The sequence below is a fragment of the Canis aureus genome, chromosome 11 (genome assembly GCF_053574225.1).
Source record: "Canis aureus isolate CA01 chromosome 11, VMU_Caureus_v.1.0, whole genome shotgun sequence".
Taxonomy (NCBI): Eukaryota; Metazoa; Chordata; class Mammalia; order Carnivora; family Canidae; genus Canis; species Canis aureus.
The window spans coordinates 42,221,189-42,293,277 of record NC_135621.1 but is presented as its reverse complement, the minus strand read 5'-3'; the positions used below and the strand labels follow the sequence as shown (position 1 = coordinate 42,293,277).

The 72,089-nt window shown below is 37.3% G+C and overlaps 2 long non-coding RNA genes across 2 annotated transcripts; one reads left to right on the top strand and one right to left on the bottom strand.

Annotated features, from left to right (window-relative positions):
* Positions 1–28,183: 28,183 nt before the first annotated feature.
* On the bottom strand, positions 28,184–49,805 carry LOC144323943 (uncharacterized). Its single transcript, XR_013389333.1, has 4 exons — positions 49,536–49,805; positions 36,705–36,792; positions 29,512–29,650; positions 28,184–28,636 (listed from the first exon to the last, which is right to left on the bottom strand). It is a non-coding gene; the product is annotated as an uncharacterized LOC144323943 (long non-coding RNA).
* A 71-nt stretch (positions 49,806–49,876) lies between these two features.
* LOC144323047 (uncharacterized) lies at positions 49,877–53,313 on the top strand. The gene is made up of 3 exons (XR_013388595.1): positions 49,877–50,883; positions 51,219–51,389; positions 52,636–53,313. It is a non-coding gene; the product is annotated as an uncharacterized LOC144323047 (long non-coding RNA).
* Positions 53,314–72,089: the final 18,776 nt, after the last annotated feature.

The following is a 72,089-nucleotide window of genomic DNA, read 5'->3' as shown; positions in this document are numbered from 1 at the left end:
TTCTGGATTGATCAGATGGGCCAAATCTAGTCTTATGAGCTCTTAAAAGAAGGGTATGAAGCAGAAAGGGAAAATCAGAAATATTTGAAGCAGGAGAAACATTTAATGCACCTTTACTGGTATGAAGTTAGGGGGGAAAATATGACAAGAAAGGCAGATGTATGAAGAGCTGAGATACTCCCAGCTGACAGTCAAGAAAGAAACAGAAAATGGAGCCCTAGAGCTACAGGAATTTAATTCTGTCAACAACCTGAATGAGCTTGGATACAAATTCTTACAACACAGTCTGACAAACACTTTGATTTTGTCTGTGTGAGCCCCTCAGCGGAGGACCATCTGGTCTAAACTCTGATGGACTTGTGACCTATGGCACTGTGAGAGCCTGAATGAATATTATGTTTATCCACTCAGTTTTTGGGTAATTTATTACAGTGTCAATAGGAAACTACTAGAATAAACATGAACAGTTATTTTCAAAACAATTTACAAACTGAGCCCATCCGGCTACCATCTTATTTTTATCTTCTCCTTTTGTCAATCTTTTTAAAAGAAAATTCCTGGGGCACCTGGGTGGCTCGGTTGGTTGTGTCTACCCTAGGCTTAGATCATGATCCTAGGTCCTGGGATCAAGCCCTGCATTGGGCTCCCTGCTCCGAGGGAAGGCTGCTCTCCCTCTCCCTTTGCCCCTCCCTCTGCTTGTACCCTCTCTGTCTCTGTCAAATAAATAAAACAATAGATAGATAGATAGATAATTAGATAGATAGATAGATAGATAGATAGATAGATAGATAGATAAATGAAAATTCCTTTGCTCACTTCCTTTATTACCCTGTTGGCCCTGCTATGACAAAAATGCCACAGACCAGGTTGTTTGAACAACAAAAAAATTGTTTCATCCCAGTTCTGAAGGCTGGAAGTCCCAGATGAAGGTGCCACAGTGCTAGGTCTCAGGTGAAGCCTCTTCCTGTCATTTGCAGAGGCCACCTCCCTGCTGTGTCCTCACATGGCCTTTCCCAGGTATGCAGGCATCCTTGGTGTCTCTTATTTCTCTGTCTTCTTATAAGATTAGCAATCCTGTTGGATTAGGATTCCACCCTTATGACTTCATTCAAACATAATTATTTCTCCAAAGTCCCTTTTTTCAAATACAGTCACATTTGAGTTTGGGGAGAGGGCACAACTCAGTCTATCACACCTTTCCCTCCTCACTATTGAAACAGCTTCTGCTCTATCCTTTCATTGAAGCTGGTTTGACACAAGTCATCGGTGATATTATATCCAAAGGAACTTTCTCCTTTCCACAGCCAGCTCTCTGCCCATAGAGTCCTCCAGACCAGAGAAGTTTAAGTCATAAAACTTCAATGACACATCTCTTTCATTTGGCTTTCTATCCAATAATAATAATAATACATTATACAAGAATAATATTTATTTCCAACAATGCATTGGTTTGAATAACCTCAAAAATTCCATAAAAAGCAAGGATTTCCAATGTACCTCTCTTATCCACCCTTTAAAAAGTATTACACGTTATAAACATTTGAAACAAACGATGCAAAACAACAATTTTGATTCCTTATGAAATTTGGCAACATAAGATCTGATTTAGCCAAGTAACTAAATGAATTCAATTTAAAACATTCATTTTATATGAATAAGAGAAACCCCTTCCACAATACAAAACTTGAGTGGTGGTAGCTAAAACCTGTAGGATTTCAGAACCTTGAATACGATGACAAACATGGGTACAGGAACTAAGTGTGATATGATCCAGATTAATAGATGTTCAGAAGACCAGAGATCCTCTAAATGTTTGTGGACTTTTTTTCTGGAAAATACAAGATATTTCAGAATGATAATAATATTAATGGGCACCTATCTCTGAGGACATCTTTCTGCCCCCTTGTAGAGCTGAGGGTGGTTTTAGAAGTGATAAATGACTCCACTGGAACATTCAAAGGAAGCACATGGTGAAGCCAGGAAGTAGAATCTAGATCCCTATCCCCAGACATCACTCACTCCTCCTCTCTCCAAGCTGTTTGCAATGATCATGACAATGGTGTCTGGGGTGGGTTTTCTTGAGATACTTCTCAGGATAGGAAAAGGGACAGAACAAAACTTTCCACATTGTTTCCTTTCCGGATATCTAAAATACCTTTTTGGGAAAAATTTGTAGTTTTTGGTGGTCAAAGTGAACTCTAGGTGCAGATTGTTCCCCCACATGCTATCTAACTCTCTGAAAGGGGTTTGGATTAAGAGGCAATCATTTCCATTATCCTTCAATTAATGCAGAAGTGAGTAGTTAGGAAAAAATTTGCTTCTTTTCACTTGAAATGCATCAGGGAAAGGAATGCGAAAAAATTGGCACTTAAAAAACGTAAGTAGTTTTATAAGAAGTATGCATATATTAAGTTCATCTGTATACAAGCCAAAATAAAGAGTGAATCAAATTATGAAAACAACAGTCATTTCTCTGGTTAAGTTAACCTATCCCCAAATCTGACACAATCACACACAACTGTATAGGTTACCTACAATGCCCCTGTCTCAAATAACACTTTACCTGAAAATATTTGAGACAATCTCTAAATATACAGATAAAATACAAAACTCTCTTCTGCATATCCAAACAACAGTTTAGAAAAAGCATACAGTAAGTGACTATTGTTATAATAACCCAGAGAAAAATATGTGTTTTATGTTATGCTACTAAAATGTTTCCAGCCTAGTTTTTATATTGACTTTAGAAGAGTGAAAATATATGGTATTAGCTCATGAGTCATATGAAAATAAGTTCGTATCCTAGATTTTCCTTCTGTAACTAGCCCTATCTCACCCAGAGTGCTAGCTCCCTATTGTTAGCTGCAAAACCCATCCGCTCACAGAAGAATCTCTGAGGCCTCTTCAAAGTCAGGCCATCTGGCCCTGCAGTCTGCAGGGAAGTAGGAGTCTGCCCACCATGCTGCCCCCATCACCTGCTCTGCAAACACCCACTGGTACCTAACAAGGCTGATCAGCCTGGGGCTCAGGGCCGGCTGCCTGAGCTCTCTGGAATCCCTGGAGAGACTTCAGAATGTTATGACATCCTGTTTTATCCTTCCATTCTCCTGCAGAACAAAGGAAGTCTGTTTGTTCTCCTTGAAATGTTTACTTAATATTTCAGTTTACTGCATTGTTCTGTAGTGGACGTCCACTTCAAGAATTGGGAAAACAAATGGGGCACCTGGGTTGGTACAGTTGGTTCAGCATCAAACTCTTGGTTTTAGCTCACATCACGAACTTAGGATCCTAAGATGTACCCTTGCATTGGGATCCACACTCAGTGGGGGGTCTGCTTGAGATTCTCCCCCTCAGCCCCCACCCCACTCACATATGCACTCTCTCTCTGTATCTTTTTAAACTAAATAAATAAATCTCAAAAAACAAAAAACAAGAAACAAAAACCAACCCAGAATTGGGAAGACAATGAAACACACACACTCAGAAGCACAATGTGTACAAGATCTATCTGATACAAAAACCTATCCTCTGTCTAGGATAAACCTTTAACCCAGATGTGTGTATGTGGGTGAACAGAAGGGGTAACAGAGGGCACACATGTATGCATTCAATTATTCCTTTTTCAGAGTTGCCTGTGCAAAGTATTTCAATATGACATGTTACAGGATGCAGAATTTTAATTGAATACTGTGCAAATCTAAGTAAAATAAAGGACAGTCATTATAGAATATAATCATTATGCAATATAACCTTCTTAGGTGAATGAGCATTTCATTTTTATGGGCAAAAAAAAATTCTTGGTCAAGAGCCTGAAAAATGAACTGGAATGATCACCTTATACCTCTGATATAATGCTGCTAATCAATCCTCTGCCACTTTGGACTTTGGGAAGAAAGGGAAAGTGATCAATATTTATCAAGCACAACACTATTTTCCTGATCCCCTTAATAGTAAAGTATGTCACAGGTAACGTGCCTGAAGGGTGGGGGAAATAAAAGTTGGGCATAAAATCAGCCCTGCCTAACTGTAGTTAAAAAACAAACAAACAAACAAACAAACAAAACAATTTGACAGTGTTTTTCCTATCATTTCTATTAAAGAAAATAATAAAAGTAAGGACTAGCGAGTAAATTGGTGTATTAGCCAGGATCCTCCAAAGAAACAAAGCCAACAGTGTGTGTGTGTGTATGTGTGTGTGTGTGTGTGTGTGTGTGTGTAGAGAGAGAGAGAGAGAGACAGAGACAGAGATGGAGACGGAGAGACAGAGGGGCAGACATAGAAATAGGGAGAGAAATTTATTTTAAGAAATTGCTTCATGCAATTGTGGAGGTTGGGCAAGTCCAAAATCCACCCAGTAGACAGCAGGCTGGAGACTTAGGGCAATTGCAGTTTAAGCTCAGAGTCAATCAGCTGATAGAATTTTACTCTTTCTTGCTTGGGAAGGTCGGTTTTTATTTATTTTTTAAAATTAAGGCTTCATCTGACTCCATAAGGCCCTACCACATTGTGGAAGATAATCTGATTCAGTCTACTGATTTTGGTGTTAATCTCATTTTAAAAAAATATGTTCACAGAAACATCTAGAATAACACTCAACCAGCTTTTTGTGTAGTGTGACTGAAACTAGCTGACACGTAGTAATCATCATAATCATATACTTCTCCTATGTAACAAACTACAAAAAAGTCATGATTTTAAACAGCAAACATGTAGACAATTGGCATGGTGCTCAACTGTAGACAACTGGGAAGTTCTTCTGATCTTGACTAAGCTCACTGATGCTTTTGTGATGCAGCTGCCAGGTTGGCTGGGGCCTGGTTGTTCTAGGATGCCCTCAAATGAGATAAATGCTCTCTTCTCCATGTGATCTCCCATTATCTAGCAAATTAGCCCACACTTGGTCACAGAGCAGCTGGGCAGGGTTCCAGGAGCCAGAGAGCAGAAGCACACAAGGCCTCCCAAGTCTTCCGGCTCAGAACTGGCTCATTGATTCAGTTATTAGCCAAAGCAACTGACGAGGCCAACCTGATCCAAGATGCGCCAAATAGACTCCACCTCTTGATTAAAAATAAATAAATAAATAAATAAATAAATAAATAAATAAATAAGTAAAACACAAGAATGGATGAAGATGGACATGAAGTGGTGATTTGTGGGCTTTTTTTTTTTAAGATTTTATTTATATTATGACAGAGAGAGAGTACAAGCAGGGGGCACAGGAGAGGGAGAAGAAGACTTCTGTGCTAAGCATGGAACCCAATGCAGGAGTGAATCCCAGGACCCTGGGGTCGTGACCTGAGCTGAAGGCAGATGCTTAATGATGGAGTCACCCCAGTGCTCCTGATTTATGGGTTTTAAACAATTAAAAAATTTAGGGAAATTCTGTCATTTATCTTTATATCAAATACTTGGTGTGCTTGCGGGACTTGGGTTGGCCAATCTCAGGTTGCTGGTGCTTTATAAAGGAAGGAAGGAAAGAGGGGAGAGGAAAAAGGAAAAAGAGACAGCCAAAGTGTACACTCAATCAAGATCATTTCAAAAAATGTTTAATTAGAAATCTTAAAATAGAGATACATTGGTTTTTAAATGTGGCATCAAGGGAAGAAATCTACCCTCAGTGAAAAAGACCACAACAGTGCTGGCAATTTCTCTCCTGCATTTTTTTTTTTTTTTTTTTTTTTTACAAAGGGCAAAACATCTCGTGCACATGGTTTGCCCTCTGTCTTGGTTCTGTGCAAGGATTTATGCAGAGTGTCAAAGCAAAGAAGCAGCAGCCCTTACTTGAAGTTTCCAGTTTGAAGGCTCCCCTTCCCCTCCCCTACTCCTCAAATTTAGGTTTGCTCTCTTATATTTTACACCGGGGGAGATGGGAGAAGCAAATATATAAAAGCCAAAGAAGTCAATGCTTGGAAAGTAGGCTAAAGGGGTACTAGGTATTCAAATCTGAAGTCCCGAGGGGTTTGCTTCCTCATCAGGATTGATGTTGCCCGCACTTCCAGGCTTCTACAGAACAAGATACACCAGCAGAGCATGGAAGGCCATCTGATATAAGCTGTAAGACATTACCCCGATTGTACCACCCTGTGGCTACCCTCGGAGCCATGCAGCAAGCAGTGGTTAGTTTGTAGTGAGGTAGGCTGTAGCCAGACAGCACACCTGCCATGATTTCGTCTCATTGCTTCGAAGTTGGTTGGTTCACAGCAAAGTGTCCCCATATGAGGCCACTGAAAAGGCCAATCCATCACTTCCAGCTGGTGTGTGCTGTGCAGGACTGGTAGGGAGTCAGAGGGATTCCATCAGACCCTGCACTTTGTGCTCTGCACAGCTTATGTTCCCCTCTGGGCTGAATTTATGACCTTTCTGTCAACCGCTTCTTTAATGCATAAGGCTACATATTAGTGGCATGATTCAGACACTCAAGCACTTGAGTGCCTACCAGTACTAGGACCATGCAGGGGTGTGCTGACAGCATGGGACATTATAATTTAAAGCCTAGCTGATTGGGTGTCCAGTCCCTCACTGAGCAGCTGGCATACTTCATGCCATCCTTTCCTCTTCTATGAAAAAGAAAGGTACGATGTGTCAGATCCCAAGAGAAGCAATATAAGCATATATCAGCAATGTAAGATCCCAAGATAAACAATACTTTTATTTTGAATGAATGATTTTCCCTTTTCTATTTTTATGGCAGTTGTATGGCTAGCCAAGTATTAATCTATTACATAAAGGGAATTGTTGGCAGAATTTTCCCAGGATCTTTATGTCATCAGGAATGTGAAAAGGTTTACTACCAATAGGATATAAAACCTGAAACCCCTGAGACCTTGCAGTCCTTAAGAAAATAATATGTGTCAAACAGCAGAAACGCACATTTCAGAAATCCCTGCTCCCCATTTGTGGAAGGGCCTCAGCAGCCCCATGGTCATTCCTCTGGACATTTGAAGGAACCCAAAGTGAGGGGTCTCACCTGTGGGTCTGGACTATTCTTTCGTGCGTTTAGATCCAGCCCCCTTATGGATATCAGCTGCCAGCAAGTCCCCACAGAACATTCTTTCCATTGTCACACCTGCTGGTGTGTACGGGGGTGGGAGGGAGGGGCTGCTCCAGGTTTTTGTGCAGGACGCTTCATCTGGGGCTCCCAGCAATATACCACCTAATTACAAGGGCAAACTGGTTCCTGTCCCTTCAATGGGCTGAAGAGAAGCTGGGACCTGAGCAGAATGGAAAGAAGCATCTTCTCCCCCAGCTTGTGTGTTCTTCCTCCCTAGGGACCAAAGTGAATGTGTTCCTAGCTACAATCATGCTTAATGGAGTCACTTATGAAAACAATTTCTTCAAGTTCCAAATTTGCCTGTCGCTCCAAGGACTCACCCCCAAGTGCATGGGAATGGTCAGAAGACCACTCTCAAGTACAGTTGTGGGGCAATTTTGTGTCCTCCCAACCTATTCACCCTATCTTTTCCTCTAAACATGCTTTAATGCCTTAATTCTCTTTCAGTGGAGAAAATTGCTAAATCCAGTAAAGACAGTAAATCCAGTTTTTACCTCAGACACACTTCATGTTCAGTTAAAGCTCAAGTTAAAACCACAGCTGCACCTACGTGCATGTATAAATGACACAAATTGCCAAGTATCACATTTCAAAAGGTGTGACTTATTAAAAGAAATAGTCTGTGCTCAAATAAAGCTGGGACACATGGCAGTGTAAACCAACTATCAGAGGTTTGTAATGCACAATAGTCACCCAGGGCACAGAGCACTTCTGCATAAGGAAAATCATGTGACTTTGCCAGCTTTGCCAATACACATTTGACAACAGGCACTCTTTTTTATCATTTTCCTAATATCTATTTTCTGAGAAGTCCATTCATGTTGCATAGAGCAGAACCTGGCCAATGCTACTCTGAGAATATTCTAGGCAAATTTTGTTAATGAATGCTTCTGGTCAATTACTTGCTGAATTAATATGAGGAGTGTAGTCATTCACTCTGTTGCTTTCTAAATTCATATCAGACCATTTTTCACACTTGGAAGTAGAGGGATGCAAGGGATACACAAACTGGGTGCACAGACAGTGGTGTTCTTGAGTGACCAGGCCTCCGACCAGGGCCCTGGACCTTGTTGGAGTCTGGGAAGGTAGGGACGCAGTGGCAAGATCTTTCTTCTGTCAAGGGAAAATGATAAACCAGTTTCTGGTGAAGTCTCCTAACTTTAAAATGTTGGCAACTAAATTTGTTTATTTATTTATTTACAAAGAGAGAGGAAGAATTTCATATGAAGGCACTCTCTTCCCCCCAACCAACAAAATAAACCAAAGCAAAATACTTTTGGGATGAATCCAATCTATGGATTGCCAAGCTAATATCTGGAGGTCCATAACTCTGAATCCAGAGGGTCGGAAGTAGAAGAAAATTCTTCTTAATTCAATCCGTATTCCTAAATTCTGACTGATTTTAACTGTTGTATATAGCCCGCTTATTGAAGCAAATAACAGGGTGCTTGGTATTATTTTATTACGTGCATGAGTTTGTGATTGATCTCCAGTGAAAAGGGGAATTATGAAGTAGATGTTTGCAGAAACTTGACTCTCAGGTGAAATTTTTTTATACAATGAAAGTCAATAGTCCATGCTTTAGACCACACTCCCTCTGGGGATGTTAAAGACTGATTTAGTTGGAACTATACCTAAAAATAGAATTTAGTGATAAACTTTGTCATTATATTATTGCTTTAAATATCTGAATTCTAATACATTATCATCAAGGGTGAAAAGAATGTTATTTTAAAGAAAACTACAATTCAAGGGAAGCTTCAATATTTGTTTAGGGTGCTTGGGAATTATTTAAAGCCTAAGCAGAAAAAGCGTATCAAATGCAATTACCCATCAATGGTCCATTTGGGGCTTATCCTTGACAATATTTTCACTGTAGTTTGTTTCAACTGTGCCATCCAGCTCTACAACCTAACCCTAATAAAAATAGTCCAGCTATTACATACATAAACACAGACACACATATACACACCTACACACACATTATGTATATATATATATTATATATTTCATAAAATAATTTCATTTGACATTGAATGGATAATACGTCATATCGTATGACCCTTGCTAATGTCAAAATGATTTTCTGGATTGTTCATCATTCTCCATTAGCATACGATTTGCAATAGACTCTGACACACTATGGAATGTGTTTATCTCCTTCATACTTCACTTCCAGAGAAAGTCAATTCAAAATGACACCCTTTAGAAAAAAATAGCAACTTTTATTAATATGCAACTTGTTTTATGTCATAGTTAATTTTCCTGCATTTTGTTATCATTCTGTTTTGTAAACTATATATACCTGACAAGTGGTAATTTTATTTTTTTTATAAATCACATTAAATTTTTGAGGGGGACATTAATCTTAAATGATTTCCTTTTTACAAAGGATATATCAACTCTGAATATGTTTTTTTAAAGTTCAGGATTTTATATTACTATATTGAGAATTAATTATATTGATGTGGGCCACAAATACATTAAATATATACTTGAACTGCATATACTTGAATAACATTATTATTGTTATCTTTGCCCTCAATTTAACTATTCTTCAGTTATTTCTCCATTTTCTCTGTAGTTTAAGAAAAGTGATTTTTGAAAGAACAGAAATTATAAACTTCCCTTGTATTCTCTTTGGGGGAATAAAAAGATGATTTTTTTTTTTTAATCTAGAAGAGATCAAAGAAACAGGCAAGAAGAAGAGAGTGGCTGGCAGAGCTGAGGAAGGACGGGAGGAGGCAGATTTTTGGCAGAACTGAATGTGTTAATCTGCAGTGAAATTAGCGATTTAAAAAAGTATTTCTCAGCTGCACATCTAAAAAAAATTTATGGGTCTAATTTTCCTTTGGAAATTTAAAATGTTACAAACTCATAAGATATAATTATCCAAGTTTTTCCACCCTACACTCACCATGCCCACAGAAAGGAGTGGGGATTATGTATGGATGCAAATGGGATGACTATTGCAAAGGATTTAGAAACATTTCAATAAACATACTTGCAAATATTTTCGGTATTTTAAAAAAGTAGGACACATATGTTAAATTCAAGTGAGGAGGGCCTAAAAGGGAATCTCCAAGTGCACAGTTTGCTTCTATATTTGTGTGAACCATTTGGTTAAGTATTTTACAAAATATCTACACTTTATTTTCCAGTCCTTATGGAATTTTCAAAATACTGTATATCCTACAATAGACTTTTCAACATATGTGTAAGCTGTAGTGTGAAAATAATTGTGGAAATAATTCTAGATCTATATAATTCCACAACCTACTTGCCTTGAATTGGCGGAATGTGTTTTTCATGTAAGTATGTATCGAAAATGTTTAAGTGTTTCACACAAAACTCCTCCTAGAGATCTAAAAGCATCTCTGCAATTGACGAGGCTTTGCCAACCTAAGGAAATTAGCAAAGATAACATTTAATAACACCAACCAAGAAAGCTCTTACTTTTGTCAGGTTTCTTTGAAATGTTTAGAAGTTTGGGTGAAATATAGACGTGTGTAGTTAACACACTCATCCTCTAGCTTACAACATATTTGCTAGTAAGGACCTCTCTGGACACCTGGGCTTTCAAAAAATTAATTATTTAATGACCTTTCTAGAGAAATTGAAAGATCGCTAAGGAGGAATTCCATCCTCTGTTAGGAAAAATCTTTCCTCAGATTGTTGGGTCCTCCTATCCCTCTGTTCTTGAAAGTTGCTGGGAATAGTGTTAAATAGCCAAGGCTTTTCTTTAACCTTTTCTTTTCTAAATTTCCTCCTCCTCCAGCTTTTCTTTACTCACTTAAGATGTTACAAAAATTACCAAAGAAAAAACTAGCACTCAGCAGAACTATACACATGTGGATGCTAAATAAATACTTTTGATGATGATGAATGTTGGCAAGTCTCCATGGAAGAAAGACCTTACACAAAAGATGTTATAATTATTATGTTTAAATGATTATGCTATAATTATTATGTTAAAAATCTCCCCTGCTCTCAGAGCTGCTTGGCAGTGGCAGGGCTGTGACATCCCCATTAAACCTCATCTATTGCTAAGGCACTTGCCACCTTCACAAGCGATGTAAAGACGGTAGCTTGGCCAAGCCAGAGCAACCTGCCTGAGTAAGGGCGGAGGGGTACATAGAAGCACTCTTTTTCTCTCCCATTTCTACTCACGTCTGGGGAGGCTTCTGGCCACCAAAGGATTACATTTCCTAATTCTGGTTCAATGTTTTGTCTTTTTCTAAGCCAGCTGCTATAGAAGATTTTGACAAGTTCATTCACATGAAGTTTAGATGAGGTTCAAAATGTTATCTACCTCTCTCCTAGAGTTATGTAACTTTTAAAGAAAAGAAGATAAAAGCTAAGTAAATGAATCTCTAAGGATGAGATTTTTTATTAGGGAGAGTTTCCCTGCAGAAAATCTTTGCATTTAGGGTCAGTTATCCACAAATTTCCAGCACCCAGAGATGCTAACACCTACATGCAAATATATTCTGCAGAGCCATGAATGAATGCCATTGTGATGAACCCTGGATGTTGTGTGGAGGTATCAAATCACTATATTGTACACCTGAAACTTATATTACGGTGTATGTTACTAACTGGAATTTAAATAAGAACTTTAAAGGGTGCCTGAGTGGCTCAGTTGGTTAAGTGTCTGTCTTCAGCTTACTTAGCTCATGATCCCAGGCTCCTGGGATGGAGCCCCTCATCAGGCTCCCTGCTCAGTGCAGAGTCTGCTTCTCCCTCTCCCTCTGCTGCTCACCCTGATTGTGCTCTTTCTTGGTCAAAAAATAAATAAAATCTTTAAAAAAACTTTTAAATAAATAAAAACTTTTAAAACCCTGAAAAACAAGGAAAAAAAGATATTCTAGAGAATTATTGTTGTTGTTGTTGTTGTTGTTATAATTAGCTTTTTGGGGCTGGTATACTATTTCCTAGATTGAGAATAACAAACACAGTGGATGAAGAGTCACAGACTCTTGTCAGTATGTTGATGATCTTTCACCAACCTCAGAGCATTCTCTAGAATCCTGGCAAAGGCTGCGTTCAGCCAGGTTTTCAGCTATGGCTAAGGCAGCAAATGTTCAGAACAAATGGACCTCTCTTTGTTGACATCCAGTAAAGTTGTCAAGATGCATCTGGCTGACGATATTTGCCCTTTTCCAGGTTACATCAAAGTGCATTTTATCCCTGAGAACCAAAACCCACTAATAGCCTTAATTTTTATCGATGTTGATAGATAAAGTTTTAAAGAGTACACAGAAGAGCCACCATTTTCAAAGTCATGCCTGTACTGCCTGCATTTCTGACCTCAACCAGGGTACGGTAGTGGTGGCAACTCAGGTTTAGAGGCATACCAGATAGACCCTGGTTCACGTGCAACCTGATACCTTCACTTGCTGAATCTAAAGAGCCCATCACACCTCCTGGTACATAGAAGGGTCTGGTTCATCACAATTGTCATTATCATTTATCACTCCTAATAGTCACAGTCAAATCTATGAAATTCTTCACTTAAGATAGGAGAGAAGTGGGATCAAGGAATAGATGAGTTGAAGGCAGCACAACAAATCTGTTAAGAGGACTTTTCATGAGTATATTCAAGCAGGAAGGAATGGCACAAGAGCAAAAAGACGAGTTCACAAACCAAAGTTGGAGGATTTGGGATTAATTGAAATCCTCAAGTGGTGCATGGTAAGTGACTGCCTATTTAGAGCCAACAGATAGGTTTCCGTGAGGTTAAGGAAGCGAAAAATCCCATACGAAGCTACTGAGATGTTAAATTCTAATTAGAAGTGTTAATTAAAAAAAAAAAATTCCAATTTCATCAGTGAGAGTGCTTTTGTTGTTCTGATTCTCTTTGCTACAGTGAATCCTAAGTATTCTGACTCACTTTGTTCCAATATTATTTACCACTTCTATAGGGTAGAGAAATGTTGACTATGGCCACAGGAGCATGGAGCGTTAGAGTGCTCTCTCTCGGGCTGCCATGGTAAGAGGCCTATGGGTATTTTTATGGAAAATTCCTGTTTTCATGTCTTTATACTCAAGTATAGGAATTCATTGTGGCTCAAAGTTTAGCAAATCAAATGTGGGACTCTCAGGAAGAAAAAGTATCTATGTACTTCTTCACAACATCTTTTTGCCATTATTTTCTGCTTCTTAAAAACCTACAAAAACAATTCAATGAATTTTCCAAATTTAGATGAGGTTATTTTGTATTGTGTATTAAGGTCAATATAAAGTAATAATATTTAACATGACACTTTGCAGACCATTAGTCCATAATGAGGATTAAACTTTTTGAATAAGCATGGAAATATTAGCTACATGCATTTATTTAAAAATTAAACATTAAATTAAATCTAATATTTAACAGATTTCTAAAAATATGCAAGCGGACATTAATGTTTTTATTTCAATACTAGTAATCAATGCTCCAAATCATTTGATGTAAACCTAAATGTTTTCTATCATGGTTTTTATTTATGCTTGATTAATTCCAATTTTATTGTAAATGTTAGAGAAGAAATTGTTATATATAATATTTAAAAGGTGTTTCAAATACAATCTTGAGCATAGGACAGCCTATTCAGTAAAACAAACCGTATAATTTGTTTTTACACTGAATGCTTATTTATTTAGCCACAGTAGTCATTTTAAACTATTGTAGTTAATATAAAACATTTTTAGAAAATATACATACATTTCTATTTAAATACACATTTTTTTTCCAAAGAGATGATGTCATCTCATATATATTTAGGGTGGTTCTTCCAATGCTAATAGAAAAACCGAGAATATATTTGAAAAGCCAAGATATATTAAATCCCCAAAACCCATCATTTCTAAGGTGCAGCTCTTTGAAATCATCTTGCTATATTAGAGTATCTAGAATAAGTGGATAATGTTTCATTTGTAAATTATTATAGAATACATGTAAACTAGCTCAAGAAAAAGGGGGAACAAGGTGCCACTTGTTTAAGCTCTTCATTCTACTCTATAAGTATCTTCTCATCATTTTCTGAGGGAAAAAGACCTTTTTTCCATCATTATTTATGGGATATAAGACCCTCTCATTCTTTCATGCTGCCTCCTTTCTGTTCAGAGCCCCCAGTTACAATGGCCTCCTAGTCTACCCTGTCGGCCTCATCTCACCCCAACCCAAGGACAAGGGCAATCACTTTCATTTCCAGATTTTATATCAAAATATAGCTGTCCTGGATCCCATTTTTCCAAGTTGCTTTTGTCTGTAACAGACCTAAAAATGTCCTAGCTTAGGTCTTTAATATTATAGAATTTTCAGGTCTCAGGATAGAACAGTGAGTCTCAGGACATAAATAGTTTTAGACCACTTCAACATACATCATATGCAGTAGGTTCCACATGACAGAATATAAGACATCCTTTCATCACTAATTTCTGTTTATTTTTATTAATGAGCAGTCATAATTTAAAAATATTTTGGAAGCATTTTATGACTCTAAAATTATTACACCATTTTCTTTAGGATTAAAACCATCATTATTTTAATAGCTCAAATCAGAAGGCCTCTAGGGGGAGAGATGGAACTACTTGTTTTGATAAGAATTCATGGATGCAGTAGGCTCCCTGACGACATGGGTGTTGGCAGGTGCTGGGGAGTGGAGGGTGAGGGGCAGGCTGATCTGCATGACACAGAAATACAACTGTGTTGGTCTTGCTTTCACGAAAAAAAAAAAAAAGAGGAAAGCAAAATTAAGAGGAGGAAGAAAGAAGACAGACAAAAGACTGAGGGAAAAAAGGTGGTAAGAATCTATGATTTGGTGTAGGAACAGTGGAATCTCCCTGAAGAGCCATGACCAGAAAACATGGCAATGGTGCTAATTGTTTTGTTCAAAATTACCTGTATACTTGAGATGTCACTCTTTCCCACCCAAGCCCCAGTAGAACCTATTAGGCTAGTGGAGTTCTATCCATTTGAGAAATTGGTGGTACTTAGATGGGATGGGTTCTGTGTTTAAATTAATGTAGTACACAACAGGAAATTAGTCACCAAGGGATAATCAGGAATCAGATACTAGGAAGTCAGGGAATCCATGTTGATGTAAACCCCTTCCACATTTACAGAAATCTAGAGGAAATAAGTACAAACCATGGTACTTGGAAGTAGAACTCATCCAATGTTACTTTACTATAGAAAAATAAAAGACATCAGATCATATTACTTATTGGACAAAACAGTCATCACACATCAAGTAATTCTGATGAAGATGACTTTACAAATAAATGTCACATATCTTGATTTCATCACAGTGTCTGACAAAGTATTTTGTATACACATACATATATATGCAAAATAATTAAAGGCTGGCACCCTTAGCTGAATTTACAGTTGGTAGAATTGTTGTAGTAAGCATTGAACTGATACCATCTTAGAAGGGTTTCCCATCACATATATTGGCCAACTCACGTGTAGACTAACCCTTCAATTTAGAGAATGCTATCAAGTCAAGAAAACTCTGAGAGGAACAACTAACCAGGAACTCACTATTGAGCATTTAAAAAATTTTTAAAAGATTTTATTTATTTATTTGAGAGAGAGAGAGTACAAGAAAGAGAGAGAGAGTGAGAGAGAGGGCTTGAGCAGGCAGGGGGAAGGGCAGAAGGAGAGGGAGAAGCAGGATCCCCACTCAGCAAGGAGCCCCACGTGTGGCTCTATCCCACGATCTTGGGATCATGACCTGAGCTGAAGGCAGCGGTTTAATGGACTGAGCCATACAGGCACCCCTTATTGAGCATTTTTAATGGGCCACATATTAATTCAGTTTATTCTCATGAAAGTCTTCTTTTCTCTCTTTTTTTAAGGATTTATTTATTTATTTATTTATTTATTTATTTATTTATTTATTTTAGAGAGAGATTGCACAAGCATGAGGGGGGCAGAGGAAGTGGGAGAGAATCCCAACCAGTCTCTGACTCCCTACTGAGCACAGAGCCTGATGAGGCTTGATCTCACCACCCTGAGATCGTGACCCGAGCCAAAACTGAGAGTTGGTCACTTAACTGAACGAGCCACCCAGGCATCTCCACAAACGACTTCTTAAGTAGGTACTAATAATATCACTATTTTCAAATTAAGAATGGAAAGTGCAGAGAAGTTAAATAACTTGTCCAAGCTCTCACAGCTAATAAGGGTAAGGTTGGGATTCAAATCTAAATTATGTTCATAGTCTGCCTCCTTAACCAGTAGAGGTCTATAAAACATGTTTTATGAGGAATTATTGAGGAAACTAGAACTGTTTAACAGGAAATCAAAAGACATTTTCAGAAAAGAGGAAAAGAGACTAGTATTAAAACAAACTAGCAAATACTTTCTGAGACACACTATGTATACATCACATGTGAAAATCATTCCATCTGGGACAGGCACAGTTATCAGTTCCAGTTCCCGGCTACCGATGTGAAGTTCAAATTGCACATCTTTGAACTTGAGCATCCTAAAAAAGCTTTCACTGACAGTAAATTGCCTCAACCCTGAAAAATAGAAAAGGGAGTTAGAAATATTAGCTAGTATGACCCTCATGAAGCCGAGAAGAGTTCTCCTAACAGGAAAAAATACAATTAAATCTAGGTGATTGCATATATCACCGAAAACGTAAAAATTGGCATTTTCTAAATATGTTTTTGTTTGTGTGGTTTTTGTGGGTTTTTATTGTTTTATGTTTTGTTTTGTTTTGTTTTTGCTTAAAATGTGTGAGGGGCCGCAAGAGTCCAAACACTTCTGAGTCACTTGCAGGATCTCTGGGCATCCAGGACTGCGAGTAATGATAATCTTTTCTGTGTTGGCCAATGTGACAGTGGCCTAGTAGCCTCTGGCCACACCCAGACAAAGATGCACATCCATATTTGAAGCTCTACGTGTCAACCCACCCATTGCAAAAACACCAGGTGGGGAAAGCCAGTCTTGCTTCTAGCTTTCTCATTCTGAACTCCTATCTTCTTGGAAGGAGAGGGTGACTCAGTCTTTATTTTGGCTATTATACTTTTTGGACCCTCTCTCTTTCCCTCTTATGAAAACATGTTCTTATGAGTCTGATGTCTAATACAGATATCTGCAACTTAGCATGGTTGCAAGAAAATTCACTATCTTTCTCATTGCTCATCGACAATACCATGTTGAATCTTAAGTAGCAGTGGAAGAATTATTTTAAGCAGGAATTTCTAAGTCAAAATTAATATGTGTTTGTGTGTGAGGGAAGTCTGAGCTTAGGAACATAAAAATGATAGCTGAGTTTACTTTTGACTCATGATTTTGAATACATGCATATTTTCATTCTGTTATCATTTCAATACAAGGTTTAACCTTTAAAGTGGGCTTCTAGAAAATATGTATAGATTATAAAGTTATGTTTATGCTGGCGTCACAACCAAGGATTCACGTCATAAATGGACACTACCATGAGGAACATTAGGGACAACTCAAATGTGGATGGAGCCATGAGAAATCATGTTGAACCACCATAAATTTTACCATCAGCAGCTAAACATGGCAATTGAACACATCCATTTATCAATGCTTTTCCCCACAAAGCAGTGTGATTGATTACCATACTGGAAGGAAATTTAAAAGACGTAAATGAATAAGACCAAAGACAGCAATGGTTTGGACAAGTCCATGGTAGGAAAGCAAGTGGAGAAGGGAGCCATTGAGAATGTTGAAACTTGAATGCTTGAAGATAATGTTACTAAGGAGAAAAAGTCAGTTTGTGCTGTAGAAACACAGAAATTCTGGTATCAGGAATTTCAGAAGGCATTCTGATACTTGGTTAAACATGTAATTAAAAAGAAGTTAGACAACAGATCTTCTTCACCCAGGATGGCAAGCAACAACCTGGGAGTGGAGGGTTCATTCTCTGGAGAAATTCAGTTGAAGAAGCTCTGGTCCTGGGCATCAATGGGAACAGGAGAGTGGGGAGGTAGGGCATAGGACTGAAAAATAAGGAGGTCAAGTGAATCTCTATATGACAAATGGTTGGATCACTGCTCTTTTCCTAGTCAGCTCCAGAAATACTGGGCGCCAGTTACCCTCTCCTCCAGGAAAGTGATTGGAGGACTCTCCCCTGCACAATCTGTTGGTCTCCAAAGAAAAGTCCCACAGAGAGTGATGTTTATATGCTCTTCCACACCCCCTATCCATGCCCAGTAGGTGAAACTCATCAATACACCAGCTCATCACAGAGATAGTGTATCCAGTCATGATTTGTATGGTCATTTTTAAGCATAAATAATTAAGGGCACCTGGGTGGCTCAGTAGTTGAGCATCTGCCTTCGGCTCAGGTCATGATCTCGAGATTGAGTCCTGCATCAAGCTCCCCACAGGGAGCCTGCTTCTCCCCCTGCCTATATCTCTGCCTCTCTCTCTGTGTCTCTCATGAGTAAATAAATAAAGTCTTAAAAAATAAACATAAATAACTAGTCAAGGATTATTGAGAAAGTCTTCAATGTGAAAGGCCAAAAACAAGGTAGGAAAATTTAGAATGAGGGAATAAATGTATATTGTATAACACTTTAAACAACTACAGTATTCTGGGAGTAATCCGATTAAGGTATTATTCCACCCATGAAATATGCACAGGAGGTCAGAGACAGAGTTTGGAGTAAATGTGATGAATTTTAAAAGGCAACAGAAGAGTTTGAAGAAGAAATCAATTAAACAGTCCAGAACATAGAACAAAAGATGAGGATGGAAAATAAAAGGAAAATGCTGACAGTTTTTCAGAAAGAGACCAGAGAATCCCCAGGGAAAAGATTGGCAAGGAATGAAATCAGGGATACTTCACAGTACACATGCTTCTGAATTGAAAGTGCCTACTGAGTACCTGGCATCGTGAAGAAACCAATTTTCACTATGGCATACTCAGGGAAATTTAAGAAACTGTCAGATAAACTAAAAATAAGGAAAAATTTTCAAAGGAAAGATGAATGTCATCTACAAAGAACAGAAACCTAAAGGCACTGAGTTCCTCAAAAGCAACATAGGAAGCCATAAAACAAACTAAAATATATTCAAAATTAGGAGGGAAAATGAATTTTATCCTATAATTGTACAACCAGCTTAAGTATGATTTCATTAGGAGGACAAGATAAGTCCTCTGAGATTTCAAAAATGTAAAAGAAAGAAAAAAAAGATCCACTGCAAATTCTTTCTTAACAAACAACTGGAGAGTACTTCTTCCACCAGAATAAATCAAGAAATAGAAAAAACAACAAACAAGGCAACAAACAAAACACATAAGATTCATTCAACCCGAGAGAGAGGAAAAAGGATTTTCCAGGATATCTGCAAAGAGAAGTTCCAATAGTTGGCAGCATGCAAGGAAAGGGACCAGATACTTCGGAGCAGGAGGATGGAAAGCTTTACAGAAAGTCTTCCTAGTATTGAATAAGGAGATGGGGAGCATTACAAGATGTGTTAAATATAAATGAGAAGAGTTTCACAGAGTCATAGAATTTGTGAAAATTCATGATAAGTGCAGTGAACAGGCAAATGAAAAATCTAGGCATTGTTAATTATAGGAAAAGCAAAAAATTGTAAAAAAAAAAAAAGATGTGCAATAAGTGTTTATTATTTGGTTTAGCAAATACATATTCATCATAAAGCTAAATATCAATTTAAGCATAATTTTTATGGTAGCTATTTTGGGGGATAGGAGGAGGTAGTGTTATATAAAGTCTTCATTATCATTTCCCATGATTAAATGTTAAAAAGTTAGTAAAGAAATAGCAGTATAAACATGTAAATACTATATAAATATAAGCTACAGCTAAAGGACTTAAAAGAGATTACCGTGGAGAGGATATTAGGGAGGGTAGGAAAGCAGAAAACTGATATTTTGTTCACATTTTTGGGGTACTGTTTTCCTTCTTAAACTACACTTGTATATTATTCTTTTGAAAACAACCTAAAAGAGCTACCTACTCCTCACGTCCAAAGATAGGAATACTTGACCAGATCGCATGGTCATGTTTCTGCTTCATTTATATAAATACAGCATTTATGAGCATTCATTTTCACCGTTTCCTGGAGACAGACATTCTGGTTTGGGTTTTTCTTAATCTACAGGGTTTGTTGAAATAAGTCATACTAACAAGCATATCATGTACAGGGGTACCTGGGTGGCTCAGCGGGTTAAGCATCTGACTTTTGGTCTTAGTTCAGATCTCATGGGTCATGGGATCAAGCCCCCGGGGTGGGTGCCCCCCTCAACAGAGAGTCTACTTGAGGATCCTCTCCCCCTCTCCCTTCCCCCATTCATGCGCACTCTTTATCTCTCTAAAATAAATAAATAAATCTCTAAAAAATATTATGTGCAATGGCAAAGACATTTTAAAAAACACACATGCGTGCAACACTTTCTATTGATACCCACGAGCACTTCCTGCCAGATTCACTGGTGAAGTCAAACATTGGAAGGCTGCATCCATACTTTAGTTAAACTTCAAGGAGCAATTTATCAGCAGTGTGGTTCCTGGGATGTGCCCAGTGACTTATCGTTGTAACTATCCTGCTCAGGAATTTCCACTACTCAGTCACCTTTGTGTATCTTGGATTTACTCCAAGTTAACACCATGAGGTGGTTTTAAAGCCTTCCTCTGTGAAGCCTGCTGGGCTGATGTCTGCAGAAAATGATTCATAGGTCATTTATACTCTTTATGTATAGACTGAACAACTTTCTTTTAAAGGTATTTCTTTATATTTATCCTTTTGGAAGTTCACATGCCAGTTTTCGGCCCACTGACACGGGCTTTTGAAATACTGCAGCTGGCATCTCAGTCACTGTGAACTCACCGACAGGATCATTTATAACACTTTCACATGAGGCCAGCACCCACACCACGCTTGGGAGAGACTCACTATTTTGTAAGAGAACAATAATGTCCTACATTTCTACTCTATTTCCCTCCGGTTTACTGTCCCTGAAATAGGTCCCTCTGTGGGCCAATCTGGCCGCTCAAGACCCTGGTGATGTTTTGATTGATTATAAAGGAGTTTACGGATTTAAATCATTTTTATGTTTTGGGTGATCCTTTATTCTTTTTTTTTTTTTAATTTTATTTATTATAGTCACAGAGAGAGAGAGAGGCAGAGACATAGGCAGAGGGAGAAGCAGGCTCCATGCACCGGGAGCGCGATGTGGGATTCGATCCCGGGTCTCCAGGATCGCGCCCTGGGCCAAAGGCAGGCGCCAAACCGCTGTGCCACCCGTGATCCCTTATTCTTTGTCTAGACTTCAACAGATCATTTTGTTATTATTCCCGACCACTGCCACTCTTATTTGCAAGGGATGGAAATCCAACTCAAACCAGCTTGCCAAAGAAGGGACTGGACTCAAGAGAGACTGGAACCAGGCATCCTAATATCATCTGGCCCATTTTTTTTCTTCCTGCATCATTTTTATTTTTCCTATTGAGAAAATCATTTTAGATTTTCTGGTTCATACAGCAGAATTGCCTCTTAGTTCATGCTGATCAAGTTTATAGGAGAAAATGTACTATCATTTTTTTTGATTTGCGTTTTTATTATTAGTGGAGACAAGCATATTTTCTTACTTATCTTAAAAAAAAACCCACTTCATTTGTTTTATTTGACAGAGAGCACACTAGAAAGAGAGAGCAAGCAGAAGTTGGGGGCAGAGGGAGGGGGAGAAGAAGCAGGCTCCCCACTGAATAGGGAGCCCGATGTGGGGTTCAATCCCAGGACCCTATGATCATGACCCAAGCAGAAGTCAGACACTTAACTGACTGAGCCCACCAGGTGCTTATCTTTTTAAAATTTTTTGGAATTTTATCTTTTTATTTATCAATTTTTAAAAATTTGTTGTTATTTGTAAATTTCCCCTTTACTTATTTGTTCTATTTTGAGGGGCAGGTGGTAAGGAATATTCATAATTTTAATTTCTTTTAAGAGATTTTATGTTTTTAGAATATCAACCCATTTTTTGTAATACAAATTCTCAGTTTATATGTATCTTTAGCTTTTTATGTGGTAGGTACTGTGAATCAAATTTGCAAAATTTCTATTTTTTTCCTGTTAGCAACTTTTGTGTCATGTCCAGGAAGTTTTCAGTCATTGCATAATATTCCGTATAATGTATTCTAGTATTTCTATGGGATTTAAAACCATTTCAATCTTAGCTGTGTCTAGAATTTACTTTGTAAGATATGAGGTAAATAATGATCTTTACTTTGAGTTCTTTTGCTATTTGTTTTAATAATTTTACTACCCATTCCAGTCTTTAAAAAGGCAACTCTATCATATTCTCTCTCCCTCACACACACAGGGTTTAGTCTGGGCTGCCACATAAAATAACCTGTGGCATAAAGTAAGTATTACTCATGGTTTTATGATTTAGAGATTCAGAAAGGGCTCAACTTATCGGTTTGTCTCTACTTCATGTGGCATTAGCTTCGGTGGCCGCTATTGGAGGACCCAGTTGTAAGATGTCTTCTTCCTTCACTTGTCTGGTGTCTCCTGTTTCTTGGCCTCATTTCCTCTCATGACAGATAGCATCTCATCCTCCAAAGTTTCTCCATGTGGCTTAGACATCACACCACATAACAGCCCCAGAATATTTTCTAGGCTTCCACAAGGCAGGGAACAAAGCTTGCCAGGCCAGTCAGTGGCTAAGCCCAGAAATGACACAGCATGATTTTTGCCATATTTTATCGGTCAGTGCAATCACAGAACCAGACTCATGGATATGGACAAATAAGATTACATTTCATTCTGGGGAAGAGGCAATGCCCATTATAAAAATGTACATGCAGCAGCAGATTTTTGTGGCAGCTACCTATGGAAAATACATTTGAGTACACTTGCAAAGATAATCTGTACACAAATACAAAACATTAATTCTTATTATTCGGGAAGATGATATGCCATTCGTCTTATTTGATGTTAAGTATTCTGTTAAAATAATAATTATTGCATGTCTACAATGTGACAGGGTTTATATTAAGGCACTGAGGTTGAAATAGTAAACCTTTCAGAACAGGACTTTCCTGAAGTTTATAGATTTCCATGTTCCTCAGTAAACTTTTATTCCGATACTGTTGTACAGTAATTCTTATATTTATTCAGCTTTATTCCTATAAAAGCAAAACCATCCTTATAAAAGAAAATATATTCTTGATTCTGTTCATTGTCTCTGTCTTCCTCATTAAATTTCTCTAAGAAACAATTTGTTTATATATATGACTATTTCTTTTGCGATCAATCATTTTATCACTCAAAATTCCAGCAGAAAAGAGAAGTCATGCTCAAAACGTTTAGGGAGCACAGTTTGATGGAATGATGCTATAAAACTGTGAGCAGGGTTAAAGGAAGCAGAAAAAATATGGTGAAGGACTCAGGGACGAGGGGCAACAAGAGACCATTACCACCACTTACTTAGCCTTGAGAGATAAGAGGATAAAAAGTGCAGAGAATGCTTGGAACCATGAACAAAAGACTGTCTTTCAAAAGTGTAACTATAGCTACAGCTATGCCTAGAAGCACAACAAAGAGAGTAGGGTGTATCCTGGCCTCTTTTACTTTGGGCATCCAGTCTCTTGCTAGCACCTCCTGTTAGTAATCCCAGCCAGGAACTAGAAGGCAGAGAAATCCAGGTGATGTAGTCCATGGAATCAGTTACAAGCACAGATATGATCAGAGAATCACCATGAGGAGACCTTGGGGGAGGCAGCAAATAGAGAAATACCAGCCCAGTACCCAGATCAAATTCGTATTTGTTTCAAAGGTGTTGAATCCAGTGATCCCACTTCTGGGTCTGTATCCAAAGACATCGAAATCAGGATCTTGAAGAGATACCTGCACTCCCATGTTCATCGCAGCATTAATCTCAATAGGCAAGGTATGGAAACAACCTAAATCAAAAGTTGAATGGATGAAGGAAATGTGATATATATACAAAAATTTGGAACTGCTGTCATTTGCTACAACATGGATGGGCCTGGAGAACATTGTGCTAAGTGGAGTATGGCATACATAAGACAAATACTGAAAGAGCCCACTTTTATGTGAAATCTAAAATAGCTAAACTCATAGAAGTGGCAAGCAGAATGGTGGTGGAGGGGGAGTGGGGAGAGGGGACCTGAGGGAGGTGTTGGTTGAAGACTACTGAGCTTTAGTTATGCAAGATGATACAGTTCTGGACATGACTTATCCAGTATCTTAGCATGACTGTAGTTACAATATTATATTGTTTACTTAAATATTTGCTCAGGGGATCCCTGGGTGGCGCAGCGGTTTGGCGCCTGCCTTTGGCCCAGGGCGCGATCCTGGAGACCCGGGATCGAATCCCACGTCAGGCTCCCGGTGCATGGGGCCTGCTTCTCCCTCTGCCTGTGTCTCTGCCTCTCTCTCTCTCTCTCTGTGACTATCATAAATAAATTAAAAAAAAATTTAAAAATAAATAAATAAATAAATATTTGCTCAGAAGATAGGCAGGCCTTATGGTAAGTGCTTTCACAAATAAATAAATAAGGGGGTGGGAGAAAACTTTTGGAGGTTGTACATATGTTTATGACTTTGTTGTGCTGATGGTTTCGATGGGTATATACTTATCTCCAAATTTATCAGATTGTATACATTAATCATGTACTTTTCATATGTAAAGGCTTGATCAAGTGGTTTTACAAACATTCAGACACATACTCATCAGACACTACAAAAATGAAATTAAGAATATTAAAAAAACTAAAAAATTTAAGTAAATGAATGAATGAATGAATGAATGAAGGTATTATGATCCATTTTTCTTACTTTCTTTGTAGATGGATGAAATAATAATTTTGCCTCTTCCATCTTTGATAGTGAAAATTTAAATAAAGTGAAATAGTCATGTTAATGATAATTGAGCGTGCATTTTAGTTTGGGGGTTGCCATCCATTTCATGAATTGAGGTATTTTCTTTCCATTTCACAGATGAGGTACTACAGTTCAGAGAAGTTAAGCAACTCATCAGGATTATACTAGTTAGTAAAAGTTGAAGTAGGAACTTAGTCCAAATCTGATTCCAGGGTCCTCATTCTTTTTTTTTTTTTTTTTAAGATTTTATTTATTTATTCACGAGAGACACAAAGAGAGAGAGAAAGAGACAGTCAGAGACACAGGCAGAGGAAGAAGCAGGCTCCACGCAGGGAGCCCGACATGGGACTCGATCCCGGGTCTCCAGGACCACGCCCTGGGCCGAAGGCAGGAACTAAACCGCTGAGCCACCCAGGGATCCCCTTTAGGGCCTCTTTTAATTTTATTTATTTATTTATTTATTTATTTATTTATTTATTTATTTATTATTATAGTGAGAATGAGAGAAGGCAGCTTGTTTGATTATGTGTCGGATGGTAGAGAATTGAGTATTTCACACTGCGCCATGACGTGAGCTCTTTGACAAAGGTATCTTTGAACATATTTAGAAAGAACAATTTTGTTGCCATATATATTGCAAAATTTTTTTTGACTAAAGCAAAGTTCTCAGTGAAGGTCAACATTCAGGTAGTCTAGAAGCCTCAATATGCATGTAATTCTCTCTTACTCTTACTAAGTGTACTTCCAGTACCTGTTTTGTCCACCTTATGCTAGGCATACAATCTTATGTCACAAATTATAGCAACAGAATATCTATCATCTACATCCTATTTTGAGTTTGGGAAATTATTTAACCCCTCCTGAGCTCAGTTTGCTTGGGTGGGACATAAAGTCAGTTTAAGGGCCATTCTAGTTTAATATTTCTTTATTCTTCTGGGAGGCTGTAGATGTGAAGGAGAGTCCAGTGAATTCATTCTCGGATACCTCTCAACTAAATTTGGAGGCTCTGATAGCTAGACACATTCTAGGCACCTGTCCTATGCCATGTTCTTGATAGTACATAGTCTGAGAATTTCAGTTTGTTTACCCAGAAAATGAGAGAGATTTTATCATATCCTCCCCTTTCTTTTTTTTTTTTAAAGATTTTATTTATTTATTCATGATAGAGAGAGAGAGAGAGACAGAGACAGAGACAGACAGAGACACAGGCAGAGGAAGAAGCAGGCTCCACGCAGGGAGCCCGACATGGGACTCAATCCCGGGTCTCCAGGATCACAACCTGGGCAGAAGGCAGGCACTTAAGCTGCTGAGCCACCCGGGCTATCCCATATCCTCTTTTCAAATACATGCATATGTACATCTCTCTTCTATAAATAAAATTTGCATATATATGTATCTGTGATTCTAATATCTGTGCAATAACCAAACATTCAGTTTTTAAGGGTTGGCATTATAGCCACTTTATGGGAACTGTATTCATTTACAGAAAGGATTCCTAGGGGTGCCTCGGTGGTTCAGTAGGTTAAGCACATTGAATTCTTGATCTCAGCTCGGGTCTTGATCCCAGGGTCTTAATTTCAAGCTCCACTTTGGGTTCCATGCTGAGCGTGGAGCCTACTTAAAAAATAAATAAAATAAAATAAAAATTAGAAGGACTCTGGGATGCATTAAACTCCTAAATACACAAAGTAATGATGTTTCAGTATGTGAATAGTTACTATAAGAATTCTGGAAGGTGCCTTTTCCCTTATTTTTATATTTATGAAGATATTTGTTAACAAAGACTTATTTAATTCCTGTAACTATCCATCGAGACAACCTGCTCTCTGATCTGATGGTGCAATGTGTAATCATCATTGAACTGTATATATCCCGTGTTTGTAGTGTCTGGAGAGGGTGAGATTCTCACAAGCCAAAAGAGCAGTGTATTTAGTTTCATGTATTTTAATTTTAAATCTTTAATGCTAGAAGAACCAATCCATCTTTTTTTTCCTCTTCTATTTCCCTGGAATTAGATAATTATGTGTATATTCAATTTATTCATTAATTTACACAGCCTCTACACCTTCAGTGAAAAATGGAGAAGGGTAAAAGGCACTCTTGTGATAATCCGAATCTTTTTTTTTTTTTTCTGGACAATCTACATCTTTTAAACAAAGTGTTATGTACACGGCTAGGATGTGTTTTGTCTTTCACTTTCTTTTTAAATTCAGATTATGAGCTGATTCATTTTATATAGATTTAACCTTGTTTGTGACTCTTGCTACATATAAAATTGAAAGTGATGTGAAACCTGGAAACAATTAAAGTTCATCTCGTAAGTGATAGAAAACATCACTGAGGCTTCAATTGCTTCTCTCCCACTGTTAGGGAAATAGAGTTGAAGATGTGCTTTTCTACCTCTGATTGGTGTGAGTAACTGAAAGTGAAGGATTATTTAGCATACAGAACCTTAATGGAGCAGTTCAGGATTTATTATGTAAAACGCTCCCTTAAAATAGTATACTTTAAAACGGTTTTGCTTTAATGGGTGGGGAAAAAAATCTCTCTAGGCTTTAAAAGTATTTTGCTTGAATATACGCAGTCTTCTTGTCTCAGTCATATGTGGCTTTTAAATTTTCCTTTAAAAAGGTGCAACTTAAAATATTGCATAATAGGATTTTCTTTGTTCCAGCTGTGATATCAGGGAAGAAAAAGGAAGAAATATTTGATATGGCTTAAGCCCTTTTCTAAGGCAACATTACTGCATTTGCCTAATTTTCAAAAGGTCCCATTCATTTTTTTTTTTTTTTTTTTTTTTAGATTATGTTGTCCCTTTTCCTGTCTCTATGGAAGTGGCGTTAGTCCTAGGAAGGTTTATAAATTAGATGTGGCTGCTTCTAAAACATAGGCTGCATTTCTGCATGTGATTATGATGAAAACACCAGGCATTCTAAAGTGATGATAATGTTAACTAGTTTAACTAGTTTAACAGACCTAGAAGAGAGGGACTTTGATTAAACCTCTTTTACATATGATGAAACTGACACTGGGGAGGTTAAATGACTTGCCCCTCAGATAAAACAACTATTACCTGATAAAATGTTGCTTGAGGGATCCCTGGGTGGCTCAGCGGTTTAGTGCCTGCCTTTGGCCCAGGGCACGATCCTGGAGTCCCGGGATCGAGTCCCACGTCAGGCTCCCGGCGTGGAGCCTGCTTCTCTCTCCTCCTGTGTTTCTGCCTCTCAATCTCTGTGTCTATCATGAATAAATAAATAAATTAATCTTTAAAAAAAAAAATGTCGCTTGAATCCAGGCCACCTGGCTCCAGCAGCTTGGGCACTGTGCAAGGTGAGCCTTGTCATGAAATGCAATTTTTATTCTATTATTTTATGCTATTGTTTCTCTTCTCTTTCACTGGATAGACAGATACATTTCTTATAGAAGATCAAATTGCTTTTCTTTCTATTTGTTTGTTTACTTCACAGTTTAATGCCAAGTAATAGTTTTCATTGGTTAAGGAGACATGAGTTTTGGGCTTGGACAACTTGCTAAATCAGGGATCATTGCTTCTCCCTGTGATCAGGCTGGTCTGGGTCTTCTCAGAGCTGTCTTTTCCACCACATCAGCTGCCTGTTTCACCTGTTGTTCTTCTAAATCACTTTCCTTCTGAATTCTTACTTTGCCTCTCTGGTGTCTCTGTAGTAAACTTTTGCTTAAGTGTTCCCTTGAGGCCATTCATTCCTGTTAAGTCGCTAGAAGGAAATGTGATATTTTAGGGTTATTTTCACCAGAATAAACATCAAGGAAGTTTATAGGTTCTGAGACTAAGAAGTAGGTCTGATTGTGGATCTCAAAACAAATATATGCTGAAGTTGACTTTTGCCAGAGTGTGAGCTCAATATGGGCTTAATGAATTTTTTAATTGAAATACCAACCCTTCAAAAAAAAACCATATTTAATTACAAGGTTAAATTTAATGTAACGTTCAGTTGTAGAACATATAGGAAGAGAAAGAGAATACAGATGGTCCTCTTTTTGAGTAAAGATAAGAAGGCCTCATATGTTAATGGGGATTCTGTAGAGTGAGAAGGATCAGAGAGTGGAATGATACAGAGGAAGAATAGCTGGTGAACATTGAATCAATCTGTTGTTACAGTGTCGAATATAGACCTGGCTTACCCTGCAAGCCAGTCCTGGATAATGTCCAAATTTTGGCTCTGAAGCCTCTGCTGTTGTTTAGACTGTATCAAAAACCTCAAGTTGGAGGTATAGAGAAGAGATATCAGAAGTGGGAAGAGGTAGCGAATCCTTGCAATAAGCTTATGAGTTACACAACACACTAAACCAGGAAAAACTATCAGGGATTATAACATAACAGACATTCTAATGCACCAGGAATCATGACAGAACAAGGGTCTGGTCAGCAGCCATGAATGCAGAAGACAAAGATATCAATGGGCAGAGATTTTCCTTAAAAGGGCTAAGACTGGGGAGACAATAGGGAACCAGGGCATTTATGGGATGATTAAAGTAGTAAGTCAGCAAATGAGGGGGGGACACAATCCTGGTGGGCCCCAGCAGTCTGGCTGTCAGAAGCTCAACATATCACATGGACATGGGAACTTACATGGCAGCAGCCCCAAGACATCCCCTGGAAGGCATAGTAAGAAGGGGAGCAAGTCAGTAAGGATGTGAAGCTTGGGAATCAAGTCTAGGTTCCACCACTTGTAGGTGTGTGCCCTTGGGCAGGTCACTTGATTTCTTTTCTGTAAAATGGCAATGTAAGAGACTATGTCAGAAGTTTTTCTGAGAAATACCTAAGTGTTGTATATTATTATGCTTAGAATAGTGCCTGGAATATCAATATATAAGCAAATATGTCATTTTTATTCAACCTGTGGCAACAAAATATATATTTCTTACAATTCTGGAAGTTGGAAAGTCCAAGATTAAGGTGCCAGCATGGTGTGCTGGTGAAAGCCTTCTTCCTGTTTCATGATTGGCACCTCCTTTCTAGCAAAAGGGCCTATACCCATCTCTTTGGCATCTCTTTTATAAAGTACTAATCCTATTCATGTGGGCTCCCCCTCCATGACCTAAGCACCTTCCAAAGATCCTACTTCCTAATACCATGAATGAATTTTTTAAAGATTTATTTATTTATTATTTATTTGAGGGAGAGGGAGAGAGAGAGAGAGCATGAGACATATTGGTGGGGGGAGGGAGGGACAGAGAGAGAGGGAGAGAGAAACTTAAACAGACTCTTTGCTGAGCATGGTGCCCCATGTAAGGCTCAATCTCATGACCCTGAGGTCATGACCTGAACCAAAACCAAAAGTCAGATACTCAACAAACTGTGCCACCCAGGTGCCTCTCAACATATGAATTTCAAGGGGACACAAACACTCAGGCTATATAGCAATATAGCTAATATTATTGTAAACATTAAATTTTGTGAAAGTTGGAATAAGTTGAGTTTGACTGTAAGGACTAGAGGTAGATGATTAGAATGAGAAATCAGCATTCTCTGGACAAATACAAGAGGGAATGCAAGGGAAAAGATATTGAGATGTTAAAAGAGAGGCGATCTAGCAAGGGGGAGAGAAGGCAGAGGACCCCACGTGATCATTAAAACCGATGAGTTTCACAGAAGTCACTTTGGGAATAGGGATGCTATATAAGACTTTTAGATTATTAGAGCTATTCAGTGTAATTCCATATACTCCCCCAAATACTTAGCAAAGCCTGATAATCATACAAAGGCTTTTTAGGTAAGTGTGTGTGTGTGTGTGTGTGTGTGTGTGTGTGTGTGTGTTGTATGTGTATATGAACCAAAGAAAAAGGCTGAGTCCACATCTGGGTTGATGGGATAAAATGGGAACCATGCACTTTAAGGAATAAGAAAAGAAATAACTAATTCATCCTGGGCAGGAGCTCAGAGACAACAAAAACTTTGAAATTATAAAATTCCAGGAAATGGACAGAAATTTTGGGAAAGGCATTATCTAGATTTGAAAGAGCAAACAAGGAGAGCTGAGATAATATCTGGGCCATAATTAATTTAATAAATATTTATTAAGACCACCCTCTATACCAGACAGTTTCTCAATCTTGGTAATAATAATGATAATGATAATATACATATATGGATTTTGAATTCTTTATCATGTATGAGGGAGATGAGCAAATAGACATTAAGAATACAATATAGTATGAATAGATGAAAGATAATTTTACTCTGCCCAAAGAAGGAAAATTGATCTCCTAAACCAGATAATGAAATGCTGGCTTTTTACCTGAAATATGGAAATGAGTCACTCAGATGCCTATAAGAGAGCAAAAGGATATCCAAGGACTTAAAAATTGTGACATAAAAGTTGCCCTCCTAAGAATGGCAAAAGATGAAAAGATGGTAGGAAGGATGCAAAAGAAAAATAGCAGCAAATGTTATATTGTAGAGAATCTATTGTAACATAGTATGGAATTTAAGTAAAAAATTTTGATGGGGGAAGGCCCAGGTAGATGCTGACCTAGACAATCTAATAAAATAACCTGCTATTTCAGGATCATGGGAGGAAATTCCAAGGAATGATGTTTAAAAGAAAATGGATTCAGATTCTGTAGCTTTATTCTACTTGAGAACATGCAGACTCCTATCTGTACCCCACACCTTCCAAATGATATTTTCTGAGAGTTGGACCTGGGTTTCTGCACCATTGGCAAACATGACAATTGTTCTTCATGCATGATAAAGTTTGAGGATAATGGTTTCAGGACTATTCAGTAAGCAACCCCATTATCTTCACTGCCTGGATTGTCTGGAGGGAAGGAGCCATAAGAGTGGCCACGTTGAGATATGAACCCAAAGTGACCTGGTCAGTTTTCTCCATTTGAAGGGTCATTGCTATGTTAAAACAACACAAGCCTGGCAGCAATGAGGCAGAGTAGCTGATAAAAATTGTACATTATAAGGTTTAAATGAGGGTATTTCATGTGTTTGCTGAAATATTCAGGCCTTTTCATACATCATTAGTCCATATTACATCTTTTTGAAAATGGAAAATAAAAATTTATTTTATATTATTGAAAAAAAATTCCCAAAGTCATCCTCTTATTTATTAATTGTATAATAATTTATTTATGACTGTCAATCATTGTTTCAAAAGTTTATAAAGTAAAACTTAGGAGAGATTTTTCATGTTTTCTAAGGTCTAAAACCCTAGAAAATAATATCCAGCTATTAATATTATTATTATATGTCTGTCACAGTGACCACCACTTAGTGAATTCCTAAAATTTTATCCTTAGAAATAGGCTAAATACTTTAATGATTTACAGTAGTCTTATCTCATGTTATTCCCATTTACTGATAAGACATGATATTCTTCTCAAGTAAGATATGAATGTTAGTTTAACATGCTGCCATAATCCATATCATAAATAGCAGCTAAAGAATTATCATTTATTTACAAAGTCAACATTTAAGGAATGAGTGGATGTTTCTGACAATTTTGTATTCTTTGTGGGAAAATATCTTCCAATAAAATTTAAGATATTTAAAAGCCTGTATTTTTAAAACTTGGATGAAGATTTAAAAAAAAAAATTGGAGGCAGAGGGTATAAATTGATGGGATAAACTGACAACAGAATGTGGTACTGTTCTCAGCAAATCCACTGATCCTGGGAGACTATAATCTGAATGATGGCGTAGTTTGAATGTGTGGGGTCATGAGACAAAGCCTAAGATCCTTCATGATGAGAGGTCAAAGAGAAAACACCTCTCTCCTCATAGAGTTGAAACAAAAGGGTGATATCTTTAGGATGAATTTGGAATGAAGGGGAAAACAGACTACAAGTATATGGAATCTTGATATATATATATTGAGGGAGTAGAATTTCTTATTTGGACAAAGGATGGGTTTCCAGTAAATTGAGATGAACAATTGGTTATCCATATTAAAAATAAAAATAAAATAAAAATAAATCCCTACCTCACACTATACACAAAATTAAAGATAGGACAAAACAAATGTGAAAAGCTAACTTTACACATTTTACAATATATAGAAAAATAACTTGATAGTGACATAGGGAAGGATTTTTTTCAATAGAACACAATAAGCAAAACTGATATAAGTACAAGATTGAATAATTCTACCACATTAAAAGTAAAAAGTCTTTTTTAGTATCAAAATATGCAGAAAGTAATAAAGCAAGCAAACGCTGAGATTATATTTGCAACACATATAATGTATGGATGTTTAAAAGTTTAATAATTTGAATCTATTTTTAAAAAACTACAAATCAACAAGAAAAATTTTCTGTTTCTAAAAGATGGTTCAAGAATACCAATTTCAAATAAGAAACATCTGTAGCCAATATACATATTTAAAAAGCCTAGTCTTATTAGTAATCCAGTTGATGCGTTTTAAAAACAGATTGAGATAACATTTTACACCAATGATATTGGCAAAATTGCAAATTGGACAGTGGTTGGAAAGAGTGTGGAGAAACATAATTTTCTTTTTTGAGAGAGAGAGAGATATTGAGAGAGAGAATGAGAGGATGGGTCAGAAGAAGAGAGGGAATCTTAAGCAGGTTCCAGGCTCAGGGCAGGGCTCCATCTCACTACCCTGAGATCATGACCTAAGACAAAATCAAGAGTTGGACACTTAACTCACTGAGCCACCCAGGCACCCCAAGAAACAGAAACTTTTATTTGCAGCTGGAGGGAAAGCCCCTTGGTTCAACCACTTTGGAAAAGGTTGTTTCCTAGTGAATTTGAACACACACATACCCTGTGACCCAGCAGCTCCACTCCTGGGCATGCACACATTACAGATGCTATCTATTTAAGGACCCCTGGTCCTGTAGGACAATATTAAGCGTCTTGCTGTCATTTAAACTTCACTCATTGTGATTGCTCATCTTAAGTTATAGTTTCTAGTTCTTAGAGAAATGTGATTTATAATATTCAATTTTATTTTTATGCCACTGTATTATTTTAATGACTTTTCCAGAATTGTTTTGGTTAAGCGAAGCATAAAAAGAAACCCTGACTTTTAATCATATTCATTTTGGTTTAATCACATGTCATGTTATGCACTTGTAAAAATTATTTCAATTATTAATATGGACCTATTCTAAAAGAAGTTTTCTTTCCTTTCCTCTTTCTCTACTTAGAGGAATTTTTAACAAAGTAATTACTGGAAATTAATTATTTTTTCCTTATTTTTTATTACTATGATGAGGCTTTCACATTTTTTACAGCGATGTTAAAAAATGCCATTGTAACCAAATTATCATGTACAAATGCTGATGAAAACTATCAGTTATTCTTCAATATTTAAGAATGTAAATTGATAGTTAAACGCAGTTCTAAAGAAGACTGCTAGCAGGATAAAAATATGATGCTGATGTACTTTCACTCAACAACCAGCATTAGTTCTCATTTCATAATATTTACCTTAGAGATCTAAGTCACAATATTTTCTTGAGTGAGATTTCATTGTTAAACACACCGTAATGAGAAGTGTTGACATTTTATTGAAAACCACTCTATATTGCTAATCTGCTATGAATATTGCCATGGCAGTGGGGAAAATCTGTCAAAATGTGTTGGACTATATTCCGTCTTGATGAAAAAGAATAATTTCTCACAGTAAGGCTCTTATTTAATTACAATTCCACAATAAAAATGGGTTGTCTTTCACCCCTTGCCTTCTCCTACTTGACTCTTATTCGTTCTTTGAATCTCAGCTAGAATGTTCATTCCTTCCCTCAGAGAAGCCTCCTTTTTGTCCAAAGTTAATGTTAGTTGCTGTATGATTTCTTGGTTACCTGTCCTCTTTCTGCACGACATTTCTCACAATTGTTTGCCCCTTTCCCCAGCATCTATACTTAAGGATAAGTGGGGCCAAGTTTGTTTCTTTACTAATATGTCTACATACGTTTAACTTGCAATGCCACTTGTGTGCAATTGAATTAACCACTCCTGGTTTACATTCCTTTATGACTACTGGACAGTTGAAGATGATAAAGTGTGACATTTCATAGCACTGAAATCCATTAGCTAACTTTTTTTTTTTTTTTTAATGAGAGACAGACAGAGAGAGAGAGAGGCAGAGACACAGGCAGAGGGAGAAGCAGGCTCCATGCAGGGAGCCTGACATGGGGCTCGATCCCGGGTCTCCAGGATCAGGCCCTGGGCTGAAGGCGGCGCTAAACCGCTGAGCCACAATGTGGCTGCCCCATTGGCTAACTTTTACGTTGATTCTACACGGACTTTAAGAAATTGAAAACTTGAAGTGAATTATTAATTTGGGAAGCACAGGTACATTCCATCAGGTCTGCAAATAGTTTTCCATATGTAACATAGTAAACATATTCATTGATCTATGCATCTCACTGGGTAAAACAGGAAAAATCTCTGTCCTAGGATTTTGCAGTTGAGGAAGGAATAAATATCTACAAACACAAATAACATCAACTTTGCTAAGTGAGATGTCTAATTTGTTTAAAGACATGCAAAGTACATTAGGAGTTCAAAGATGGTGCTGTTGCTTTCTGTTCAAGCCGTCCTGCATTCCATGAAGGAGTCTCTGCAATGTGCTTTGAAGAACTATAGAATCGTCAAGAAGAAGCAAGACTGCACTGAAAGTAGAGGAAGCAGCATTGCCAAAGCCAGTGGATACCAGTTGAAGTATGGATTAGCAGGTGAGTTGGAATGACCAGAGGTGAAGATATCAAGCAGATGAGGACCCTGATGGGTGAGGCGGTTCATTTCATCTGGGGAAATGCTACCTTAGAGAAGAATGTCAGCAGCTTAAGGAGAAGGAAGAGGAGGGGTTTCGTATTTCACACCCATAGCACACCCACCATTTCTACTGATACACTACTCTTTGGGACATGCCTCCCCAGATGCCCTACTGATTACAGCATGTTGTGTTTCCCAACTCTGTGTTGGTGCAAAAACAAAAGGAGGGAGCAGTAGTTGAGTAGCACTGGCTAACAGTCAATATAACCAAATTTAATTACATATTTTGTCCATTAAATAAACAATTATTGAGCTCTCTATAAGTGCCAGGAGAAAGTTATAAATATTAAAAATCAAAACAGAAATAAAAACTGCCACCAGAAAACAACTGAGGAAGTTCACAGATTCATAGAAAAGAAAGTTTTGTGACCTTGATGGTGATGCATATAAGTACTTTATCTAACATGATGACTACATTGGTACAGTAATTACTAGAAGTCCAAAAAATTGAATTATGATATTTAAATGCATTTTAATTCTCCTTTTTGATTTAGTCCCTAAAAACCTCCTTACAATACAAGTTTTCATTTTATAAAACCTGGGGAAAATAACCTTTAGTTCAGAATTGGCGGTTGCTTAAAATCCCCCAAAGATACAAATGTAGTGCTCCAAAGGGGCACCTGTACCCCAATATTTATACAGCAGCAATGTCCACAGTAGCCAAACTATGGAAAGAGCCCAGATGTCCATCGACAGATGAATGTGGTGTATATATGCAGTGGACTACTACTCAGCCATCAAAAAAATGAAATCTTGCCATTTGCAACTACATGGATGAAACAAGAGGGTATTATGCTAAGCAATATAAGTCAATCAGAGAAAGAAAATTTTTCATATGCTCTCACTCATATGTGGAGTTTAAGAAACAAAACAGTAGATCATAGAAGAAGAGAGGAAGAAATTAAAGAAGTTGAAATCAGAGAGGGAGACAAACCATAAGAGATTCTTAATCATAGGAAACAAACTAAGGGTTGCTGGAGGGAGTAGAGGGGAGGTGAAGTTACCAGGTGATGAGCATCGAGGAGCGCACATGATGTAATGAGCACTAGGTAGTATATTCATCTGATGAATCACTGAACTCTATCTCTGAAACTAAAAATAATTATGTTAATTAATTGAATTTAAATAAAAACTTCCATAACTATTAAAAAAATATACACTTAGTACCTAGAATGGTATCATATCTATAGTAAATACTCAAAAATTATTAGCTTAATAAAAGTATTAAAATGTCTGTGCGACTTTTGGCAAATTACTTCTGAAAGCTTCTATGTACTCATCTATAACAATATGATACTGTAATATTGTAATTAAAAAAAACCAGATAATATTTAAAAAAAAAACTTAAAAAAAACGAAAACCTTCCTTACCCTAAAGTTCATAAGGATATTCTAGATTTTCTCCAAAAGTTGTAAACTTTTTCTTTTCACATTTAAACCTTTAATCCATCTGTAACTGATTTTTGTGTTTGGTGTGAATTAAGGAAATACACATCAATTTTGGAAGTAGTATGTTCCATTTAACCTTGCTGTAATTCCATATTGAATCATTAGATACAGTTTGAGGAGAATAGGTATCTTTTTAATATAAAATTTTGACTCTTCTTGTATTTGTCCATTTTCCCATCGACAGTGATAGGTTAGTTCCAGCTTTTTCCTTTGACAAAGAATATCTCTGTGAACATACTCAGCCATGTCTTTCAGTACATGTTACATGTGCACGAGAATTTGTCCAGAGTATGCATCTTGAGTGAAATCATTGCATCATAGGAAAGGTGAACTTAGCATGAAGCTTATAAAACTAGTTTTATACTCAAAAAAAACCCAAGAAGAATTGGCAATTGCTTAAAATAAATGCAGGGTGGGGGAATGGATGAAAGAGATAAAGGGGATTAAGAGTACACTAATGGTTATAAGCAATGAGTAATGTATAGAATTGTTGAATCGTTATATTGTATACCTCAAATTAATCTAACATTGTGTGTTAACTATACTTCAAAAACTGTGTGGAGGTTCCTCAAAGAGTTAAAAATAGACCTGCCCTACGACCCAGCAATTGCACTATTGGGGATTTACCCCAAAGATACAGATGCAGTGAAACGCCGGGACACCTGCACCCCGATGTTTATAGCAGCAATGTCCACAATAGCCAAACTGTGGAAGGAGCCTCGGTGTCCATGGAAAGATGAATGGATAAAGAAGATGTGGTTTATGTATACAATGGAATATTCCTCAGCCATTAGAAATGACAAATACCCACCATTTGCTTTAACGTGGATGGAACTGGAGGGTATTATGCTGAGTAAAGTAAGTCAATCGGAGAAGGACAAACATTATATGTTCTCATTCATTTGGGGAATATAAATAATAGTGAAAGGGAATATAAGGGAAGGGAGAAGAAATGGGTAGGAAATATCAGAAAGGGAGACAGAATGTAAAGACTGCTAACTCTGGGAAACGAACTAGGGGTGGTAGAAGGGGAGGAGGGCGGGGGGGTGGGAGTGAATGGGTGACGGGCACTGGGGGTTATTCTGTATGTTAGTAAATTGAACACCAATAAAAAATTAAAAAAATAAAATAAAATAAATGTAAAAAAGCCTAATTCTTTTAAAGCCCAAATTAAAATATATTGAATTTTTTTTCTTTTTCTTCTTTTTTTAAGATTACTTAATTATTTTTTTGAGAGACAGAGAGAGAGAGAGAATGAGCAGATGAGGGACAGAGGGAGAGGGAGAAACAGACTCCTAGCTGAGCAGGCAGCCAGATGCAGGGCTCAATCCCAACACTCCAGGATCACAACCTGAGCCAAAGGCAAATGCTTAAGCAACTGAGCCACCCAAACCCCTTTCTATTTCTTTTTCAAGAAAGCAGTTGACACACAATGTTAGATTAGTTTTAGGTGTATCACATAGTGAGTCAAGTTCTCTCTTCTTAAAGCTCTGCTCACCATGAGTGTAGCTCCCATCTGCCATCATACAATACTATTATGATATCAAACACTGTAGTCCCTATGCTGTTCCTCTTATTCCTGTGACCTATTCATTCCATAACTGGAAGCTCATATCTCCCACTCACCTTCACCTATTTGTCCTTCACTCATCCATTCCTCTCCCTCCCCTCTGGCCACCATCAGTTCGTTCTTTGTATTTATACATCTGATTCCATTTTTCATTTATTCGTGTGTTTGTTTTTTAGATTCTACATATGAGTGAAATTATGTGGTATATGTCATTGTTAGTCTGACTTATTTCACTTAGCATTATTCCCTGTAGGTACATCTGTGTTGTCACAAATGGCATGATCTCATTCTTTCTTATAGTTGCATAATATTTCAGTATGTATGTGTGTACATGTATGCATAATACATATATACACACATGACTATATATATGCTACATCCTCTCTGTTTATGGACACTTAGGTTGTTTCCATATCTTGGCTGCAATAAACATAGGAGTACATATATCTTTTTAAATTACTGTTTTTGTTTGCTTTGGGTAAATGTCCAGTAGTGGAATTATTGAATCACATGGTATTTCTATTTTTAGAGGAAACTCCATATACCCTTTTCCACAGTAGCTTCACCACTTTACATTCTCTCCAACAGTGCATGAGGGTTTTCCTCTACATCTTCACCAACACCTATTATTTCTTGTTTTTTTTTTTTTTTTTTTTTTTTTATTACAGCCATTCTGACAGATGTGAAATGATATCTCATCGCGGTCTCGATTTGCATTTCCCCAATGAATAGTGATGTTGAACATCTTTAAATGTGTTTGTTAGTCTCTTTATGTTTTCTTTGGAAGTTACTCGGATCTATTCAGGTCCTCTGCCCATTTTTTTTTAACTGGATTGTTTGTTTTTTTTGGTGCTGAGTTGTAGAAGTTCTTTATATATTTTTGATATTAACCCCATACCATTTGTAAATATCTTCTTGCTTTCAATATATTGCCTTTTGTTTTGTTGATAATTTTCTTTGCTCTGCAAAAGCTTTTCATTTTGATGCAGCCATGAGATTTATTTCAATTTTAGGGCTTCGTCTTTGAGGGAAATTTGGTAATCTTGAATTAGAGAGGAAGGCAAAGGGATCCCTGGGTGGCGCAGCGGTTTGGCGCCTGCCTTTGGCCCAGGGCGCGATCCTGGAGACCGGGGATCGAATCCCACATCGGGCTCGCGGTGCATGGAGCCTGCTTCTCCCTCTGCCTATGTCTCTGCCTCTCTCTCTCTCTCTCTCTCTGTGACTATCATAAATAAATAAAAATTAAAAAAAAAAAAAGAGAGAGGGAGGCAAACCATGAGAAACTCCGACCTCTGAGAAAGAAAGGGTTGCAGAAGGGGAAGAGGGTGGGAGGGTAGGGTGACTGAGTGACGGGCACTAAGGAGGCCACTTGATGGGATGACACTGGGTGTTATACTCTATGTTGACAAATTGATTTAAATATAATGCTTTTTTTAAAATTTGGTAATTTTGATATTGACCTTACTTCACTGACATAATTGAAAGAAATTTTTACATTTAATTCCATTTACTTGAGCATTTTTCCATTCATTCATTCATCAAACATTACTGAGTGTCTATCATGTACACAATGTATCATCTGTCATTCTAAACTTGGTGAAATAAGCATACTATGGGGTATATCTAAGACTACTCTATCATTAATTTTGAACATGAGGCAAAATATCAGTTTTCTTAAATTGTTTATTTGAATAATTCAAGGAAAAAATTCTCAAGCTATTCTAATTATTAATATGTATTGCATAAATTATATAAAACTACATGAGATTATTATTTTGTCCCACGTCCCTTCACAAATAAGATTTCGTTCCTTCCATAGGAGTAGTTATAAAAATACCAAGTGTGTTGGGTGTGTTCTAGTTACATTTCAAATTTACAATCATTTAATACCCAAGTCCTCTCTGAAGTAGATTCTATTATTAGTAATATTTGACAAATAAAGAAAGTACAGTTGCAAACATTCAGTTCATTTGTCTAATACAACTCAGGTCATCTGTGGTTAAGGTGTACAGAAAGCCCAACCATTCTGAGCCAGAGGCGGCACCTCAGACTGCTGTTTTAGCGCTCAAAAATATTTACAGTAAACTCCTTGTTTACAACCTTTCTCTGTGAAAGAGGTAGTTATTGAATTCATCATATGTGGCCAGCTTGGTGCTAAACCTGTCACAAAAATTCCGTGCAGTCCTTCAAACAAGCTTTGCCAAGTGTAGTGCTTAGCTAAATTCTGATCTCTCTGGCACTGCTTGTTTAGATTCCTCAGACAAAAGGTCAATTCCTAAGATATCTACTTTTCAATTCTTTGTGTCTCTGTTTATTAGCTCGCTGGGTTGAATGCAGTAAAAATCTACAAATATTATGAAGTTTTTCTGGCTTTAGCTTGTGTTGTTGTTGTTGTTTTAATGAACACATAGCCTTATAATTTTTTGTTTATCTTGAAATGGCCGTAATACAACTTCTGAACTAGGTCTCATCAATTTTTCTGACGGAAGGTTATTTTCCTTGGAGAGGGACAAAAAAACATAGTTAGAAATAAGGTCAAATAGACTGTGCTCTTAGAGACATGAAATCTTCCATGTTGTTTGCCTTCCTAACAAAATACTACTCAAAATGCAAGTGTCTGTAACCTCAGAGATTAATACATTTTTTTTCTTTGATTGTTTGTTGTGGTTGCTTTTATTCAAGTAATGAAAACAGAACAAAGCAGGCTGTGTTCAAACAGCAGTGATTCCGTAGTCTTTACAGATATTGTCCGAATCTAATTGGATTTTAATGAAATGATATTTCCTTTGTGATAAGTACATAAAAATTATGTTTTTAATTAACATCACAAGGTATAAGCTATAGATACCAAGTTTCAACAGAAGTAGTAATTCTTTAATGTTTTCTTCATTTAAAAAAAAGACAGAAGTAGTAACAACTTGGGAGAAAAAAAATGAATAAATTAACTGGACAGTGATTAGCCTGGGCCTTTTCATCCTAGGGGTTGTGCCAGATTGACAATGTCTATTTCTTTTACATTTAAAACCTTATTAGTTTGTTTTGTTTTGAAATACTTTCCAAAGGATTGTTTTTCCTTTTAATCTTTGTCACTCAACTTTAACAGTGTTTGTACAGGACTGCAAATAAACTAAGTTCAGTGTACATTGTGATAGTAATTTTAAGCAATGTTCAATGTATGTACTGAACCCTAAAACTCATCAAGCAAAATGAATTTTTTAACACAGAATAGTAGGCTTGTGAAATGCACCTGATTTTTCATATAAAAATGTTATCTATCTGAGAAGAAGAATAGTTGATTTTCAGGGGGAAAAAATGTGAGGAGGGAAGGCTGTTCTAGAACACTTAGGAGTAAATAGGAAAAAGGATTTCTCAGCTGTATAATTTCAAACGTGGCATGAAAAAAACCCTGGAAAGAGAAAACAAAGAACAAGTTGTAGCAAATCAAGTTCAATCAGTCCTGTTCACATTTCTAGTAAGGATAGATTGTCCTGCTTCTATTAGTTATTAATTATATTTTCATTACCTGCTGGTGACCTGTATTAATGATCCATACAATGATCTATGCATTTAGTCACCTACTAATTAACAAAATGATCACACTGCTTTATTTAATGATTGATTATGGATTTTTTTTTCTTTTCAGTTTTTACCTCTGTTCATTGTATTTAAGTATACTCTATGGATAAATTTTTAAAAAATTCTCTGATATAGTTAATCATTAGTGCTTACTGGAACATAATAGTTTTCATAGGGAAGGACATATCAAACTTTAAAAGTTTCCTCATGGAAGTAAAATGAAGAGTGTGCCTCCTACTCTACAGCCCCAAGCAGATGGTATTCTGATAACCTCTTTCCTGGTTTAACAATTCTTCCCACTCAGTGTCGAAACCATTTTAAGAAAACTAAGTGAGCATGTGGAATCAGAACATATCATGAGCCTCCATAAGGCTGAAAGGCTCAAATTTTCAATTGAAGATTTCCAAATTTCTAAATCCATTGAGAATATCTGTACTTTCATTCACTTTCTGTAGAGCTGAAATAGGCACAATCACTCAACTTTAAAAGATTCTTAAATGTGAAAGAAAAATAAACAGAGACTCAATTCACATTCAAATAATGCAAATCACCCAAGTTCAAAGAGTTCTATTAGTGAGCGTCTCAAACAAATATTTATTTCCAAAGATATAGATTTTTGCTGGACTTTTTCCCTTAACTTTCTTAGCTAAATATTTGACATTTTATAAACATTTCCATGTGCTAGAAGTTATTGTTTGCTTGTATTTTGGTGATGTGTTTTTTTAATCAAAGTATAATCTACATGAGTAAAATATATAAATTTTAAAGGTACATGTTGATGAGTTTTAAAATATTTTGAAACTGTGTAACCACTTACCAAACTGAAATATAGAATATTTCCTGCAACACTTGGAGTTCCCTATTGTCTTATCTCAATCAGTAACCCCAAGAGTGACCAGTATTTCTACACTATCATCATGGATTTGCCTTACATGGAGCTACAATGAAATAATATAAATACTTTGTGTCTGACTTTTTTCACTCAGCATGTCTCTGAGATTTATGTATTAATAATCTACTAACTATATAGAATAATCTAACTATATAGAATTCCATTCTGTGAACATACCACCATTAATTTATCCATTCTATGCTGATGAGCATTTAAATTGTTCCAAGTTTTTGTTTGTTTGTTTGTTTGTTTGTTTTTTACTATGGATAAAATTGCTTTGAACATTCTTGTACAAGTCTACTGGTAGACAGAAACACTTTTATGGGAGTTGAATTGTTGATCGAGGAGTCACTGAGAATCTCCAAGGGCCAGAAAGAGGAGAGAAGGAAGAAGGGGAGGAGGATGAGGAAGAAGGGAACAGAAAAGACAGGAACAGCAACATTATGAGCTAAAGGCGTGGTCAGTGTGGTGTTTCCTTAGGGAAATTACAGGTAAGCACTCCACATTGTGGGCTAAGCCCAGAGTTCATCCTTAGAGGCTAAAGCAAAAGACAAACTGCCTCATTAGGTTAACATCAGGGAGTGTGCTACAGTGGAGACTTACAAGCCTAGGTTACTGGCAAATGGAAACCCTCTCTGGAAAGTGGAAAAAAAAAAAAGAGCTTCCAGTGAAAAAATTCTCACAACAATACCAATCCTCCAGGGAAATAGGTGACCTGAAGTAAGAATCAGGAAAAATAGAAATGACAAAAATGGACTCCTGGAGAATTCAGATATTGAAATCATCAGGTATGGAAGATAAAAATAACTATATACTGTCTAAAATATGCAGCCAGATGAGTCACTATATTATATAGTCTTTTACTGTAAAAAATACATTTATTTATTTATTTATTTATTTATTTGTTTGTTTATTTATTTAGAGAGTGAGTGGGGCAGTGGAGGAACCTGAGGGGCAGAGGGAAAGGGGAATCTCAAGAAGACTCCTTGCTGAGCACAGAGCCCAACAAGGAGCTCTATCTCGTGACCCTGAGATTGTGACCTGAGCCAAAACCAAGAGTTGAACACTCAACTGACTGACCCACCTAGATGCCCCCAAAATACAGCATTTAAAAAGAAATTTACATACAGTATATGCTAACACATTGCTGGCAGAATGCAAAATGGCACAGCCACTTTAGAATGCAGCTCAACAGGGTCTTGGAGCTAAATGTACACTTAACCTCTGACCCTGCCATATCACTTCTTACTCTTTACCCCTTAGAATGAAAACTTATGTTCACACAAGACCCTCTATACAAAGGCGCATAACAGATTCATTAAAAAAAAAAAACAAAAAACACCCTAATCTGGAAACAACAAGGTATCAGAAAACTGGTACATGAATTAAAAGATGGAGGTACATCCATCCAATGGAATACTACTTAGAAATATAAAGGAAACAATGATTGATAATGCAACATGGATGAATCTCAAAGCATTACACTTAGTGAAAGAATATTTTATGGATGAGTCCATAAAATAACTCTGCATGGAAATCTAGAAAAGGCAAAGTTATAGGGACGTAAAACATATCAGTATGCCAGGGCCTGAGGTTTGGGAGAGAGTATTTCTTACTAAAGTTTCATAGACAACCTCCTGGCAGACGAAGAAGGAGAGACCATATAACTATTATGTATTTTGATTGTGGTTACATGACTGTATATACTTGTCAAAACTCACAAAACCAAACACCTGCAAGGAGTATATTTGATTGTTTCTAAATTATGCCTCAATAAATCTGACATTAAAAGGCAACTACAGGCAAATATTCCTTCTGAGTTATGAATTTAAGGTTATCTCAGGATTCAAGTTTGTAATAATGATTTTAAATGCATAATACAGATTTTGAGATTAATAGATTAAGACAGGAGAAGTATAATATTCATAATAGATACAACCAAACCATTTGAGGACAGTCAACATGAATTTATGGTGTAAACACATTTCAAAGAAGTAAGAAAAGGAAACTCCAATCAGATAAAACTATCTTATTTTTTAAAAATAAAATCATATGCCAACATGACTGTAAACGGGTAACATGTAAAGCATCCTCTTTAAAAGTCTCTTTAAGAGAATAAGAAACAGATAACCCCTTCTATTTAACATTGAAATGTGGGTCCTGGACAGTGGAGTGAGAAATGAAAAGAAATAAGATACAAGGACTGAAAAGAATAGAAAAAGAAGTCATTATTCAGAGACATATGGTCGTCTACAAAGGTAAATGCAAATAATATATAAACATATTATTATAATTAATAAAAGAGCTCGTGAGCCGAGCAGAAATTCTGTAAAAAAAAAAAAAAAAAAGACATTGCATTGCTCTATGTTTCATTGTAGGAAGATAAATGATGTTTGCAACTTATTTCTTTAGGAATATTAAAATAAGTCCACCACTTCAGGACTGAAGACCAGAGATAATCAGAAAATATATTCAATTAATTGAGAGATTCATCTATTTATGAATGTCATTCAAATCTAAATATCTGTAAGCAGACTTTTATGAATAATTCTTAGAAAAACGCCAGTGAAAAGAAGCCTCGACACAAATCAGTTTCCCTGTGAAACAGGCAGTCTGTGAAGTGAGGGGTTATCTGTCATCAGCATGGCTAGCCAGGCCTGTGTGCAGAGGTTAGAATAAGGGCTTCAGAATGCCGAGTCAGTATGGCCAATGCTTTCACAAATTAAATTAAATAGCAGCACTTCACTTTAATACTCCCTGAAAAGTAAAATTTATAGAAGCCTCATTTTTATATGATTGTTTTTTCCAACAAAATCCTCATTGATTAAGGATATTAATTTCTTTCTTGAAAGCATGTCAGTAAGCTAGAGAAGAAGCATTTCCTGTGCATCGTGTTTTCCAAGGGAAAGCAAGTTATTAAAAAGTGAAAAAGTAGCTTAAAGCCCTGAAACATTGTAAGTAAACTTATTATTCAAAGTGTCTGTAATCCTAGATGCTTACACATAATCAGAACCACGTAGTGCAGTACCCCACCTATATTGTTAAAGCCAGCAATGACTAGCAAAAAATAGCTTGGCTTAATCAGATGACATGATGTAGAAAGGGCAAGCACTGTAGTCAAGAAATAGACTTTCAAATTAAAACACTTCTTTGGAAAACAGATGACTAGGCAAAGGAACATACTGGAAAAATACTGCTGGCATCTTAGAGACCTAAGAGACAATGTCATCACCCATAACATACCAGGAAGCAGGCAGAAAAGTTAAAAGGATGTCTTCACTAACAGAATGAAAGCATGTAATTGTAGACATCTAACAGTCGTTTGTTACATGCATTGGAGAAGTGTGTAACACCAGGAATACATTTATTCTGGGAAATCCTTTGGCTTCATGAGAAGCGTAATTTGAATTTGAACGAGCTGCTCTTGAGAATTTTGGAATCAGTTTAATTGCTTATTTAGAATCATCACTCATAGTTGATGATTTTGAAAGAGGCCCTGAAACTCCTCAGCGTGGCAGCCACGGTTTTCCACCACCACATTCAACTTGACCTGTTTGTTCTGCCTCTTACCAACCCCCCAGCCCCGCCCCACCCCGCGTTAGCTCTTACTCTGCAATTGTTGTATTGCCTTTTCTCCTTAGTGCTTTGCCCAGAGCTAGACTATATATACTGCTCCAATTCTAACCAGGTTTCCCTTTCAAGGACTTGGTAAAGGTTTAGTCCTGGTTCTTGATAACCTTTTGCTGACTTTTAATGCTCTTCCTACATGCAAAAATATATTTGTTACATAATAGACATCACCCACTGTTCCAGACACTGGACAGGCAATGATAGTCAAAATAGTTAGAATTCCTATTTTGGGGGCATCCCCTCTAGTGGAGGCAACAGTATACACATAACAAGTGAACAACTACAATATGTCAGTGGAGAAGAGTATGGAAACAAATAAAGCAGGGGAGTGAGGGTAGCAGGGAGGGTTGATTTTTTCTAGTGGTGGTCAGGGAGATCTCATTGGCTGAGATGAGATTTGAGTGAATAATGTCCTGAAGGAATTGAAGGAGTACACACGGAGGATGTGGGTGGAAAAACATTCTGGGCATAGGATGAGCACAGAGGCAAGAGGTTGGCCACATGACTACAATGGGGTGAGGAAAGGGCAGTATGGTAACAGAGGAAAGGTACTGAGTTGTGGCAAGCTCTGCCATGTGGGATCTTCCAAGCCTTTTTAAGGACATGGTTTTCAGATGGGAAGGGAGGCCCTTTGTAAAGTTGTTGCAAATGCAACATGTTGCAAACATGACTTGATAAACGTGTTTAATAGCTCATGAATTCAATCCAAATTAATAATATGATACGGTGTTCAACTATTAAATTATCTAGGGTATTTTTGTTGGTGAGGCCTTATGTTTGAAGAGTGGAGAGTGAAAAAATAATGTATACACTTAGTGTAGGAATACACATAGATACAACTTTTCTAAAGAAGAAATTCTTAAATGAAACAAAATTATCTTTTCAACAAAGTTCATAAGCATTTTTCTAGACTATTATCTGCTCTGAATTTATTCTAGGGATAAAGTGTAGACTAGGATTTAAGGGTAGGTCAAGATATTTACTCTTGATTATTTAAAGGGGAATTGAAACCCTGAAAAATTAGGTGCCCTGTAATCAGTTAAATAATTACCACTTAATGATTGAATTAAATAAACATTCTGTAGACTTCTTGTAGATAAAGATATTTCAGGGATGCTTGAGTGGCTCAGTCGGTTAAGTGTCCAACTCGTGATTTTGGCTCAAGTCATAATCTCAGGGTCCTGGAATCCAGCCCTGCATCGGGCGCCATGCTAGGTGTGAAGTCTGCTTGGGGTTCTCCCTGTCCCTCTCCTTCTGCCCCTCCCTATTGCATGCTCTCTCACTCACTCTCTCTCTCTCTCTCTTTCTGTCTCCAAAATCAATCAATCTTTTAAAAAAAGATATTTTAGTAAATTGGAAGAGTGCCCACTATATGATAGTGAGAAAAAATATCTAACTGAAAATGTCAATAGATTCTAATTAAGTACATATAAAAAAAGAATACTGTCTGTAGAAAAATAAAATTCAACACTAATAACAAGTATTACATCATCTCACCCCTCCCCAAGATGGGATAATTTGATCTCCAAATATAGCTACCTAGTCTAGAAACTTTGCAGCAAAGTGTTGTTATATGACCAACTTCTGGCCAATGATCAGTGAAGGGATGTGATATTTGATCAGTGTTTTAAAAGGAATCAACCTATTCTCTCCTTCTCTTTGCCTCTCCTCCAATTCACTGGAATTAAAACATTATGGCAATAGCCAGTGTAGCCAACTTGGAAACAAGACAGAAACTCCACAGTAGTGAGAGCAAAGCAAAAGTGATAGAAAATTCTCTGGTGACTGGGAACTACCATAGCAGCTTTAAAGTATCTACCCAGGATTTTATGTAAGAAAAAAACAAACTTCCAACCTACTTATATTACTGTTATATTGAGTCTCTCTTTTAAAAGAATTGACCCCATATTCTCACAAATGTATTTATCTTCTTGATACTTCTGTACATTTTCTATGTTTCCACAATAAATATGAATTATGTCATAAATCTAAAACTAAATGTGTGAAGTGAGCACAATATTAGGATGCATGTATAGAACCACAGAATCAAAATTGAGAGAAGATCTTCCTGGCCTTATGTTAAAAAAATAACCAGGTAGAAACTAAAGGAACAATAACAAAATAGTGCAACACATCATAAATGGATATCCCATGAAGTGTTATTGAAGGAATTGAGGTATTTTTATCTGAAAACAAAAAAGAAAAAGACATGATTGTTGCTCTTAAATTTTGAAAAGTTGTTAAATGAAAATCACCTAGTCAAGTTTTCATTGTACCCAATGCCCCAAGTTAAGAAAAATAGTAAGGTGCTATGATGCAGAAGGCAACACAAACAAGGAAGACCATTAGTACCACTTAACTTCTCAGAAAAGAAGTGTCTTATCCCCCAAAGGAAGTGAGAGCTGTGTCACAGGAAATGATCACCAAGAAATTGTTTGCCTCATCCCATGGATTCTGTACTTAGTAGACTATGTAATAAATAGGCTGTGAATCCCAGGAGATTTCTGGGCATTTCAGCTCTTAGATTCTCTGAGTACATTAATGGAAACTATATTTACTATGTATGGAAGTGTAACCTAGCAGGCTTCCTTATTGATTTGAGTATAGAGCAAGTAGCTTATTTGTTCAATTTCATTGGTTGTAGAGTTGACTTTTAAAATAACTGTGCCATCAAATAATCCATTTCATAGAATTGATTAAGAAAATATAGATGAGGTACCTGGGTGGTTCAGTCAGTAAAGCATCTGCCTTCAGCTCAGGTCATGATCTCAGGGTGCTGAGATCGAGCCCCATGTCAGGCTCCCTGCTCAGCGGGGAGTCGGCTTCTCCCTCCCTCTGCCTTTGCCCCTCCCTTTGCTCATATACTCTCTCTCTTTCTCAAATAAATAAATGAAATCTAAAAAAGAAAATATAGAGACACTATATTGCCCTGGACAATGTAGGTATTCTAAACTGAAGTCTATACTGTGTATGGAACATCTCTTTCTCTGCATTCTATAATAACCTACTTAATAAAGAGCTGCTAAGAACACTGGAAGTGTGGTCACAGAGCCTCCAAAAGCAAACTTCGGAAGAATCCTGTGTCTTATTATCTCAGAGAGTCCCCATGAGAGCAGGGCTTTATCCACGTTAGTACTATTTGACACCTTCCTCCCCAATCCTGGGATGCATTTGACTATAAAGGGCATCTTACCTTGTGGAGACCTTGCTCAGTCCTTCTAGAGCTATCCAGGTGACATGACCTCATGACTGGTCTTTGGAATTCACTCTCATCCCTCACACCTTAGTACTTTTACAGAATTATCCAGCTTGTACTGGAATTGGTATGAACACAGAACAATTACCAAACATATTGCAATGGCCAACTATAGTTATTCTAAAACCGGGGAGAAAAAAAAGATAATGACTGAGCAGCTGGGTGAAGTATCTTCAGCTTCTCTGTTGGAAGAACCATAAAAGAAGGAGGGTGGAGAGTAAGTAGTCCCTTGAGAGATTCAACAGAGGCAAGAGCAAACAAGCTTGGTGAACCCTGCCCTAGACATGTACCCAAGTCCCGCATTTTTATGGGCATGCACACTGAGGCAGTGGCTTTGCTACTACAGTCACCAGCTGTCTCGGGAGGCTCTTTGGGGGAGAATTGCTCATCACCCCAACTGGGCTACACACTACAGAGGAAACTGCCCTCTGCTAGTGTGAGAAGTGCTGAGACAAGACTTTGCTGCCAGGCAGGTGCTGGCTGAATGCAATTTCCTTGTGGAGTGTCTAAGCCATAATTGGATACTTGCAAAAGCTTCTGCTGGTGATGGTGTCCATGTTGCTATTGCTGGGAATCATGAGAAGTGAGGAGCAATCTCAACGGGAGCACACAGAACACTCTACAATCCAAGGAGCTCACCACCGTGTCACCAGCTATAACTCGGTCCTTTTCTCCCCCTGCTGAGTAGAAGAGATTAGAAAGCCTGAAACTATAATGGAACACCAGAGGTCACCAAGAGGAGAGGAAACCAAGGTCTAAATGAGACAAGAGAGGGAAGAAAATAAACTTATTTTGGAAAGCTTTGTTAGGAGTAAGTTCTTAGCTTTTTCTTTTTTAAGATTTTGTTTATTTATTCATGAGAGACACAGAGAGAAGCAGAGACACAGGCAGAGGGAGAAGCAGGATCCCCACAAGGAGCCCAATGCGGGACTCGATCCCAGGATCCCAGGATCACAACCTGAGTGGAAGGCAGATGCTCAACTGCTAAGCCACCCAGGCATCCCAGGTTCTTCATTTAAATGAACTTTTTGTTTAAGAAGCTCATCCGAATCTTGTCATTTGTGACAATGTGGATGGATCTAGAAGATATAACACTAAGTGAATGCAGTAAGATAGAAACAAACACTCTATGATTTCACTTAATAGGTAGAATCGGAAAAACCAGAACAAATGATCAACAAAGAAGCTGCAAGCAGAATCAGGGAACAACCTGATGGTGGCCAGAAGGAAGAGGGCTGAGCGGATGGACAAAGTGGGAGAAGGAGAGTGTGAGATAAAGCTTCCAGTTATGGAATGAATAAGTCACCCGATTAAAAGGTACAGCATAGGGGATACAGTCAATGGTGGTGTGATAGTGCTGTGCCGTGCTTGAGGGTAATGAACTACACGTGTGGTAAAGATAACCTAATGAATAGAGATGTTGTACACCTGAAACTAAGGTGACATTGTGCATCAGTGCTGTCCACACACACACAAAGAAGCTCATCCCAAGACCAAAGCTTGCTGTAGTCTAGACAGGTGTATCCGGTGTAGAGTGAGAAGAGGTGCAAGGCCTTCAGAGGCTCTGACTGCAGAGTCCAGCTAAGAGCCCCTGACCAAAGGCCTCAGCGGAAGGGCAGGGAGGATGGAGCATGGCTCCTTTGTTGGGCCAGGGGACAATGTGAGCTCTGCATGCAGTTTTATCTGGCAAGCCTGCCTGGATTGCACAATGGAGCACAATGGGGGGATTCTGCTCATCACCTGAAGAAACTCCGGGGCCTCAGGAGCCAGTTGGCTGATTTACAGGCCTCCCTATTAAGACATAATATTCAGAGAGAGAGAGAGAGAGAGAATGCAAGGTGAGGAATGTCATAACAGAAGCACGATGACATTCCCACAGAATATGAGAAGCTAGTAATCCAAACCATTTTTCCTCTATTTTGGGGTGTTTTAATAAACCATAAATGAGAAAAATAAAACCTTTCCTACAAGCGCACAGGAAAATGAAACCTCCATAATTTGGTTTGCCTCACACCCAAGGAACTTGGCTGCCCTCACCTCGGGTTGGGTGGCATGGAGGTCCCATGTTATAGCATATGAGAGTCTGCACATGCAGATTTATTTAGTGTTATTTGTCATTCAAATACCCAATTTCTTGAGATGACATGTAGAAACTATAGTGCTGTGTGTCCCTCACTGAGTGTGTGTCAGTGGTCCCAGAATTCAGCCTGTGGTGGCGGAGGAGAGTTCTATGAAGGAAGTCATGGAAGGGCGCCTAACATTTACATTTAAGCTTTGAGAAAGCATAGGTTTGGGCTTTCCCATTTTTACTGTGATTTTTGGCGACCTATAGGAGGAATCAGATGCTCGAATCATATTTTATTACAGTGACTTTATTCAACAAGGACAGTTCCAAGCAAAACCATCAGTGTTATTGGCCAAACCAGGGGCTTCGCAGTCTAGTGGCGCCACATGTCAATTAGCTACAACCAATGCCACTTTGCATCCCCCACTGTGCAGGGCAGTGGGTGCAAGTGTTTGCCAATGGCACATACCTGGACTCCTTGTTTCTTCTCTTTTGTAGAAGCCAAAAGACACTGTGAGTCAGAGGGAGATGGTGCTCAGCTTTCCATGCGGTGCCAGATTTCTCCAATGAATCCAAACTGCCTTCCATTATGACTCCAAGGGTGCCATTCGAGTATGAATCACATATTAACAGATTGGCCAGAATACTGCAGAGAATAAGTTTGATTTGGGTTGAAAGGCAAGAGCTCCGTACCATGCCAGATTCATCCACTTACAGAGAGCTTAAGGACTGTGCGTATCATACCTTTGTCACGAGGTGCCAGAGTTTGAGGCTCAATACCATGAACTTGGATGAATCTGTGACAGATGCTTGTCATTCACAGCTGTCTTTGCCTTCAAAACCACTAATAAATAATGGTCAAGGAATGCATCTCCAGAGTGGCAAAGAATTAAGTGCTCTGCACTCTCCAATGACATCCTTTAAGGGGGACTGTTTTGCCTTTGAATCATGCAAACTCTCGGAGGAAGAATCATTCTGCACAAAAGCATACAAAGAGTAACTAGAAATGGGGAATAATCAATTGGAATCGGAGTGGCTGCTGTGGATTCCGGCTTCAGGGCAAAGTCCAAAGCTAAAAATACATTTTTTACACTATACCCCACATTCTTCAGATCCATAATTTACAGCCCCTTTCTATACTATATTAATTAATGTCTTTATCTATTACAGTCACAAAATGGGTGTATGTGTGTGTGTGTATTTCTTTTTGGTCTCAGAGTATGTTTCGCTATTCCCTTGTTATATGAGACTCCTAGGGCTGCCATAACAAATTACTGCAAAATGGATATCTTAAAAAACACAGAAATTTATTCTCTTGGAGTTCTGAAGGCTGAAAATCTAAAATCATGGTGTTAGGAGGGCCATGCTCCCTCTGAAGACTCTAGGGAAGAATATTCCCTTGGGTCTCCCAGTGTCTACTGGCTCCTGGCTTTCCTTCACTCATAGTGGTATAAATCTAATCTCTGCCTCCATGATCACATGAACTTCTCTGTGTCTCCTCTCCTTGTCTTATAAAGTCCCTGAGCCATGGGTTTAAGACCCACTCTAATGCACTATGATTCCATTTTAACTAATTCCATCTGCAAAAATTACATTTCCAAATAAGGTCACATTCTAAGGTTCCAGGCATGAAATTTTGTGGGAAAACATTCACTCCCATGACAGGAATTGATACGAAGGAGGGGCTGACTTTGGGCATCCATTTGGCTTACAACTAACAAACGTGAGGAGAGATAACAGTGATTCTATGCTGCTATGATATGTTAGTTGTTGCTAGAATCTGCAAATCAAAAGATTCCAGAATCTCATAAAGAGACTATTGGGTGTACTTGGGGAGAATCTTGAGGACAATAGCATCTCACCAGTCCCATGGCTCCTATTCATGTGAAATGATATTGAGAAAAGTGTAATGTTGGAAGGCGTTACTTCTCCAAGCTATTATATTCTAGTCCAGGATGTGCCCCAGGGAGACCAGCTACAAGTGGAGACCAGCCCTGAAGAACATCCTGGTGGCCTGTTGATTTCACTGATGGTGGATGTTGGGAAACACCCCCACACCACCACCACCACACACACATACACACAGATACACAACCCTGAAATTTCTAGAAGCCAAGTTTGTCATTATCTCTCTTGGACTGCCCTGTTAACACAGGGACAGTAGCTTCTAGATGTAAGCTTCTGTACCAGCAACCAAATTGGTGCAACCAAATCTCTTTATAAAAACACAGAGAAAAAGATCAGAACCCATAAACGTATATTCAACTCACAAAACTAATGTGCTTCATTTTACATTGTGTCAAGTAGTAGTTAAGTAAGAGGGATTGGGGAGATGAGAAAATAAAAGAGGAAGCTCAATAGAGAAAGCATAAATAGAGAAAGAAAAAGAAAAAATAAAAGCACAAATAGAGAAAGAAAAAGAAAAAAATTTTAAAAAGATGGGGAGAGAAATGCCTTAAACATCAATTTAAGCTGGAAAAAATTTTTAAAAGATTTTATTTATTTATTCATGAGAGACACACAGAGGGAGGCAGAGACACAGGCAGAGGGAGAGCCTGATGTGGGACTGGATTGCAGGACCCAGGATTGTGACCTGAGCCGAATGCAGATGCTCAACCACTGAGCCACCCAGGCATCCCTAAGCTGCAAGAATTATGCTGAGTGAAGTAAGTCAGTCGGAGAAGGACAAACATTATATGTTCTCATTCATTTGGGGAATATAAATAATAGTGAAAGGGAATATAAGGGAAGGGAGAAGAAATGTGTGGGAAATATCAGAAAGGGAGACAGAACGTAAAGACTGCTAACTCTGGGAAACGAACTAGGGGTGGTAGAAGGGGAGAAGGGCGGGGGGGTGGGAGTGAATGGGTGACGGGCACTGGGGGTTATTCTGTATGTTAGTAAATTGAACACCAATAAAAAATAAATAAATAAAAAAAAACAAAAACAAAAACAAAAATATTTAATCCTCACAAAAACCTGTGAACTACTTTATAAATCAGGAAATTGAAGCAGAAAAATGAAGTTTTCCGGGAACACTAAGCAGATCTCCTTTCCCCAGATTCTAGACTTTCTTTTTCATTACAAAGTGCTGGTGGGGAGGTAAAACATCTACTATTCAGTCCATGACCACTAGTTATATTTATAACGGGTACTTTGGAAGAGTTTTGCACTACCTAGTAAAATTGAACATTCAGCCCCCCTGTGATCCAGTCATCCTTCTTCCAGGAATACGCTCCAGCAAGAATGTGCCAAGCAGCCCCAGTTATAATGGCACCTAAGTGGAAACAACCCATATGTTCATCAATTAAGTAACTGAAGTATGATTTGTTCTTACAGAACAATTATCAACAACTGTGGAAAAGCACAAACTGTATGTCTGTGCATGAGAATGGATGAGTCTTTTTTTTTTTTTTTTTTAGAATGGATGAGTCTTACAAATATTAGGTAGAGGGAAAAAAGTCCAGAAAGATTTTGTAAAGTTCAAAAAGCAGTCACGATTAATACTATTAGCATAATGTGTTCTTGTAAAGTTATGAAAAAAGAAGGCAAAGAAAGTAAGTGATTACTCTGTGGTAGGGAGGTAGGAAGTAGAATTGGGGAAAGATATAGAAGGACATGAATTTGTTAACTTTGAGATGAATAGTGAGGTCTTGGATATTCTTGATACTTTCCTTTTTTACATAATATGGGGAGTTTTAATCCTTCCTATTATAAATAATAAGAAAATGAAAAAGTGGATGCCTGGGTGGTGCAGTCAGTTAAACAAGCAACTCTTGATTTGGGCTCAGGCCCTGATCTCAGGGTGTTGAGATCAAGCCTCATGTGGGGTAGGGTTCCAGGCTCAGCTCAGAGTCCACTTGAGATTCCCTCTGCCTCTCCTACTGCCTGCCTCAACCCCCTCTTTCTCTCTCTAAGAGAAATAAACACATAAATCTTTTTAAAAATGAGAAAATTAAAAAGATCATGGAGTGAGTGAGGCCATTGAGGAGATGGAGAAGTGAGAAGGAGACTCTAGGCTGAAAGATTAGGGGGCACACAAACTGCTGAATGAACATTTCAGGAATAAATTAAGGGATGGAATGCACTACTTTTTTCTTACTGATCCAATGATCCAATATATGTTTAATTCAGACGAATTGCAGAATATTCAATTTTGACTTCTATTTCTGGTGAGAATAAAAGGTTCTAATCCACAAGGGGAGAGAAAGAATTATAACTGCAAATGGGATGAAGTAAAACAAATCAAAATTTAAATTAGCCGCAAATAGGAACATGAATATGATATCCATGAGAAAATTATTTTGGCTACAAGTTCGGCTATAAAGTTAGTAAAAAAAAATAACTGGTATTCTCAATGAAAAAGCAACTTGTAAAGTTGAAGTTCTTCACAGGGAGCACACAAAAATCTCACACAAGGAACTTAATCCATCTTGAAGCTTTTATTTAAGAATGTGTGGAATGAACGATGACCCAAATGTATGTACCTAACTTTGAAATCTGATTTCAAAATATATTCCAGTTATCAGAAAAAACAAATCAAATAAACATTACTTAATTTATTACTTAATTTTATTACTGATACTGAGATAGTACCAAAAATTCCCACCTCTATATTCTATTCTATTCTATATTTTTTCTACCTCTATATTTAACTTAATTTTCAATAATTGTACTTTAATATACATATGCCATAATTATCATGTGGTGTATGTAGCACAAGAGTAGCTCAATAAAATTTGTTGAATACATGTGTCAAATAAAGGGTCTGTGAGAGTTCCATTGTATTCTGGGAATCTCAGGTTTGTAGATTTGCATACTTTTTGTGTATTCTTTTAGAATTTGCATCTTATTTAGAAACTGAAATTCACAAACTTATTTCCTTTAATTTTCTAAATACATTGTTCCCGGGATCCCTGGGTGGCGCAGTGGTTTGGCGCCTGCCTTTGGCCCAGGGCGCGATCCTGGATATCCGGGGTCGAATCCCACGTCGGGCTCCCGGTGCATGGAGCCTGCTTCTCCCTCTGCCTCTCTCTCTCTCTCTCTCTCTCTCTCTCTCTCTCTCTCTCTGTGTGACTATCCTAAATAAATAAAAATTAAAAAAAAAATAAATACATTGTTCCCTTTTATGTGTCTATATCTACTAATTTTTCGAGGGCATAGGTATACCAATGAAACTCAGATTAACTGTGCAACATTGACAAGAACAAGAGAAGTAGGAAATGTGAAAGGGAAACTTTTTTGGCAGGTCAATATCACCCTTTGAGTTAAGATAAGGTCATCTATTTTCCTTTTTTTTAACATTTTCATGTTTTTTTGTTTGTTTGTTTAAGAGAGAGTTATGAAAGAGAGAGCATAATTTATTTTTTATTTTTTGTTATTTTTTGTATTTTTTATTGGAGTTTGATTTGCCAACATATAGCATAACACCCAGTGCTCATCCTGTCGAATGCCCCTTCAATACGCATCACCCAGTCACCCATCCCCCAACCCACCTCCCTTTTCACTACCCCTTGTACGTTTCCCAGAGTTAGAGGAGTCGAGAGAGCATCATTTAACGGTATTTTTTTTTTTAAGATTTTATTTATTTACTTGAGGGAGAGACAGAGAGTATGAGCAGGGGGAAAGAAGAGAGGGAGAGGAAGAAGCAGACTCTGCTAAGCAAGGAGCCCAACCTGGGGCTAGATCCCAGGATCCTGAGATCACGGCCTGAGTGGAAGGTAGATGCTTAACCGGCTGAGCCACTGCGGTACCCCTGCTTATCTGTTTTAAAAGTAAGCAATATTAGCACTTGCTCACCGCACTGAAATAAAGAATAAATATGTGTGTAGTTTGTCGAGACATGGTCAAGACAATAATTATAAATACATTTGAATCAGTATTAGAAAAGAAGCATGCTTTTTTATTATTTTAATTTTATTTACTTAAAATGCATTTATTTGAAATGAAAACAGTACTAGTTTGAAATGAAAAAAATGGTTATTTAAAATTTGCTATTTAATAATATCATAGCCCATTATTCTAAATAAGCTTTTTGAAGTCATAATTACCAACATAAGAAGAGATTTTGTGTCAAAGCACAATATTTTATTAAGAATACACAAGGAATCAAGGAAAGGAAACTTCCATTTATTGAGCACAAGATAGATGTTAGTCTTCTCAAATGGATAATTTCATAAATTATCCCAGCAGGTCTTTATAGGATATATTATCCTTATCTCAACCTGAGTTTCAGATAAATAATTTGTCCACAGTCACACAGTCAGGCCCTAACAAGATTCAAATTCTCTTCTGGAGCCCCCAGGTGCCCCAATCTTTTTGGCCTTCTGCTCAGGCCATGATCCCAGGGTCCTGGGATAGAGCCTCACATTGGGCTCCCTGCTCAGCAGGGAGTCTGCTTCTCTCTCTCCCTAGGGTGCTCCTCCCGCTTGTGCTCTCTCTCTGGCACTCTCTCTCACAAACAAACAAACAAACAAATAATAAAATATTTAAAAAACAAAACAAAATCACTTCCAGTGCAGAGTGTTGTTCTTTATTTTGCAACAAATGCCTATACTTAAGTTCTGAAAGAAAACAATATGTTGACATCCTTTCTATCAAAAAAAAAATTCATGCAAATCTTTTTTTTAAATCCATTTTGCTGACAGTTGGAAAGACAAGGGAGAGGGAAAGAGAGTGTGTTAGAGAGAGAGAAATATAAATACTTAGAGGGGCATCACAGGGAACTGGGAAGATAGATATACTTCTGATCTTTATACAACACTAATTGCTGTATAATAAAATAAATAAAAAAATAAATAAAATAAAATAAAATAAAATAAAATAAAATACAACACATAATTGACTCATGTTGTTTGTAGTTAAATGCAAACTAAACATGTAAGTACCGTCATTGGTGCCTGGGGTGGCTCAGTCAGTTAAGTGTCTGCCTTCAGGTCAGGTCATGATCCCAGGATTCTGGGATTGAGCCCCATGTTGAGTTCCCTTCTCAGTGCGGATTCTGTTTCTCCCTCTCCATCTGCCCCTCCCCCTGCTCGTACTCTCTCAAGTAAATAAATAAAATCTCTGAAATAAATACTGTCAAATTATGATTCTGTCAGCTTACTGAACATCTAAGACTGAAATCAAGATATGATCTTGAAAAATAAATAAAATAATAATCATAAATAAAATTAAGGGTCAGAAAAGCAGTACAATAAACAACCTCAGCTATCAAGTATGAAGTTGTTCCAGAAAATGAACAAAGATAGGAAGGTGGAAAATCACACACATGCACACACGCATACATACATAATCAAGACGAGTGTTTGTTTCACTTTGCCTGGAACAGTAAAGCAGATGCTAGAGCCAGACCAGGAGGCCGAGTAGAGTAAGAAAAACTCAGAAGAGCCACCTCAAGGAAGGAGCTCACAAGAGCCAAGAAAAGGAATACTGGTTTATATGCCTGGGTTGAAGGTTTATTTACTTTTTTTTAAGATTGTATTTATTTATTCATGAAACACACAGAGAGAGGCAGAAACATAGGCAGAGGGAGAAGCAGGCTCCAAAAGGCAGTCTGATGTGGGACTCGATTCCTGGTATCCAGCCTCACGACCTGAGCCCAAGGCAGATGCTTAACTGCTGAGCCACCCAGGTGTCCCTTGGGTTGAAGGTTTAAAAACATGGCGACAGTTATATGATTTACTCAACATCCCTCAGTGAGTCAAGGAGTGAAACAGTGTCAAGGAGTAGAACACTATTTATTGAATCAGGATGGGGCATTTGGAGGATACAGGAGTAAGTTAGAGAGTTTGGGCAAGAGTGGTTCCATTGGCAAATCATGTTCTATAGATTGGTTAGAGAAGGGACTCAAGGTAGCCAACAGTGTATATATTTATGTGGTCATAAATATAGTTTTGCATGCCATTCTGGCTGTGGACTTGACATAGTGCCTATCACATATTTAGCACTTGAAATGCATGTTAAATAAAAATATATATATAAATCAGAAGATGAAGGGCTACAGGATTGCACACACTTCTTGATGGCAAATTACCAATGTATGATTCATATTAAAATCCTAAACTGTAAAAATGTGCTTTATGATAAAATTACCATGGAAAAAATAACTAGATTTAACACTACACCCTAATTTTTATGTTTGTGTCTTTCAGTGATCTGTGTAATTGGCTGGAAATATCCATCAGTACAGTGATTGCAATAATACTATGGTTATAAAATATGTTTGGTTAACATTTTTGAATTCTAAACTTTCATTACATATTTTATCCTCAAATAGCAAATTATCTAGTTTTTTTTTTTTCTTCTATACTTGACTGACTTATTTAACAAAATTTTTTTGGTCAAAAATTAAAATATTTTTATGTTAAGCTTAAATTATATTTATTCTTTTGTTTTAAGTCTACTGTGTTTCCTTCACAATATTAAGATGGTTAATGATTTACTAGGTCATCTACATTATATCTATGCCTCTAAAAATGATTATATCTGTCATTGAAAGATTTTCTACTAAATCCCTGATATTCTACTATGCCCTTCACTTAACTAATGCCTAAAGCTCATTTCCCAGCCCACCATATAAGATGTCATCTTCAACTTACAGATGTAGAAACTGAAGCTTGTGGAATATATAAGTCTAAATCTTTGCTCTTTGTAGATATTTTTTCAATTCTAAAATATTTTGAGAAAATTTGCATTTGTTCAAAACATTTGTTACTATTTTGCTATTATGCATGTTAATAGCTTTGAATTAATTTATTTTAAATAGCATTAAATGACTTCAGAATTTGGTCAGAATAAAGGTTTTGCAAACTCCTGTTATACACTGAAATATGAGAGTCAATTCCTTTCAGCGTTTAATGTGAATAAAACTGTTGGCCACTCTTCTAAAAGGCTGGGATATTGAGAAAATTTCTTGATGAACAGCTGCCATTACATTTGGCCTCCTTCCTGGCTTTCTGAAAGGATGAGTACTGAATGCTGACCTCTTGACCACTTTGGCAATGCACTAAAAACAGATCTATCTAGGAAGTCAATAGTCTAATAGTTACTAGAATAGGATTGTCAAATTAAGCAAATAAATACAGAATACTCACTCAAATTTGCATTTCATATAAAGAGCAGAAATACTTTTTAGTATAAGTATATCCTATTCAATATTTGGGACATACTTATACTAAAAAAAGGATGCATTGTTGGTCTGGAATTCTAATTTAGCTGAGTGTCCTATATTTTATCTGACAAGCCTATCCTGGGAGGATTGTTTACCAGGATCGGAGAGAGCAGGGAAACATAAATATAGATTAGCAAATGTCTCCTGAAAACTGTCCAGGGAAAGCATATTTTTAAACGGACATGAAATTCTCCCAAATTCTTAGGTGAAATGCTTCGAAATGCTCTTCGGCATGGGGCAGGGGGAAGATCCTTTTTCACAGGCTCATAGCAAACCAATTCTTGACAAGTGGTTATTGGCCAAAGGCAGTATGGAGTGTTTGGGAGAAAGCCAAGTGTAAACTTAATGCATCCTTAAATGAAGAAGGGGTTAGGGGAAAGCAATTGGAAAGGTGTTCTTCTGTCCATGAAGGATCTATGCAGCATGAAACTGAAACATCTTTTCTTTAAGCGTCTTGTCATTGGGTTTGCTACAATACAATCTTACTGTTTTTGAAAAAAAAAGTGTTGCCTGGGCTAACATCTTTTGTTTGGATTCTCTATAGTTTTCTACTATTAGGTGGTTTCTAGGGACCTCATAAATTATACTTTAAGGATAGAGTTTTCTCAATAGGCAGATAATATTAATGATAAAAATAAAATTGAATTAGCCTGTAATAATAATTTAGTCTAGCACAGTGAGCTTATTCAGTAGGTTTAACGTGGATTGCTGTCTTTTCAATCACCCCTGTCCAAACTGCAAATATAAACACAATATATTCTCTAAAGATTCATACAGGGACGGGGATATTTGAGAGTGCCTCTGCCTTTATGAAAAATAAATCTGCCTTTAGCATCTACTAAAAAATACATTGAAAGTTTTGAATTAAAAGGTAAAAATATTTATAACCATTAATGAAAATCTGTTCCCTGAATAGAAGGGAATTAAAAAGACAACAAATGTATCAAATATCAATTGGAAAAAGAAGATGAGCTTCATTTGAATTTTACCTGGCCATTACTCAATAATGCAGACATTTCAATTGTTCTATCTAGATGTTGAAATAAACATTTTAGTGAGGTCAGTGGAGTGGGTGGTCTGTAACAGATATTTTGCTCTGCTCATTTGATATTCTGCTGGAAGCTGGTAGAGGTAATTAAGGGGAAAGCCACTTCAAATCTTTTTGATGAAGCTCCTGATAGCATAATGTGGGTATATATTTTTATAAGTAAATATAATTCACCTGAAAAAAATGGGTAGGGTTTGAAAATGCATACATGAAATTACCTAATTTTGCTATATCACATATATTTTGCTCTGTGATCTACTCTTTCTGCTTCTTGCTTTGTCCCTAATAAATCCATCAGGCAGAATGTGGCCAGTCTTGGGCTCTGTCGTCTGGCACTTCACCATCTCCAGCACAGTTGCTTGAGATGGTAGGAGCTCTGTAAGTGTTTGTTGAATGAACGAAGACATGAATTATTAATTAAATCAATTATATGCTGACTGTGCTCCTTTCCCAAGACTGACAGCATTTTCTAGATGAACCCAGGACCATTTACAAAAGCAACTAGATACACAGGGCTCTTGCACGTGGAATCCAGACTGTCAGTGAAATATTCTTTTTGGGGCTCCTGAGTGGCTTAGTGGGTTGTGTCTGCTTTCAGGTCAGGTCATGATCTGAGAGTCCTGGGTTGGAGCCCAGCATCGGGCTCCCTGCTCAGTGGGTAGTCTGCTTCTCCTTCTTCTCCTCACCCTAATTGTACATACTTTCTGATAGATGATAGATAGATAGATAGATAGATAGATAGATAGATAGATAGATAGATAATAGATAGATAGATGATAGATAGATAGATAAAATGCTTAAAAAAAGAAATATTCTTTTGTAAGATCCAAAGTTGAACTACAAGTATTTCCAGAGCAATTAATAATGCTTTTCTTTAGCTGCTTACCTCTTATGTATGATGTTGGTACAGGCTGGAACCTCAGGAAAATTTCTTGATGAACAGCTGTCATTACATCTGGCCTTATTCATGGCTTTCTGAAAAGATGAGTAGTGAATGCTGGCCTCTTGACCATTTGGCAATACACCAGAAACAGATCGATCTAGTAGGTCAATAGTCTAATAACCCCTAAAATAAGATTATCAGATTTAGCAAATGAATGCAGAATACTCAAATTTGAATTTCAGACAAAGAATGGAGATATATGGGGTGCCTGGGGGGGCTCAGCAATTGAGCATCTGCCTTTGGCTCAGGGCATGATCCTGGAGTCCCAGGATCGAGTCCCACATCAGGCTTCCTGCGTGGAAGCTTCCTGCTTCTCCCTCTGCCTGTGTCTCTGCCTCTCTATCTCTGTCTCTCATGAATAAATAAATAAAATCTTTTAAAAAAGAATGGAAATAAAAGAAGATAGATAGATGATAGATAGATAGATAGATAGATAGATAGATAGATAGATAGATACAGGATAGAAGATAGACAGAAAACAGATAGATAAAAAATTTTGCTGTAAATACACTATTTGATGCACAAGTATTTTCCTAAAGTCTGGCTTAGACGATTGTTCACTAGACTATAACAGGACACTTAATGACTGAAATGTACTGATAGTTATTTTAGGGTTTCAAATGTATTATTGAATACACAAAGATCAGATCTTACCCTTGGTCTTACACTATATGAAGTATTAAATACACATGATTGTTCCTTTTTGAAACACTTTTTCATTTACCCCATAAGATCTTATACTTTCTTGGTTTCTCTCCTAAGTCATTAACTATTCTTCTTCCATCTTCTTTGCAGAACCCTTACTATCTTCCTGAAGACTAAATGTTGAATTTTCTGGGATTCAGTATTTAGAAATATTTGGTTCTCTGACTGTATTAATTCTTAGGTAAAAGCTCATAAATTTTCCACAGTTTTCATTACCCTTAGTATCTCAGTAATTTTTTCAGAATATTTTCAGTCTGTCGCTTCTCAACCTTTTGGCTAAAATCAAGTACAGAATACCCCAGGCCAAAAGAAAAACCTACCAATTCCATATTTTAAGCAGTTAGCTCCAAAAAAATCACTATTCACTTATGCCCTGTGATAGGCTGACAAATGGTCTCCAAAGATACCAGATCCAAATCTCCAGAATCTGGGAATATGTTACCTTATATGGCAAAAAGGACTTTGATTGAATGATTATTTCAAGGGTCTTGATATAGGCAGATTGTCCTGGATTAGCTGAGTGGGCTGCTGTAATCACAGAGATCCTTACAAGAAGGAGGAAAAATCAAAGGAGACAGAAGGTAATGTGATACTAGAAATGGAGAGATTTGAAGATGCTGTACTGCTGGTTTGGATGATGAGGCAAGGGCCGTGAGTTAAGTCCTACAAAGGAAACAACTATAGAAGATAGAAGAGACAAGGAAATGAATCCTTGCCAGAACCTCCAGGAGAAGAGTGGTCCTGCTGACATCTTAGTTTCAGCTTAGCGAACCAATTTAGGACTTCTGACCTCCATAATTGCAAAAGGATAATTTTATGTAGTTTTAAGAAACTAAATTTGCAGTAATTTATTACAGCAGTCATAGAAAACTAATACATATTCTAACTACTACACAGTCATATTAAAATGCAATGTATTTGAAAGAAAAATAATATACTTATCTTGTTACCATTGTGGTATGTGCACCTGTTAGGTACTGTGCAAGTTCTCACATCTTAAAATCCAGCTGGACATTACTATCCTCACTTCTTGTGCCATACTGATTTTCATGAAATACTTATTTATATATCATAGTTCACAAAAATATGATGTCATTATTGAATGCGGTGTGATCTAACTTTAAAACTGTAAACTACTTGACATTAGTAGTTTAGATGCTATCTGACATAAAGCAAAAATCAGTATTTTTCCCTCAGAAATTTGAATGTCCTGTGACAGATTTAGGAACACATTTTGGCATACATTTTTGTACTAGGATCCTAGACGATTGAATCTGGTCCCACGATTTTAAAAGCATCTAGTATTGATTCTTTATACCCCTAGCGTGTATATCCAACAGCCTATACTTTGTCTCATCTTGAATAGCTAAAAAGCATCTCAAACTAAATGTGTCCAATACAGAATTGCCATTTCCTCCAAACTGTCTCCTAGCCTTGATAACCACAGTATAACCTTTCACCCTTTACTTGCACTGTTGTTGATTTCTTACCTAAGTCAATGGCTGGATCTAGGTTCTCCAGAGAAACAGAATAAATTAAATATATGATAGCTGGCATAAGAGAATATTTATTCTGGAAATTGACTCATCTGATTATTGAAGCTGGAAAGTCCTGCAATCTGCCATCTGTAAACTGGAGAATGAGAAAGTGAGTCTGAATCCAAAGTCCTAAGAATCAGGGAGCTGGTGGTATAAGTTCTGGCCCAAGTCTGAAATCTAGAAAGACAGAAGGCCGAAGAATCAGGAGTAATATCCAAGGGCAGGAAAAGATGGATGTTCCAGCTCAAGTAAACAGAACAAATGTACCCTTCCTTAGCCTTTGTGTTCTATTCAGGTTTTTAGTTGTTTGGATGATGCATTGGTGAGTGTGGATCTTCTCTACTCAGTCTACATTCTCTTCTCTACATTGGTGAGTGTGGATCTTCTCTACTCAGTCTACTGATTCAAATGTTAATCTCCTCTGTAATAAACATCACAGACACACCCAGAAACCGTGTTATACTAGCTATCTGGGCATCCCATAGTAGTGTCAAGTTGACGCATAAAATTAACCATTGAAATGACATTATCATTCTCTAGTTACCCTGGCCAAAAATTGAAGTCTTCTTTATTGTCTGTCTCTCACTTCCTTTATCCTCTCCATTAATAAGTCATATCAATAAGGACTTCAGCAGTTCCAACCAGGTGTATCTCCCCTGGATCTCTACCATTGTCTCCTCACTGGCCCACTAACCTCTCTGTTTACCCTCATGTCCAGCATGGTTCTTTACGTAATGTCCATCAGAGCACGCAACTTCTTTGCTCAAAGGACAATGACTTTGGATAACAAAGAATTACTACAGAGCACTTTGTATGGTCTACAACAGTGACCCTCAACCAGGGGCAATTTGCCACCTAGAAAACATTAGCCAAAGTTTAAAGACAGTTTTGGTTGTCACAGTGGGTGGAGATGGGTCAGCAGAGGTCAGAAAAGCTACGAAAAGAAACTACAATGCACAGGATAGCCCCCTCAACAAAAATTATCTGGTTCAAATTAAAATGACATTGATGTTGAGAAACCCTTATTTACGTGAGATACTGTGATCTGGTCCTTGCCAAGAACTCCCACTTGATTTTTACCAGTGTTTCCCCTTTGGGTCAAAGTGAGTTTTTTATTTCTTCAGCATATCACTTTCCTACTTTGGGGATGTTGCTTTGTTGTTTCCCTTGCCTAAAATATTTTCATCCCAAATATGCACACTTTATTTTATTCAGACCACCCAAAATGTCACCATCATAGATCCATGGAATTCAGTGCACATTGTGCCTGAATCAGGTTCTCACACAATCAACTGCTCAGCCCCTTGGGTCTATTCTGCTGTCCTTCTATGGCTAGTGGACTAATTCATAGTGTCATCTATTGCTGTATATGGTACCCAGTCCTGACCATCTAATCAGCATGGCCTGAAGACCCAGAATCCACCTCATAGCCTCACTTGAGCAGGAAACCAAGCCAGTAGTCCTACCCAACTGTTCCCAACCAATAGCTTCCTCCTGACCTGAGAGGAAGGGCAGTGGCATCACCCAAATATAGACCAGGATAAAATGAGCATATTAAAAGAGAAGTTAAAAAAATATCTTGAGGCAAATGAAAATGGAAATACAATATACAAAAATGTGTGGAATACAGCAAAAGTATTTCTAAGAGAAAAGTTTACATTTTCTTGTATATAAAGAAAGAAGAGATAAAAAAAAAACTGCCTAACTTTACACTTTATATTTCAAGGAACTAGCAGGGGAAAAGGAACAAACTAAACCAAAAGTTAGCAGAAGGAATGAAATAACAAATATTATGGTAAAACAGAATGAAAGAGAGAATAGGAACAATAGAAAATATTAACAAAAGTAAAAATTAGTTCTTTCAAAAGAGAAACAAAATTGACAAAACTTTAGCTAATCAGGAAGAGAGATATAGGGAGAGAGGGCCCAAATAAATAAAATAAGATATGAAAGAGGAGAGATTACAACTGATACTACAGAAATACAAGGAATCATAAGACACTAATATCAATAACTATTTGTCAACAAATTGGACAACCTAGAAAAATAGATTAATTCATAGACACATACAACTTACCAAGACTGAATCAAAAAGAATAAGATCTGAGTGGGTCAATAATGTGTAGAAGATTGAATTAACATTCAAAAACCTTTCAACAAAGAAAAGCCTAGGACCAGATGATTTCACTAGCAAATTTTACTAATCACTTAAAGAAAGATGAATACTAATCTTTATCAGACTATTCAAAAAAAAAAAAAGAGAGAGAGAGAGAAAGGAACCCTCCTAAACTCATTTTATAAGGCCAGCATTCCTTTGATATTGAAGCAAAATAAGTACACTACAAGAAAGGAAAACTACAGGCTAATATCCCTGATGAACATAGATACAAATAATCAACAACATATCAGCAAATTGAATTCAGCAACACATTGAAAGTACAATACACCAGAATTAAGTGAGATTCATCCATGGGATGCAAGTATAGATCAACATACATAAATAATGTGATACATCACAGTAATGAAATGTGTCCATTATGAAATGTGTTCAGTAATGTTCATATCAATAGATGCAGAAAAAGCATTTGATAGGTACGCCTCAGTGGTTGAGCATCTGCCTTTGGCTCAGGGTGTGATCCTGGATCTGGGGTTGGGGACTGAGTCCCACATCAGGTTCCCTATGAGAGCCCATTTCTCCCTCTTTCTATGTCTCTGCTTCTCTCTCTGTGTCTCTCATGAATAAGTAAATAAAATATTTTATAAAAAGAAAAAACATTTGTCAAACTTCAATTGCCATTCACGATAAACTCTCCCAACAAATTGGACCTAGAAGGAACATGCCTCACCACAGTAAACCCTACATATGATACACCCACAGCTAACATCAAATTCAACAGTGAAAGTTTAAAAGCTTTTTGTTTTGTTAGAAAGGACAAGAATGCCAGTTCTCATTACTCCTATTTGACACAGTACTGGAAGTCCTAGTCAGAGCAATGAGGCAAGAAAAAGAAGTGAAAGGTATCTGATTCAGAAAGGAAGAAGCAAAACTATTTGCAGATGGCATGATGTATTTTTTTTCATTTTCATTTTAATTTTTTAAAAGATTTTATTTATTTATTCATGAGAGGCAGAGAGAGAGAGGCAGAGACACAGGCAGACGGAGAAGCAAGCTCCATGCAGGGAGCCTGATATGGGTCTCGAACCAGGATCTCCAGGATCAGGCCCTGGGCGAAAGGCGGCGCTAAACCGCTGAGCCACTCGGGCTGCCCAGATGACATGATTTCATATATAAAACATCCTACACTTCAGCTAAAAATTTACAGAGATAATCAACAGATTCAGTAATGTTGCAGGATATAAAATCAATATAAAACAATCAGTAGAATTTCTATACACTCAAAATTAGTTATCTGAAAAAGATAAAGAGGAAATAATCACATTTACAATAGTATCGAAAACAATAAAATACTCAGAAATACATTTAACAAAGGAGGTGTAAGATTTGTATATGGAACACTCTAAGACTGTGGTGAAAGAAATTAAAAAGTACACAAGTAATTGGAAAGACAATCTCTGTTCACGGATTGGAAAATGGATACCATTAAACTACCATATTTCCTAAAACCATCTATAGATTCAGTGCAAGTCATGTTAAGATTCCAATGACATTTTTTTTTTACTGAAATGGAAAAATCAATCCTAAAATTTATATGAATCTTATAATACCAAAGACCCCAAATAGCCAAAACAATCTTGAAAAAGAAGTACAATGCTAGAAGCATCACATTTCCTAATTTCAAATTCTATTACAAAGCTATAGTAATTAAAACAGCATGGCACTGGCATAAAAAAGGACACATAAGCTGATAGAAGAGGATCAAGAACCTAGATATAGACTCCTGCATGTACATTCAACCAATATTTTACAAGAGAGCTAAGAATACTCTATGAAGAAAAGAAAATTTCTTCAGTAGTGATTCTGGGAAAATTGGATATTCACATACAAAAGAATGAAACTAGACCTCTACCTTATATCACCAAAATATTAATTTGAAATGGATTAAAAACTTAAATTTAAGACCTAAAACCATAAATTTTCTAGAAGAAAATGTAGAGATAAGGTTCTGACACTGATCTTGGCATGACTTTTTGTGTGGAACACCTAAAGCAAAAATTACAAGTGAGACCATAGCAAAATAAAAAGTTTCTGCATAGCAAAATAAACAATCACCAAAATGCAGAGTTGGATAAATATTTGCAAATTACACTATCTGATAGGGAGTTAGTATCTAAAATATATAAGGAACTCACACAATTCAACAGAAAAAAAAAATCCAATTAAAAATGGACAGAGAACCTGAAGAGAGATTTTCCCAAAGAAGACATATGAATGGCCAGCAGGTACATTAAAATGTGCTCGACATCACTAGTCATGAGGAAAATACAAATTGAAACCCGAGGAGGATATCATCTGTTAAGATGACTAATATCAAAAAAGTGAGTAATATCAAGTTTTGGTGAGGATGTGTGGAAAATAAATTAAATGGCCATAACCTATCCAGTGTGGAAAATAAATTAAATGGCCATAATCTATCCATGACTATCATATTCCTCTCCTCCTCCTTCCCCTCCTCCTCTTCATCATCATTATATGTAGAAAGCTCCAGATCAAACCTCAAAAAAATGGCAAAAGAAAACCAAATGAGCAAGTATATTTTCAGGTGTCCCATACACTTCACACGAGGCTAGAAAGCATAGGGAATGTCTGCATCTGATAGGAAATTCAATCAGGAATATACGTCTCCAATGAATTAAAACAACATGTTATAAATGGAAGAGCTAAGGAGATCCAGGTAGTAAGTGATGAAGATTCTGGAAAGACTGTGAACTGGTGAGAATGGAAATTCTCCCTTGTGGTTACAGCTGACCAGATGAGAAGAGAAAGGTTCAGGGAAATCACAGCAACGTCCCCCATCCATTCACCTGAAGGAAAATTTTGCAAAGCTACCCTTTTTTTTTTTTTTTTTCTTTTTTTGTCTCTTCTTCTGGTTTGGTGAGAATATCCATGTTTTTTAAAATGATTGACTGATTGATTGATTGATTGATTGATTGATTTGACAGGGAGAGCATGAGTAGGAGGAGGGGCAGAGGAGAAGGAAAGAATCTCAAGCAGGCTTCCCACAGAGAGCAGAGCCTCATTCAAGGCTGGATCTCATGACCCTGAAACCATGACCTGAGCTGAAATCAAGAGTCAGGCATTTAACCAACTGAGCCACCCAGGCCCCCTGAGAATATCCACTTCTCAAATAAGATTCAAGAAACATAAAATGGAAAATGGGAAGGCAAAATAATATTGAATAAGAAAATAAGACTTCTCTGTAAGAAAGCTCTTTCACTTTTAGTAAAGCAGAGCAGTTGGACTATTGAAAATTCCATCTATTGCAAATATCAGCACTGGTAAAGGCTGGTGATGTTTACCTTTGTTCAATTAGCAATTATTGTGTACATTGTCACATTATACCACTAATGATGTCTCCTTATTACTGAACTAAAATTCCTCTATGAGATACTGTAGAATTTGGAGATGTATGATAAAAGGAATACCATAATAAGAACAAAATCCTATTTAGCAGAACACGACCCTGCTCTGTAACTCCTACCTTGCTGGACGTTTAACAAACATGACTTAGCGCAAGATTATGTGGTCCAAGAATATCCTAGGACTGAAGAATTGGGTTTAGCTTCCCTTGTCAGGGTGCAATTAGTTCTCTCTAAGCCTGTGTATTGATTTGGAAATTGCTTTTTTATATGATGTAAAGGGATTGTCTAGAGACTACTGATGCGTGTTCATATCATTCTATGTTCTTTCCTTGCTCGTCAGCAATGGGCATGGAATCTGCCATTATACACATCTTTTCTCAAAAAAAAAAAGGAAACCAAAGAAGGCCTCAGACATGAAACTTATATCTTCAGACTTCATCACTAGGCCCCTTTGTTCTTACAGCGGGGGGATACGTTCTCGGTGAAGACAGAATGAGTCATGTTGTAGCGGTAACACATTTTGATCCTACAAGTGAGGATGCTGACTTTCCCAGGAGACAAAGTCATGAAATGGGGGTTTGGTCAGTGAGGTGGTTGGCTGCCAATGTTTTGAGCCTGGGTAGATGCATTGGGGAGTAAGGTTGAAATTAGGATAGTCTGCATTTGAGGTTTAACTGCATTTTTGATTCAGTGTATGGCTTAATGTGACCCTCTACCTTTTCACTTTCCAACAATCTCTACACTTGGGGGGAAATGTGTGTCACCTGTTTGAGTCATCACCAAAGAATTATGAGCAAAGTGAAGAGATGGGGCGTATGAAAAATAAATTTTGTTATGCTTTCTTGTGGAATACAGTATAGAAATATGAATATTTTTTGCAGAAGGTATACTTTGATTGGAAGTCTGACATTTGTGCTTCATTCCCCTTCCCTGTCTGTAGATTATATATATATATATATGGTTGGAGTAGTCCCGCCAAAGGCTTGCTTTCCTTCCTTTGGCTGC